General features: G+C 34.5%; 3 protein-coding genes and 3 pseudogenes across 3 annotated transcripts in view; 1 reads left to right on the top strand and 5 right to left on the bottom strand.

The window, feature by feature from the left end:
• LOC120155926 (LRR receptor-like serine/threonine-protein kinase RCH1) overlaps window positions 1–1,416 on the bottom strand; it is a 3,710-nt gene extending 2,294 nt beyond the window's left edge. The window contains exon 1 of the mRNA XM_039167377.1: window positions 1–1,416. This exon is cut by the window's left edge and continues 1,454 nt beyond it. Coding sequence (XP_039023308.1) covers window positions 1–1,343 — 1,343 coding nt within the window. The 5' untranslated portion in view covers window positions 1,344–1,416.
• A 13,746-nt stretch (window positions 1,417–15,162) lies between these two features.
• Window positions 15,163–15,854, bottom strand: LOC120155840 (dof zinc finger protein DOF3.5-like). The gene has a single exon (XM_039167301.1). It carries the CDS (start codon window positions 15,796–15,798, stop codon window positions 15,202–15,204), a length of 597 nt encoding a protein of 198 aa, XP_039023232.1. The 5' UTR covers window positions 15,799–15,854; the 3' UTR covers window positions 15,163–15,201.
• Window positions 15,855–22,766: 6,912 nt separating this feature from the next.
• Window positions 22,767–25,201, top strand: LOC120155907 (annotated as a pseudogene).
• Window positions 25,202–25,292: 91 nt separating this feature from the next.
• Window positions 25,293–27,320, bottom strand: LOC120155862 (L-type lectin-domain containing receptor kinase S.6-like). The gene has a single exon (XM_039167325.1). It carries the CDS (start codon window positions 27,318–27,320, stop codon window positions 25,299–25,301), a length of 2,022 nt encoding a protein of 673 aa, XP_039023256.1. The 3' UTR covers window positions 25,293–25,298.
• Window positions 27,321–44,045: 16,725 nt separating this feature from the next.
• On the bottom strand, window positions 44,046–67,646 carry LOC120155863 (annotated as a pseudogene).
• Window positions 67,647–70,678: 3,032 nt separating this feature from the next.
• Window positions 70,679–72,089, bottom strand: part of LOC120155868 — a 6,533-nt pseudogene continuing 5,122 nt past the window's right edge.

The following is a 72,089-nucleotide window of genomic DNA, read 5'->3' as shown; positions in this document are numbered from 1 at the left end:
GGAATTTCACCAGAAAGTCTGTTTGATAACAACAACAGCTGCGTCAAGTTCTTCAAATTGAACAGAGAACTTGGGACTGGACCAGTAAGTGAATTGTGTGATAAGTCCAAATGTTGAAGTTTCTCACAGTTGGCTAGCTCGATCGGTATGCTTCCGTGAAGCCGATTCTGCCATGCAAAGAACTGAGTAAGCTCCTTTAGTTGTCCAATGGCTGCCGGAATCTCACCGGAGAATTTGTTGTTATCTATCTCCAATTGCTTTAGGCTTGAAAATTTGCCTATGAAGGAAGGTATGTTACCAGAAAGGTTGTTCCCTGACAAAAGAAGCTCCTCCAATGAAGCCAAATTGGAAAGAGATGAAGGAACCTCCCCAGTTAGATAGTTCAATGAGAGATCAATAATAACCAGACCAGAACAGTTCCCTAATGAGTCTGGAATTCTCCCACTCAGCTGGTTCTGCCATAGTAACACTGTTTTGAGATTCTTCAATGAACCAAGTTCTTCAGGAATCTCACCAGAAAGTTGGTTTCCATAAAGAAACAACTCCTCCAAAGCTGAAGAATTACCAAGTTCTGGTGGAATATGACCATTAAGCTTGCTTGTATAGATCAAAAGAGTCTTGAGATTCTTTAACTCCCCCAAACTTCTCGGAATCTGCCCCGAAATACCGGTATCGGCGAGTCCGAGAAAGGCTAGTTGTCTGCAATTCGATATATGCATTGGTATTTCTCCTTCAATACCTTTGTTCCCCCCTGCCCTGAAAATCTCCAGTGAAACTAACTGTCCAAGCTCTGCAGGAAGCTTTCCCGTAAGATGATTATCAAACAGTTCGAGCAACCGAAGATTCGAGCAGTTCGCGATCTCCCTCGGTATTCCACCGTGAAAGATGTTCGTGTTCAACGACAACGACCGTAAACGAGACAACTTCCCGATCTCAGCTGGAATATTTCCCGAGAAAGCATTGAAACTAAGGTTCAAGGTGATCAACGACGACAAGTTCCCTATTGAAGGTGGAATTTCCCCTGTCAAGTTCCCACGTGAAAGAACAAGAGCAGTAAGATGCTGGAAAGAGACAACCTGGGAGGGAAAACTTGTCTGAAGATCGATGTTCGATATACTGATTTCACTAACGAACCCTCCATGATTACATCTGATGAAATCCCATTTGCATGGATTCTGGTGGGATGGATTCCATGAAGAGAAGAAAGCAGAAGCAGCAGAAGAAGAGGAATTGAAGGTTGAAAGCCATGAAAGCAAAGAGAGGCCTTCTTGGTTCAAGCAAGAAATGGGAGGAAGGAAGTTGAGGAACAAGAGAAGAATAATAGCGATTGCATTGCTTGTCATGATGAGGATTGTGTTCCAACACTGTTCTGTCTCTCTTCTAGTTATAGATTATCCAATGTCAAACTTTCAATAATTTTTTTTCTTTTGGAGCCTTTCCTTTTTCTCCCCCTCTTATCAAGAGGATTGGAATCGTGAAGTGAAATGCCCCCCACTATGCATCCATAATTACTGAAAACAATGTTACATCTTTGCTTCAACCTTAAAAATCTTTGTATACATAGAATTAAATTTAAAGATCAAACCTTTATTATTATTACTATTATTTGTTGATGGTAAAATTCGGATTGCGACAACTATTCACTTATTCTGATTTGGGTGAAAGACCGCATCCGATGATTTTCTTTTAAAAAATAGCGAGTCAATAACGATGAATAGTGTGTTGCTGAAGGAGATAATTTAGATATTTTTCAACCACACATGAAGGTTTATATATTGATCCTAAGGGGATGTGTCAGGTTTAGGGTTATAATGGTTATATGTAGGTTAGTAAAGTGAATTGACTTGATCATCATAGAATTCGTTGATGATGAGAGTCCCAACAGTGAGATCAATGGGTTGTACAAGAAACACCCAAATTTGATTGTAATAAAGAGGACATATATACCTGACATTTCTTGTACAAGACACACACATATGTACCGAGTAGAAAAACAGATCAGCAAGATACAAAAACAAAAACAAAATCTCAATGAACTATTTAAATTGACATGGATAGAAGAATTAAATGGACATGCATGCTTTACCGGTATTTTCTGTAATTGTTTCTTTCATTATACAGATATATACACATGTATGCATGTATGTGAAAGATGATGGATGGTTACTTGCAATTTTCCAAACACTTTCAAACAAAGATTGCTTATCTTTTCTTTCATCGATTTAAGTTGCATGACAACTCTTGAAGGTGTCTGAAAATGACAAAACAACACCAAAGAACAAAAGAGAGAAACATGGTGGACACCACATTATTTGTTTATTTATCTATTTTATTTTTTGAGAACTGGTAAGGTTTCAAGATCAGTTTGATATAGGAAAAAAAAGAGGGTTCTTAGCAAGAAAGCAATGGGCAATGATGTTAGTACAAAGGATTAGAATTTGGGGTATATGCTCTACAGTGGCGGATGTACATTGTTTCCGGTGTGGGTACGTGCTCAACTTAAAATCTGAGTTTTCTTTGATTACTTATTAATTATATCCATCTTAAAATTTTATTTGTGTTCACCTGATATAAAAATTTTATAGCATTAATATATATGTACTCACCCTAAAAAATATTTTTAAATAGAACAATGATGCTTAAGTTCCTTTCTCTCATGCATGAACCTCCCATTCCCACCCACATGCAATATTAGCCAATACCCACTACAATATGATGCCAAATTTGTCCATTTTACTCTTTCTTATTGGCTTTTTGCCCTTTTTATATACATATTCATATATATATATAATAAAAGAAGTTAGTAATAATTAGTTAAAATAAATAAATGAAAAAATAAGATTTGTATTATAGTAAATATCACTACTTTAAAAATAATTTTGACTCGAATAATGTAATCTTGAATAGGATAAATTGATATATAATCCATGGATCGATTATATTGAATATTGTTTAAAAAATTAGTGTCTCATTCCAATAGATTAACTAATTGTTAATTATGGACCTTATTTTTAATCACTCAATAAATATAAATTTAGACACATAAAAAATATCAATATTTAACTATGGTGAAATTTACTTCTTTGTATTACATCTCTATATATATTCTTTTAGAGCTTGCATTACCTTTTCATTGATCATGGTAAAGTATTTATTTTATTTTCAAAATTAAATAGTTTGGTTTAATCGGTTAAATGAGATTTTTTTTTTCATTGGATCATATCACAGTCTTCATCTTATTATAATTTTGATCATTTAGTTTTTTATTTATTTATTTTTTTCTAGTTCATCGGTTTCTTTTAAGAACTTCATTTTACCTAAAGGAATGATGGCAAATGGTTGGCAAAAAAGAAGGAAGGTTGATGTTTTGGTTGGGATTGTGTAATAATTATTACAATATTACACTGTACTAATTATTGCTGTGTTATTACTTATTATCATTGAGTAATAATGTGAATGATCGATCTATATAAAGATTTTACTATACAAAATTAATTGCAAGAACTAAATACTTCGACGGTTAAAAGAATCGTTATTATTCTTAGATTTATCAAGTTGGAGTATCAACGTCTGCAAGGATGATTGAGCATTATCAAATGATTAAAAACTCATAACATATATCACTTTCTAATCACCTTAGCTTAATAAAAAAATATACAAAATTAATTGTATCCAGAAATGGATCAAGAAAGAAACGAGCCGGATAGTCATCTCTCAAAATAATTATCTTATATTTTAAATATTTTTTTATATTTTCATTGATAATATATTTTTAATCCCTAAAATTTTATAACTTCTTTTCACCTTACAACTTTAGAAGTTACACCCTTAATATTAAATTTTACATCCACAGTCCAACCCTAATTGTATAAAAAATATAACATATATATGGGTTGGTAAATTATAAAATACTTACATATTTATTAGATAATTTAAATTAAATAAAGATAATTTTATATATATTAAGGCTTAAAATAAAAATAAGTAATTAAACTATGCACCTTTTTTACTTTAAGACTTAAACTACTTTTTGGTCAAACCTGGTGCTTAAACTATTATATTTAATTAAGTCATAATATTTTAGTTAGAAAATTATTTTTCGACCAATAAGATCTTAACATGTCATATAAAATTAGATACTAATTTTAACTAAAAAAATTATTTTAAGGGCTTAAAGCAAAAAGGAAGTAATAAGGATTTAAAAAGTGATTAAGCTACTTAAAATGGATACATATAATAGTTTAAGTACCTAGTTTGAGGGGGAAACAATTTAAGAACTAAAATAAAAATAATATAATAAAGTATTTTTTTAATTTAAGACTTTATTCAATAATAATTCAAGCTAAATAGAATAATTTAATTTCTAAAATACATTATCTCCCCTTATTTTGTCGAATATGCGATTAGCATTGGGGAATAATTTCGTAATGAAAGGGTACAGTTATAATCACTTCTTCGACGAATATAAATATGTAAAATAAATAAAAAATACCATTAGGTTGCAGCAAAGGTGTATGATGCAATTGCTTATCTTTATTCTTTATGCTTAAATTCGGACATTAATTATTCGATGTTCTATAATTATTTCGACTTAAGTAATGTTTAATTTAGGTTATTGATTTCTTTTGCTATTTTTCTTAATTTTTTCTTTTCGATAATAGATTTTCCTTTTCTTACCTAAAATAAGTGCAAGTATTTCGATTTTAATCTTATTAATTTTTATTATCATGAACTGAATATAAGATAGCATATATTAAAACACTTTAAATCATTTTACATTAAATTCGTATACAAATATATATATATATATGTAGTGTTCAAATATAAAGTAATATTTGCTCATAATTTTTCTTAGTCATTGACAACGTATATGCACTTTATAAACGCAACTGCTCGCTCATAAAATGAACTAGGGTCTGTTTATTTCACGGAAAACAGATTCCGGAAAATGAATTCCGTAAAATAAATTACATTTCCAATAAAACATTTTATGGAAATCATTTTATGATATTTGGATGATGTTGTGTAATTCATTTCCCACTTATTGATAAACTTTTTTAAAAATTCTTTATTATAAACGTTAAATACAATAAATAATATTGTTTATTAAAAAATAATAATAATAATTTTTTGAATATTATAATTATTTATTTAATATTATTTTATGTCAATATTATGATTAAAATAATATATTTATAATTTTATAAATAAAGATTTTAAGATTATTATATTTTATTAAAATAAAACTATTATAAATTATATTAATTATTTATTAAAATAAGAATAATATATTATTAATTATAATATTTATAATATTTTTAAAATATTAGAAATTATAATATTCTAATAAGAATATTATATTATATTTTAAGGAGTATATATTAAATATTCAACAATTCAATAATATTATTTTCATGAAATTAATATATAGTACTAATTTTATTAATAATTTATTATATATTATTGAAATAAAATTATAAAAATTATATTTTATGATAATATAATTATAATAATATTATATTATATTATATTATTAAAATTATCAATAAATATATATAATAATTAATATTTTTATTAAAATGACACTAAAATAATATATTAATATTAAATATATAAAATAATAATATTTTGAGTGTTTATGCTTTGAATTGAAAAGTTTGAAAAATGACTTTCGAAAAATCATATTGTAAGTCATTTTCTAGAAAACGCAAAAGAAATTCAGTTAACTAGGAAAATGAATTACATTGACCATCTGTTTCCCACTAACCAGACAGTGAAAAATGAGGAAACATTTTTCGAAAAATCAATTATAGAGAAAATACATACCCTTGTAGTAAATTTTTTTTAAAGCAATTCATACAACATTGACAAATAATACGATTTTTGAACAAATATAGTTGCTTGAAATTAGCAAATAATTGTCTATCGTTTTTTTGGTTGGATTTCTGCATAAGCAACTAAGATGGATGAACGAATTGCTAAAAATCATGATTTTTTTGTTAGATTACTACAAGCGCTATTAAGTTAGATGAAATGATGAGCTAATAGAATTTAAATGTCGGCCAACTTATAAATTATTTGTTTCTTTTCTTATAAAATTGTGTGCATGTTATCTACGGATAAATACAAGATTTTATTTCGGGAGTGAATTTAAAATTTTGTTAAAAGAAATAAATTTATAAAATTTTAGAGGATAAAGATAAATTATCAATAAAAAAATATTTTTTAAAAAACATATAAGAATTTATTTATTTATTTTTTGAGAAATAACTATCCTCTCAACTAGGGATGGGCATGGGACCCGAACTTGACGGGTTCCGACCCGACCCGATAGTGTTAGGTTTTTTTTTAAAAAAAATTCAGATTCGGGTCGGCTCTGGTCGGATTTTTTAAATGTGCTGTTCGGGTCGGGTCAGGTTCGAGTTTAGGGTAAAAAATATCCGACCCGAAAAAATATATAATTTTACCTTATATATTTAGAAACAATTACAATAATATCTCTCTATATATTATTTTTTTCAATTAAGTCACTGTTTTTATTGAATAAAAATAATATTTTTATTATTTCGGGTCGGGTCGGGTTCGAGTCTAGTGAAATATTGTTTTGGTCAGGTCGGGTCATATCTCTGGTGGAGGTTTCCTTGTTCTCGGGTCGGGTCGGGTGGATCAAAAATCCGACCCATGCCCATCCCTACTCTCAACCCTTTATTCCATCCCTGATCATATAAAAAAAACTATTAAAAAGTAATAAATGTGCCAAGTCCCTATCTATGCCCAACAATATTTTCAAATATTTTCAAACATTAAGAAATTGAAAAATGATCTATTGATCCTATAACATTATAATTAAATGGTTATTAGACTTCTCTATAGGTTTGTGGATCATTTCAATTCCAATGACATTTTTATCCATTTTTTAAAGTTAAAACTTTATAATGTTTCTTTGCCTAAGATGGTATAGTTTATTAAAATCCGAACTCGTGAATCGTAAGAGTTAATTGTGTCACGTGTACTCAGAGTTTGACTCTTGTTCTAAATTGATCCCAAACTTTTAAATATTTTAATTTTATCCCTAAAATATGACTATGACTATCATTCTAAATTAGTCCTCGGACATTTTAACATGTAAATTTCATCACCAAACTATTATCTTCATTCTAATTTGGTCCCCAAACATTTTTAACATTCCAATTTCGTCCAAAATATACACTTACTAATCACATCCCTTGTTAATAAAACCGTTAGGCCAAGTTATATTGCTATATATTTGAAAGAAAGAAAGAAAATTAGGTTAAAATATGGTTGAAACTAATTACATATTTGGATGAATTTGGGGATGAAATTGAAATACTCAAAAGTTTGGGGACTAATTTAGAAAGAGGACATAGTTTAAGGATGCAATTAGAATTTTAAAAGTTTAAGGACTAATTTAAAAACTATAGTTTGAGGATAAACTTAAAATATTAAAAAATTTAGAAATTAATTTAAAAAAAGGGCAAAATTTAGAGATATATAATGTAATTAACTCTGAGAAAATGGAAGAATAAAGGTTTAACATTTTCAATAGGTTATAAGTTTAAATAAAATATATCCTTTTAGTCAGGGGTGATTCCGGCAAACACATAAAGTTCAATCTATTTTTTTTACCGAACTAAACTATCTCAATGACTAAAGAGATGATTATTGTCTCTAGAAGTATCGGATTTGAGTACCAACATCTATAGAGGTGTTTAAGCCTTCATTATCGAATAGTTTAGAATCTTTAAATTATATACTACATTGTAATCATCTAAGTTTAATAAAAAAAAGGACATTCAATCTTTTAAAATGGTTGAATAAGGATTTAATATTTTTAAATTATATTTAATTCAATATTTATTTTTTTAACTTAATATAGGCCTAATATTTCTAAATCTACTTAAATAATTTATTACTTAGTTAGACTTAATGATGTAGTATAACAATCATATATGATCCATTGAATGATTGATTTAGATCGGATACTACAAAAATTTATAATAGAACAATTATTCTAAATAAGTTTATCTCATTCATAATATCAAAATTCAAACTTTAAACGTATTTAAGAGGTATAACATCTCTTCTCCATAGACTAATTGATAATTAGTTAAACAAATTTCTTATGACCAGTCATTTTAACGTTTACGAACACTAAACTACTAAAGTAGATTAACACTAAACTACATAAGCACCAAGTTGTTCAGTGGGAAAACAGTCGAGACCGAAATCTTGAGATGGTCCCATGAGGAAGACAAGGGGGGAATATTTTTAGAAAGGCATTAAAAAACAAACAAATGGAGAGAAAAAAATTAAATTGATTTTCAATTAATAAAAATTAATGGAATAAGCCGGAGAAAAGGTGGGGGCAAGTGATGGCCCAGCCTTAACAAGTGGACTGATTTTATTTTTATTTTCTCGACATTTTCACTTGGCTAGTACAAATACTTAGGGCAATCACGGACGCTTCCTCTTCATTCAAATACGTATAAAGAATTCATCAAGTGACGTTAGTAATATACAATTAGTATTTAAATTATCAGTTTTGATCTGTTTTAGTACGTAGTTTTTCAATTTTTCCAAAATCATACTTAAAGTTTAGTTTTTGTGTCATTTTTAATTCTCATCGTTAAAAACTTAACGCATTTAGTACTTAAACTATCAATTTTAGTCCGTTTTAATACCTAAACTTTTATATTTTTTTTCTTCAAAAATTAACGTTAAATTTTGAACAAGGGTCATAGGCAACCCAATATATCTTATGAGTTGCACTATATCAGAAATTGCTTTCACTATGAGCATTTTAAGAATATTTACAAATAATCCAAGGGAAACCACTGGAAGACAATAACAAAGATGTTGAGATATCTTAGATATAGTCAAATTTATGGATTGCATTATTCCAGAAATCATGTTGCCCTAGAAGGATACTCCAATGCCAGTTAAAAATGTGACATTCAAGATACCAAATGTACAAGTGGATATATATTCACTTCAAGAGGATGATTTGTTTCATGGAAATTTTCAAAAGAAATGATTATAACTAGATCCATAATAGACTATGAGTTTGTAGTTCTAGACAAATCTGGAGAAGAAGCAGAGTGGCTTCGATATTTTTCTTGAGGATATACCTGAATGGCTAAAACATATACCCACAATATGCATATTTTTGTGACAACCAAGTAACAATTGCTAGAGCACAAAATTTTATGTATAACAAAATATGCATAGTTGACACAATACCGTTAGACAATTGATCTCAAATTGAGTTCTCTATTGATTTTGTAAGATTAAAGGATAACATCGCAGATCCTCTAGCCAAAAGGTTAAATCGAGATCAAAAATGAGAAAACATCTAAAGGAATGAGAGTTAAACCCATGGAAATCAAATGTGTTTTGTGAAGAAAGCTCTACCTTATTGACATGAGATCCTTAGATCTAGGTTCAAAGGGACAATCTAATTACATAAATTGTGTTGTTACTATGGGTGTTTCTAATCATAAGTTTGTTCCTATTATATAAACAATGATTAAAGTGGTATGGGTTAAACAAGGCTTTTAATTACCATTGTGTTCTTCGATGTGTCGAACAACATAAGTCACATATGTGATAGGTAAATGGAGTTGCTTCAAAGAGACTACAAGCCATAGTTCTTTTTAAACTTGTGTAGAATCATGTAATGTACACGGCTATATGGACGTAGACATGAGAACTAATATACTTGTCAGAAAGACAGATGTGTGAAGTATATCATCATTTACACAAACGATAGAACAATTTAATGACATCGCATCTACTAGTTAGTCAATAAAGTAAATATACTGTCACTGGGGAAGGTTCGAAGGAGGACACCTACCTATCCCATGAAAATATTGTTCGTATGGTCTATCATCACATCGATTCATAATGTTTTGATAAATTGAAAACTTTAAGGTATAATATCTATGGGTAAATGTGGATATTCAAAAAATCAATTTACTAATTCATTTTGTTCTCCGTGAGATCTTTACAACGATATCTCATATACTGAAAATAGTTGAGTGATGAATGAAAAATTGATGTTCAAAGTAGGGTACATGTGAATTGTGTTGTGTAAGGAAAATGGAAAGCACATATCCCACACTGATAGGATAACCAACATGTGGATGGTCGAAAATCTGTCTTAAGGAAACTGTGCAGCTATAGGCCACAACTTATTTCCATTTCGTTATTATGTCGATATTCAAATTTTTTATTCTAAACTATACTCTTTAGTTATTAATAAAATATTTTTTCTTTTTTCTTTTTCCTTTCGAATTGTTATTCTTGTAACAAAATCATGAATAGATTATGTTTACAAACGTGGAAAGGGCAGAAATCTCTTTCTTTTTTTCTTGTTGTCTTGTGATAGCTTACCTTGTTCTCTTCCGAGATTTCATGGATTGGGGATGAGAAATTCACAAAGCAATAAGAATAGAATCGGTCTGATCATTTATACTTCTTTAATTGGTAGAACTTTTAGTTTAATAACAGATAAATAAAAAGTTAATAAAAATTAATCAGAAATATATAAATAAAAGGTTTAATGAAAAAATAATTGTCCACACCATAACATATGTAACTTCATGCATCTAAAGAAAATTTCGTTCAAAGAACATGTTCAACATTTTCAATGTTACTCTTTTAAGTGTATATGTCATAACGGCTATTAAAAATTTGTTATTAGACACATTTTGCATTTAATTGAAAATTTTATTTAGAAAAACATAAATATATTGATTTTTATGAGAAAAAAAAACTTAAATTCTTTGAAAATACACACAAATTTCTATCCATAATTTCATCCAGTCCACTATTGCTTCTTGTCCGTCGTACAAGTGGCAAAAACCTCGAATGAGTTTGGCCTCTTAGAATGAGTCGGGGATGATCTCCATCTGACGCATTAAGGCCATGCCTCGGAAGAATGTGAGGAGTTCACTAGGATTGGTCTAAATGAAGCGTGGGGGGGTTCGTTCTGGTGAGAGGTGAAAGACATTGAGGTCTTAACAGTTATGGGAGTGGTGTCGGTGGAGATGGAGGTTTCAGATTGGTAGAACGAAAAGAAAAAGAAGGAATTCAAGCTTTTGATTGGTTGTTTTTGAGCGAACGGATACAAGCTTTTGACGGAAGTTGAACTGACGATGGCAACTCGCGATGAGAAAGGATGATTGGTAATGAATTCTGCTGACGGTGGGGGGTTCACCGACATGGTGACGATCGATGGCGATAATGAACTTTGAGTTAGGTATTTAGGGTATGATTTTTGGATGTTTTGTGAAAATAGGAAAAGATATGAGTTTTTTTAAAAAAAATGAAAGGAAATTAAAAGTTAGTCTACATGTCAAATATTAATTGGTTGAATGATTTTTAATGAATTTTTTAACGATCGTTATAAGATAATATATGTTTAAACTATAAAATTAGTTAAATTAATTTTTTAATAGTCTGATATAATTATAAGATACTATATATTCGAAATTTTTAACTAATTAAAAACATATTTTATCTTTTTTTTACTCAATTACATCGGAGATTCTTTTGTGGATTTCAAGCAAAAGCTAGGGAGATTAGGAAAAAGGATCTAGGTAACATTAGGTTTATTAAGGACAACAATGGTGTTCTTTTAACGAAAGATCAGGATATTAAGAGGGTTTGGGGTAGTTACTTCTTTGGCTTATTTAATGACGGTGCCACTCCATGTAGAGATAGTATCGTTGATGGGTCAGCCGACCATCATACTACGGCCAATGACTGCCCTACAAGTAGGATTGGGTTTGAGGAAGTCAAAATGGCTCTTAGAAAGATGGGAAGGGAGAAAGCTGTCGGTCCTGATCAAATTCCTATCACTGTGTGGTTAGCCCTAGGAGATGAGGGAGTTAAGTGGTTGACCAACATCTTTAATATTATTTTAGAGACTGCCAAGATGCCAGAGGAGTGGAGAGAGTCTACGGTGATACCAATCTATAAAAATAAAGGAGATCCTCAACGTTGTGGTAACTACAGAGGTATTAAACTACTCAGCCATACCATGAAGCTATGGGAAAGGGTGATAGAGGCTAGGTTGAGACAAGTTACTAGGGTTTCGGAAAACCAATTTGGCTTTATGCCAAACAGGTCTACCACGGAGGCGATTCATCTACTTCGACGGCTTATGGAGAAATATAGGGAAAAGTCTAGAGATCTTCACATGGCATTCATTGACCTTGAGAAGGCTTATGATAGCGTTCCTCGCGATACGATCTGGAAGACTTTGGAAACAAGACGGATACCAACTGCTTATATCCGGGCGATTCGTGATATGTACTGTAGATCTACTACTTACGTCAGGACTACAGTTGGTGACACCGAGGCATTCCCGGTGGAAATCGGACTCCACCAGGGGTCGGCTCTTAGCCCTTACATCTTCGCCTTGATTATGGACGACATCTATTGTGCGACACCAGACGCTGTACCTTGGTGTATGCTTTTCGCTGACGACATTGTCCTAGTTGCTGAAACAAAATCTGAGTTGAATAGTAGACTGGCTACCTGGAAGACTGCTCTGGAAGAAAAAGGTCTAAGGATCAATATTGAAAAGACAGAGTATTTATGTTCAAACTTCAATGGGAACCAAAACGATGAAGATGTAGAAGTATGCATAGAAGGACACGTGCTTCCTTCAAAGGATTGTTTCAAGTACTTAGGGTCTATAATACATAAAGATGGGGGTGTAGATGATGACGTTACACACCGTATAAAGGCGGGATGGCTAAAGTGGAGGGCCGCTAGTGGAGTTTTGTGTGACAAGAAGGTGCCTCTAAAACTTAAAGGAAAATTTTATAGAATGGCAATAAGACCAGCACTGTTGTATGGATCAGAATGTTGGGCACCCAAGAAAGATCACGTAAGGAGGATAGAGGCCGCAGAAATGAGAATGCTTCGATGGACATGTGGTAGGACTCTATGGGATATGACGACAAACTCTGCTATTAGGATGTCCTTAGGGGTGGTGTCTGTTTACGAAAAATTGAGGGAGGGAAGACTACGGTGGTTTGGGCACGTCCTTAGGCGACTACCGGCGGATGCGGTCAGGAGGGTAGAGTCGATTACAGTCGACGGTGCCAGAAGGAAAGGACGACCAAGGCGGAAGTGGGATGACTGCTTGAGATCTGATTTGATGGATTTAGGCCTTACCGAAGACATGACCTATGATAGGAAATTATGGAGGCTTAAGACTAGGGTAGTCGAGTAGTGTGGGTCACATCTATAGGGTGTATCATCTTTGTCTTCTTTTAAAGGCATTTGTAGTAATTTACATGACTTTTACTTTTTATACTTTTCTGTTATTGGTATTTATGAAAGATTAGAACTGGGCTTGATATCGTTGTCTTCTGTGTATCATTCTCGTCATGTTTCCTCTGTATAAATTTAGCCGGGCCTTATGTTTCTGTCTATATGCATAGATTCTTTCGCAGGGGTTATTTTGCAGGGATTGCTCCCCATTACAGAAGCACATATGGTATTAATGACTGCATATGAATACTGTTTAGCTATGTATTTATGTAATTATTTATACATGCATTGCATTTTATCTATATTCTTAATTTTCTGACTGCCGGAGGTCTTTCACGGAAGCTATTCTCAACCTGGCGTTGGGGGCAGCCTACTACCCTACCTCCCCCTTACCCCATACATATGGGAATTGGGTTTTGTTGTTGTTGTTGTTGTTAAATAAATAAATAAATAAAATATGGGATAAAAAATTTGTAATAACCCAAATCGAAAACTTAAAAAATTCATTGAGAATTTCTAACTCATTTATTTTAATAATTTACTTGATATTTTTATTAAATAGATATATTTGATAAAAAGTAATGGTAATATTAATAGAGGAATGAAAAAAGCTAAATAATTTATAAAAGATTTTATAGAAGTGATCAAAGTGGGAAAAAAACCTTTAAGGACCAATTTGTAAAGGATATAGAAGTAAATGAATTGCATTGCTATTAACCCAAATTGGATTTTGGTCACCGCCATTAAATCCAAAACCGGCCAAGAAAAAGAAACAATCCTAGACTAAAATGTAGGTTTGAGATAGTTGAACGAAAAAAAAAATATTATTAAAATAAAAAAAATAAAAAGATATTTATTAATAAAAAAATAAAGAGTTAATTTTAATCATTAATTTTCACTCATTAAATTTTTTAAAATCTGTGTTGAATTAATTTATATATATATATATATATATATATAGATTGTATTACCGTTTTAATTATTTTCAATTTTTTCACTTATGATAATGATTATAAAAGAATAATTAAAATATAAGTAATATAGTTTAAAATAATGTTATTTTAGCATATAGTGGACAACATCATGTGATGGGTCAACATCAGGGAGGTAAATTAATTCAAACTCCAAAGATTTTTAATTGATTGAGATGGACTGACCCCAACCCTATCAATCGATCAACATTAATCCCCCCACGACCTGTCCTTTTCATCCAAAGATCCACATTAATCTCCTCCGCCACTTCCATGTGTTGTTCCTACAACTTCACATGCATGCGAAGTAAATTAAGGGCTACTTTAATATTGTTTCTTAAAAAATGTTCTTAAATATATTAAAAGAAAAAATAAATAATTATTTTAGATATGACGTCATAAGTTAAAAATATATATAAGAAATGTTAAAATTATATCTAAAAATAAATTTAGGCATTTATATTTGGATGGATGAGTATAGTCGAATAGCATTTTTTTTTAGAAATTATTTATTTTATGTTGTTTATGATTTCAATTGAAAAACACTTCACAAAAAATATAATGGTCGGGCTAAGAGATGATAGAATCAAATCATAATCTATATAAAATAAGAATCTAATTACATTAAATTATCGGGAATAAAATATGATATTAAATTTATAAAAGTGTTTCTGAATCCATTAATGAAGATTATTTATCCAATGAGATATATTTGTTCTTGTTTAAAAAATCTATGAAAGAATAAGAGTAATATCAATTAAGTAATTTTTTTTATTAAATTAACTTATTTTTTTTATTAATTTAACCTATTTCTTAAATATTGTTATCTTTTTATACAAATCAAATATTAAATCAATTTACAATTCTACCTCTGATCATTAAATTATAAATACTTTATAACATCATATATACCTGTCCACAGTTATGAATTTTGATTTAACAAAAGATTAAAATGCTGCATTTGCACCATTGGTTGCCACTTAAAGTCCGGCGTCGTTTCAGCAGAATCATGGTCGGTCCACAAATCATCCAACAACTCCATTTGATCATCAGCTGCTAACAAATTTCGTAACTCGAACCCATCGATCTCATCGGTTTCCGGCGTTTCTTGATCGGTAAGAGACTCCGGAATCGAATGAACAACTGGTTTCTGGCACTGCATTGATGAATCGTCAGACTCGGGCTGGTTCAAGAACTTGGCGAAAACAATGGCTAGATCGATATCCCGTTGATCCCCATCAGAAGAAGTACATGAATTCTTACCGTAATTCATCGAAATTCGATTTTTCTTCTCGATCCTTTCCCTGTTAGACTTACCTCGTCGACTCTTCCGACATCCACCTCCGACCGGCACGTTCCGAAGGGAACCGCCTTTGGTCCAATACCTTCTGCAACCTTTGCACAAGTACCTAGGCTGAGACAGACTATAGTTGTTGTAATAACAAAACTTGGTGTTGGGAGAGGCACAGCGAGGACAATTGGGAGCGATTTCAACGTCGGAATTCCACTTTCTCTCCATTGGCAACACTGCAACATCTGCTGCTCACTAACCATGAACATCATTTTGTAAATCTGTATATTGTGAGAGGGAAGTTTGTAAGAACTGTAAGCTGTAAATATGTATAGGGTAAACTACGGCGTGGCTTTTGTTATCGGTCTCACCGACTTTCGTCATCAAAAATAAAAAATTAAGTAGAATTGGTATCTTAAATTATCGGTCAATCTGATTTAAGTCCATATGTTATTAATTTTGTTCAAACCCTTTTATTTTAAGTCTCTTTTGTTGAAATTACTAACATGGACGAGGGATTAAATCGAACGACCAATAATGTTAGGGACTGAAATCGGACGGACCGATAATGTTGGAGACTTAAATCGAACGGACGGATGTCGTTAGTGACTATTCCTCTTTAATATTTTTCAGTGATCAAAATCGTTTAGACCGAAAACATAGGGAGCTATCGACATAGTTTACCCAAATATGTATATATATGTATGTGTGTGTATGGCGTTGATGGTGCAGGAACGCGGCCGGTTGCCTAACCGTCGGGAGATGGAAATGCGCGTAGGTGTGGTTATGTCTAGTTTTTAGTGCTGCGTATGATCGGTTGTGTCGGGTTCGAGCCTGTGTTTTCGTTGGTTGATTTGCTAACGTGGATGGATCGAATTTCAATTGATTATAATTTTGTATATAGGGATGGGCATGGGTTAGGTTTGGTCGGATTTTTGGTCCACCTGACCCAACCCGAAAACAAAGGATCCTCCACCTGAGACCCGATCTGATCCGATCAAAACAAAATTTTACCCAACCCTACATATAACTTAGAAACCTGACCCGATATAATAAAAATATTATTTTATTCAATAAAAACAGTTACTTAATTGAAAAAAAATTATATATAGAGGGGTTTTATTGTAATTATTCCTAAATATATAAGATAAAATTATATTTTTTTCGGGTCGGGTATTTTTTACCCTAAACCCGAACTCGACTCGACCCGACCCGAACATCACACTTAAAAAAACCCAACCCGACCCGAACCCGATTTTAAAAAAAAGCTCGACCCGATCGGGTCAGATTGGAACTCGTCGAGTTCGGGTCCAATGCCCATCCCTATTTGTATCATCTATATTTATTATAAAATTTATTGAGTTTGTGTTTTCTTTGTTATTAAAGAAAATAGGTTTTTATTTTGCTAGCCCTACAACTTTATTCTCGGAGTTTGGAGTTAATCACATTACATGTACTTATAGTATGGCCCTCAATTTAAATTAGTCCTTAAACTTTTAACTGGTTCAATTTCATTCCAAAACTATGATAATAATTCTAAATTAGTCCCCAAACTTTTGAAATTCATCGCCAAACTATGACATTCATTTCTAAATTGGTCCCAAACTTTTTTAACATTCCAATTTCATCCCAAAAATGATACATATATACTAATCACATCCCTTGTTAATAAAATTATTAGGCCAAGTTATATTATTATATGTTTAATAAAACAAAATTTAGGCTAAACTATGGTTGAAATTAATTACATATTTGGATGAATTTGAGGATGAATTAGGAATATTCAAAAGTTTGGGGGACAAATTTAGAAATATGGTCATAGTTTAGGTATGAAATTAGTATGTCCAAAAGTTTAAGGATTAATTTAGAATGAGGGTCATATTTTGGGGATGTAATTAGAATATTCCAAAGTTTAAGGACCAATTTAAAATGAGAGTTATATTTTAGGGACATATGATGCAATTAACTCTATTGTTTGCCATATTTTTTTCTTTGTTTGACTAGTAGGGGCACCAACATAATATTGGTGTTTTTAATTTTTAATAAATTTGTTTTTATGACTATAGACACTCATTTTCGTCCGATATTTTTGTTACACTTTTCTATTATTTTAATTATATAATATATATATATATATATATATATTGTTTTTAGTGGATTAAAGTTATAGAAAGTGTTCTTAACTCAAATCCAAACTTCTAAATAAGTTAGTAATCCACTTTTCTTGCTCTTGGCTAATGAAAGAAGTGGGGGAGAGCTCCAAGGATAGGGGGAAGGAAAAAGTGAACCTTGGTTGATTTGGGAAGGATTTAGAAGCAAAAGAATCAAGGTAACACATTCAAAACTTCTTAATATCACTTGTGAGTCATTAGAGATGCATTTTAGCCTAAAGTTGAGTTATGGAGAATTCATGGTAGATTCCACGTTCTGTGATTTTTAGCATGTTTAAAGCCTTCTTTATGACCATATTACCAAACTAAACACTTAAACAATAGTTGGGGACCTCAATGGGGCCTTTTGGGTAGAATGAATGGATTTTTCGTGCCAAGGCAGGGCACCTAGTATCGATGGTATCGAAACTGTTCATCTTTCAGGAAAAAAACTAGGCAATTTTAAAGAGGTAGTATCGGTACTAATTCATAGAGTATCGATACCAGGGCATAAGTATTGATATTGGGTATTTTTCAAAACATTGAACCTAACTTTGGTATCGATACTCAGGCAAGTATCGATACCCCAGCACCAGAGTATTGATACTCAGTCTAAAGCATCAATGCTCCTTTATCCAAATAGACTAGATCAATCTGAGGGTATCGATACCAGCAGGTGGGTGACAATACCAAGGGTTTAGCATCGATACTAAAGGGTCAGTATCGATACCCACAAACATTTTAGAGATAGCATTGAGTTTCCACATATCATTCAATACATATCCTCTACTTACAAATAGTCAACTTCTAGACAAAATCAGCTTTTGTGATTCAAACATCATTCTAAAGCCGTGAACACTTAGGAGTGTTCCAGAAACAAGATTTTTATGTATGTCAGGTATATACAACACATTCTGCAGTTTGATTTCTTTTTCTGAAGTCATCTTCAAGACTATAATACCCTTCATATTGATTATGAAAGTCGTAGCAATACTCATGTAGAGCTTCTCCCCATAGTTGCAAGGTGTTAATTCAGAAAATGAGTCATTTTCGTAAAAACATGACGCATAACTCTAGAATCAAGCCACTATTCTCTTGGATTGGAGTCAACCAGATTGACTTCAGAGATCACATCACATAGATCTATATTCTCCACTTCCTTAGTTATTATTTCTATAGCATTAGCCTTGTGAGCTTTGGCTTTCTTTGGATGTCTGCATTCAGAGGATTTGTGCCCCGTCTTTCCACACTTAAAGTACTTCCCATGGAATTTCTCCTTCTTGGAAATTCCACCTTTAGGTCTCAGCTTTGACCTATTTTTGGTTGTTTTCCCTTTTTGAAGTCCCTGACTTCCATCACGTTTGCCTTAGCCTCTTGAAGGTTTATTTGTTAAGCTTTTTAGCATTAACTATATTGTCTTCTTCTATTCAAAGTCTGACAACCAGTTCTTCCACGATCATTTCCTTCCTTTTGCACTTTAGATAATTCTTTAAATCACTCCCTCCAGGAGGTAATTTCTCAATAATGGCGGGTATCTGAAAGGATTCATCTATTACCATTCTTTCAGAAAGAATTCCATTGATCAGTAATTGGAGTTCCTCCACTTGTTTTACTACTGGTTTAGAGTCAACCATAGTAAAGTTTAAGAACTGGGTAATTAAAACTTTTTAGCTCCAACATCTTCAGCTTTGAATTTGTGGTTCAATGCCTCCTATAATTTCTTTGTTGATTCATAGCCATATATATCGGATATAGAGAATCTTGTAGATTATTCAGTATTACATTCTGAAATATATAATCAGTCTGCTTCTAAGCATCAACAATATTATAAGTGGTAATATTGTCTACCTCCCCTTCTCATCTCTCTCTTTAAAGATAGGATATCTTCATTTAAGAACTTAGAAAGTTTCATCGTGGTCAGATAGAAAAACATCTTCTGTTTACATTCTTAAAATTCTCTCTTCATAATTTTTTCTATTTCTCATCGTGGTTAACTAACAATGTCGATTGACTCGTATTCAGATTTGAATTATGAACTGAAATCATCATTGTAGTCTTCAAGTTGTGTAAACCGGTAGAGTCTATTGTCTTCATTTTCTGTAAAAAAAAACGAAATTGAAATTACAAATAATTCCAATAAATAGAAAATTAATTCTTGTTCTTTTTAGATTTTGTTATCGGATAGAATCAATATTCTGAAATAAAACCAGTAACCAAATTTACTTCCACGATCTCTGTTATACAGATTTGTCCACTTTGAGATTTTAGACCCCGTTAAGACATTAACATAAATCCTGAAACAAATTTGTTTGCTATCTTGTCTTTCCCACAATTCCAAATCATCTCGGATTAAGAAAGGTACAAGAATGAAGTATTTTACGTCTTAAAATTGTTATCTGGAATAACAATTCGAGACGAAATCGAACTTGAGAAAAATAAAAAGGAGAAATTAAATTTCTTAAAAATCAAAATAAATTGAATGAAATGAAAAATACTATTTGATTTGGATCTTTTGATCGAAAACAATTGAGGTTTGTCGCTACATAATTTCCTTAAAACATATTTTCGGCCACTCCTTTAGTGCTCGAGATCTTTAGTCGTCTGTCTCCCAAGATACAATAACTAAATGATCAACAAACAGTTGCACAAACTTTTGAGATCACAAACTATACATGCCTTCGTTTATCACAGGAAAACTAAGGAGAGAAAAAATTTTCTAAGAATGAGAGAAAATAATTTTTCAAGAAAGTAAAAGTTATTGAATTATGAGATACAAAAAACTTAGCAGGTTTGATCGGTATTTATAGGGGTTTTTCAAGAGAGTTTTACTCCAACCATATATCTTTTAAAATCTAAATGTAAACAAATAATAATATTTTAATTTGAAATATTCAAAATATATAAACTCTTTTACTATTCAAACTTAAATAAATATTAATTTATTTTTGAAATATTCAAAAGTATACAATTATCTCTTAATATTCAAAGTTAAATAAATAATGAATACCTTTTAATTTGACATATTCAAAAGAATAATTGTCTATAACATCCTCCATACCGGGTTAGTGATTAAATTATGAGATTTAAAAATTCAGTGACCAAATTGGATAAATTGAAAAGTTCAAAGAATTTATTGAAATGTTTGGTGTAGGATCAATTAGCAAAGAAAGTGGAATTAAAGGGGCAAATGATTCTTTTGACAAGGAAAACAATTAAATATTAGTTGATGAGATTTTATAACCACGTGGAAGTTAGTAGAGAAGGCAAAAGTTTCTAGATTTCTCTTCTTCTTCTTTCTTCTTCTTCACCGTGAAGACAAAGCTAAAGGTGAGTTTTCTTGTTAATTAAATTCTTGATGAATTTAAGGTTGCTTATTGATCATTAGATGATAACTAAGCTTAAGGAAAGCTTAGGTTATCTTAAAACAATAAGATGATGGGGTTAGGAAGGATTAAAGAAAGGAAGTAGAAAATAAAATATTGGATTAGAATTCATAATAAGAATTAGAAGTGGGATTTGACTTGTCATCAAGCTAATTAAAGGATACGAAGTGTCAGAATTCGATTTAGTGGAATTTGAGAGAAATTCTTAAATTTTATATGGAGAATTGGATTTCTAAGTTTTAAAGGTATCAAATGGATAATAATTAGTTTAAGTAAGTGTATGCAAGTTAGGGATATAAAAGAAGGTGAATTATGAAGTGTTGAGAGGATTATAAAGAGATTTTCGTGCTCAAAATAACATTTCTGGGCTATGTGCATCGATGCACATTCAATATGCACCGATGCATCAAGGATAAATCCCAGAAATTGTTCAAGGTGTATCGATGCACATGAAGTGCATCGATGCACTAATTTAAAATAAAAACATCGAATGCCATCAGTGTATCGATGCACAAGTAGTGTATCGATGCACCCCATTAAATACAAACATCGAATGGGATTTATGCACCGATGCATAGATAGTGCATCGATGCACACGTCAAGGGATACATCGATACATGGTGTAGTGCATCGATACATACCTCTATTAAAAGATGAAAATGGACATTATACAGATAATATGCATATGTTATTGCATTTCATTTCATTTTTGGCATTCTCATGATATTTCCTTATTATTATTATTATTATTATATTGTCTCACTAAGTTGATGACTTAGCGTGTGAGTGTTTCACACATAGGATCCGAGAAAGTAGACGAGACAGGTTAAGCAGCTGGGCAACACTACTCCTGCAACTATCAGATCAGAGGCAACTTAATCAGTAGGTCCTTTTGTTATGTAAATAAATATTGGCATGTAATCAAAGGATCGAGTTGGGTATGCTCTGAGTATTTTGATAAACTTGTATTAACATATGTATATTATTGTATTTTAATAATATAAGTTCAAATGTTTTATTGGTTTTTAAGAGTATTATTTTGTTTAGTCAATGTGACATCCTGGACTCGTATCCGGGTCGGGTATGGGTTGAGGGTATTACATTGTCCTACTATTATTCGAATTAAATAATATCTTTTAATTTAAAATATTTAAAAGGAATATGAATTTAATATAAATATTAAATCCATCAATTAAATTTTTTTTTTTCAAACAGCTCATATTTGAAAACCCATCAAAATCTGTTGAACATTCTTGTGAAAACAAAGAATAAATTACCGCGGCTAATGCAATCCAGTAGTGGCTATCACCATCGTATTTGATATCAGGGGAGCCTGGTAAACTAACAATAAATTTCTCCACCTTTCCCTGTTTGTTTTCCTTGATGTAATATTTTCTACACCTTCTTCTGCAATGTCTACACCATCAGTAAGTTTGAATTTTCGGCCATCAGCCTCATTCGTTAGCAGCTCCACCTCACCATCTCTGCTTATATTCAGCAGTCCCTGGTACATTATCGACTCTACTTATACTGATATTATTTATCCAGGCCATGATTAACCTGTGTAAGAAAGATGAACAAACCTTAAGCATCAGCTACAATGAGTTCATTATTGAGAAGTTGATGATGATGATGATGAAGGGTTAACTGTAGGTAATGTTCGATGTCAGATAAAATTAATGAGAGGTAACATCAAGGATCGTACTAAATACGAATTAAAAATTCGGTGATTATATTGTACATTTTAAAAGTTAGGTGACTAAAATTCATTTATTTATGTTTATTTGTTTACGTACATTTATGTTCATTTATCATTTTAAACGAACGAACATAAACAAATACGAACTAGCTATATTCTTTGAAGAATGAGCACGAATAATTAATTTTTTTCTTTTAATTGTTCATGTTCATTTTCTCGTGTAAAAACGGGACTTGTCTGGTGTAGCGAACTCCTCGTTCTCCTCTCATCTTCCGGTCAAGCCCATCGCCAAAAAACATCATCTTCAACCCATCTTCAGTGTCTCCCTTGTCCACCTTGAACCAGAAAACCCATCAATTCAACATCCCTTAAACCCCATTCAGATTCCTTTAGAATTCGATTTCTTTCCAAAGCTTCTCTTGGGGAAAGCGATTCTTCCTCAGAGGACCCCCTTCCTTTGGTGGGTGAGGACTCTGCAGCCTTCGATTTGGGGACCCAAAGCATCGTTTCTTGGATTTATTTCACTCTTGTTCTGGGAATTGTTATTTTCATCCTCGATGTTGTCTGGATTGATAACTCCACTGGCTACGGAAAAGCTTTTATTGATGCAGTTTCAATCCTCTCTGACAGCCATGAGGTTAGCTTTGGAAAATCTGTAATTTTATCATTGTTTATGCTGATATTTGAGTTCAATTCATACTTATTGCTTGGATTTTTCTCTTATACACCAGGCCTATTAGCAATTTTAGATACCCACAATTGGTGTTGAATTAAATATACGAAAATTAAGATGCATTGCGGGTTTATTTACAAAAATTGTTCTCTTAGACAATTGGTGCTGAAGGGATAGACTTGCAATTTTATCTGCTGCAACTCATTCATAGGAATGTTTATAGGTTTTCTTAATTTATGTACCAAAATTTAACTTTTTTTCTATTGATCAAATGATTTTGACTTGCATTAACTCTTCCCTGTTGGTTTATATGATGCATTCGAGTATTCGACAAACTAATTTCGACTCATGAGTGAACGGCTGCATGTTCTTTCAAAATTATCGAAGCTCTGTTCCATTTTGATAACTGATGCCTTGCACTGGTTTTTTATATTCGCTTTTGTTGTCATGTTTTCCTTATACAACAGATTTACTCATTTTACTGTGGAATTAACATTTTTTACCTCAGTGTGTACTCGGAATGATGAGCTCGATAAGTGACAGATGTTTTATGTTATTAGCTATTACTTTGTCGTTGTTATTTGTGTTATTTTCTGTAATAGGGCTTTGATAATAAGAATTTGATTCTCAAATCCTTCTTGATAGATCGTAATGTTGGCCCTCATTCTCATATTTGCCACTGCCCATAGTGGCTTGGCTAGCTTTCGGGACACGGGTGAGAAGCTCTTGGAAAACGTCCATACCGTGTTCTATTTGCTGGTGTATCCCTTCCGTTGGCTTTTAGCACGGTCGTGAGTTCCAAATTTCTTATGTTGAACAAAGGCGCACTCAGTTGAAGTCAATTTTCATCATCTTGCAGCTTAAGTTTGTAATTCTTGCCCTCTCAAGTGTACTTCATCATACCGTGTTCTATTTGCAGGTGTACTTCATCAACCACAGGTATGATGGGATGCAGTTATGGCAGCTTCAAAATGTTCCTGGAGTCCATCAATTTGTATGGCTCTCGAATTTTATTTCCTTCTTTTTCCTATATCCTTCTACCTTTAATCTATTAGAGGTAGCAGCCGTCAACAAGCCAGATATGCATCTGTGGGAAACTGGCATCATGAGAATCACCCGGCATCCACAGGTTCACCACTATTATCTTGGCATTATATGGTTTGTTTATGCCTTTACGGTTTTCCTTCTTCATGTAGAACACTTTCTGTTCCTTCTCCGATGTTTTCAAATTATCCACTTCGCAATTCCCTCTTATTTTTTCAGATGGTAGGGCAGGTAATCTGGTGATTGGCGCACACACTTTGGATTGGAAACTCTGTAGGCGTTGCAGCCTCCATCGGTTTGATGGGACATCATCTATTTGGTGCTTGGAATGGCGATAGGAGACTAGCTGTGCGACATGGGGAGGCTTTTGAAGTCGTAAAGAAGCGCACAAGCATCATCCCATTTGCGGCAATCCTCGATGGCCGCCAAAAATTGCCGAAAGATTACTACAAAGAATTCATTCGATTGCCCTATTTGTCCATCACGGCATTGACACTAGGTGCATATTTTCTGCATCCAGTAATGCAGGCAGCCAGTTTCCGACTCCATTGGTAGTTCGAACGACACCGTTGGATCATGAAAATTGTATAGAAAGGCGGGCGGAACCCACATCGAGGTCAAGATCATGGTTACACTGGCAAAAGATACATGTATTTACAAATCTATAAATGATTTGCAGCTGTTGTTTCATGAGCAATCCCTAAGTTCTTATATTAGAACATCATCACAATATGTTTCCTCTGTGTACTTTCATATAGTTTCTAATTTTCTTTCCTAAGCTAAACCTTGCTAAAATGGCTCCTGGGAGTCAACCACCCTGCATCGTCGCCGATCGGACTGTTTTCTACACCAAGGTTCAAAATATCTTCACTTTCTTGACACAAATTTGATTTGATCCTCGCTGTTGGTCTCGTCAATGGCAAAACTGGAAGTGACGCTTCGCCTCTGAGAACCATGGCAGCTTCTCTCACTGTGGGTCGTTTTTCGTGGTTGGGATGAACGCAACAAAGTCCTACAATGAGCACCCTCTCCATCTCCGAGACGTTATACCTCCCCAAAAGTCTCCAATCAGCCGCCTCGAGTAGTTTCCTTTGCGCCCATAGGTCCCAAACCCAATCTACAAGCACCGTTTTGTTATCAACCACGGGCCTCTTCCCGGTGGCCACCTCGAGCACCACCACGCCGAAGCTGTAAACATCGGTTTTCACAGTCGGAACACCGCAATAAACATACTCAGGCGCGAGATATCCGATAGTTCCGGCCGGTATCGTAGCTTCTCTCGAACCACAACTGTGTTCGTAGACTTCAGCTAAACCAAAATCCCCGAGCTTGGCATTGAATTCATCATCAAGCATTATGTTGCAGGATTTCACATCTCTATGAATGATCTGTCTCTGACATTCTTCATGTAAAAATGTAAGAGCTGAAGCAACACCAAGAACTACCTTTAATCTTAAGCTCCATGAAAGGAAAGTTGATGAATCTGGGTTTCTATGGAGAAGTCTGTCAAGGCTTCCATTGGCCAAAAACTCGTACACCAGCACCAACTCCTTCCCCTCACAACACCACCCTTGAAGCTGAACCAAATTCTTGTGCTTCAAGCAACCGGCCAAAGCGGCAACCTCGGTCGTAAACGGATTATTAGCGAACGATTTCTTATTGGACTGATCGAACCGCTTCACCGCGACAGCTCCACCGGAAGCGACGGACCCTCTATAAACAACTGCAGAAGCACCTTCACCAACAATTCTGTTCCTATGAAACCCCAGTGTAGCTGACTTGATCTCTGCAAGTGACCATCTTGTTGGAACATTATTAGTCATTTCAACTATAGCTTCTTCTCTTCTTCTTTCAACACTCCTCTCCTTCCTCATCACTACGAAACAAATGACCGGAACCGATATTATAACGACGACCGAAGCCACTAAAGATCCCAATAGAACCCACATGTTCCCAATCTTGAGGCTGGTTTTATGAGGATCATTAAGGGTAGATGAATCCTCTGGAAAACACATGAAACAATAGCCTAATTCAATGGAAGTGGTGAATGTTTCGAACTGCCAATGGTCGACAATGTGCATCGATGAACCGAGTCCATTTGAAGCCGAGAAACCGACGTGCATGTATTCCTTGAACTGGTTCGCGAGGTTAATTTGTGCAACAAGAAGAGGACTTGCAGGCTTAATCGATGAATAACTAAGCCATATCTGAACCAATTTGGTCGAATCACCATACTCGATCCACGCTCTAATCTTTTTCCCACTTTTGAGATCAAACCCTTTGGACAAAACATCAACCGAGGCCAAAGAAACAACCGAGTTAACATCGACACCGACATGATTGCCATTGATGTCACCAATTGACGGATTAAAACTCGTGTCGAACTCAACGGCAAAGAAAGAAGAAGAAGAAGAATCTTGGGAGTTGAAGTCATCGTCGAGCTGTGGGAGTCCCATGTAGCCATTGAAGAAGCTGAAAGAATCGGGCCTGGAGGATATGAAGAAAACGACGCCGTCGCCGAAGGGACAGATGGGGTTAGGGATGATGGAGAAAGAGAAGGCGGAGGTGAAAGAAGCGTTGTCGTCGAGGAAACGGACGGGGTAAACGTAGAGGGCTCTTCCGATGTGGGAAGGTGAAGAAGAAGAGTGGCAGGTGGTTTCTTGAGTGAGGCAAATGCCGTTGGTGCCGAAGAAAGCGTCGTCGTAGAGGGTGATGTTGTTGTTGTTGAGTGGTGATACGGGGAGAGAATTCAAGAGGGGACAGAGATTGAGCCAGAAGATGAACACACATTGAAGCTGCATTGTTTGATCTTTGGTGGTCATTTCTTGAGATAAACAGAGGATTTACTTTGGAATAAAGTAGTGAAGAAAACAGAAAATCTTGATTGTTTCATCTTCCATGTTCTTCTTGGATGAAACGGAGTTAAATGACCCAGATTGAAACGTCGAGCCTTGGGTCCTGTAATTTTATCCTTGTATGTGTAGACCCCATATTTTGTCCTCATCCCCAATAGTCTATATCTCGCCCAACCTGGTTACCACAAGAACACTATCACTTGTTTTCCTACCAATGCCAACGTAAAAAGGATGAGAGTGCATGTGAACTTTTATCCAAAGCATGTTCACAAATTGCATTATTTTAAAGTGTAAAATCATTGTGAAATTGGCTATAAAAGCCGAATGCATGTATGAACAAGCACGGGAAACAGAAAGGAAAGGAAAAAATGCTTTCATTTTAATTTTGGGTTAACCTCACATAGGGCCCTTTAATTTCTTGCCATCTTTTATGTTGGTCCCTTAAACTTTTGGACTATTTATGTTTAAGCCACTCTATTATCACATTTTTTAAAAATCAGCCACCAAATCCTTGAGTCTAATCACATTTAGGTCCCTCTAATATTACCTTGTTTTTACATTCTAGTCACCAAAACTCTATGTTTTTATTTTATTTTATTTTTGACGCTTTATTTTCGTTATTTTCAATTCGATAACCAATATGTTATATTTTGTGATGATTTATGCATGTAACTTTCATTTCCTTTATTTTACTCACTATTAACTTTTAATTTAGTCACTGTTGTTTTAATTTTTTGAATTTAGATCCTTGTTTATTTTTATTTAGTAACTATCTTATGTTTTCTTGCATTTTTAGTTAACATAATTAGGTTTTGGGTCCTTGTATTCATTTTAAATTAATTGTTGAGGCTCTTATTTGTTCATATATATTTATTAGATCATTCTACTTTAATCCTTTAATTTTTCGTTTGTGTTATTTTAGTACTTTTTTTTTGCTATTTAATCCCTTAAGTTTTTGTTTTTCTTGCAGCTCGTTCTTAAGATTAATTCGACCCATAAATTTTAATTGTTTCCAATTTAATTTTTAATTTGATTTTTTTTCATTCCTTTTATTTATTTGTTTTATTTCGATCTTAATACTAACTCTTTGTGTTTGTTTGTTTTATTTTCTTACTTTATTTATGATTTTTTAGGATAATTTTAATCAATCAAAGGTAAGTAATTTGAATCGAATCTCTAAATTTTAATTTAAATTGTAATTTTCGCAATTAAGACAACCCGATAAATTAAATGGTACCGAAAGGGCAGTTCAGGGTGCTAATCATTCCTTGACTGTAACTGACTCCCGAATCCGACATATTTATGGTAAAACGCAGATCAGGTAAGACGGTATCCGATCAACCAAATTTTTTTACGAAAAATAAATGATCGGTGGCGACTCCTAATATTTTATTTAAGTCGAAGCCCAATTCTGGGCCCACCTGAAAGGCGGTTGCGAAAATTTGGCGACTCCGCTGGGGACAGATAAGTGAGTCAGGCCATAATTAATTTTCGGTTGTATTTTTAAGCGAAAATAAAAATTTAAGTTTTAATTTATCTATCCGATTCTAATTATTTATCTTTGATTATTTTTCAAATAAATAGTTGTACTGACGTTTTTCTCAATGATTTTAGATTATCAAAATTTTTATCTCAAGCTCTATACCCGAGCTCTGAACCCTATTTAAGTGGGGTGAAAGCGACGCCTTCGTGAGAATTTATTCTCCGTGCGGGCCTAGCAAGTAACCTTCGGGATTCATATACCTTATGTCTTCGTGTGAATTTATTCACCGTGCGGGCATAAGGGAATGTGTCCTCTCGAGTTTAACTTGGTCCATACAAGCCTGTGATGGGTTTAGGACTAAGGGTCTGGCAAGCCCAAGGGGACACCAGCAAGGAGAACTCGGGTACCATTTTAGAATCTAAACCGAGAAACCATGGAGAATTAGAGCCTACCCCGAAACCACATTCCAAAACCTAGGATATTTTTACCCTAACCATGTTTTTTGTATTTTTTTTTCTTTTGTCATTTTTTTTATTTGTTTATTTTTTTTACTAACTTTTTTTGCCTTTGTGTTTGTTTTCTAGCATTTGCATCATAACAAGAGGCTATTGATCCCTAAAAATAGTTTGTTACACACGAAATAATCTGAATTAATGGACAAAGGTGTTGTAATACAAGAGATTAAAAACGCCGAGGCACGACTATGGTCCGAGAAGACGCATAAAGAGAAGAGAGACAGTCTGCAGAGTAACTATGTGTCAGAGCTGGTTAGCTACGCCTCTGTTAGCCTGAAACAGAATAATGTCCAAGAGCTGCGGAACATTTGGAACAGTTGGAAGAATGACAGAAAGCAGAAGTTCAGCCAACGATATGGTGATATTGCCCTCTTACTCCGTGTCAAGACTGATGAGCCCCTGCTCCGAGCATTGATTCAAGTCTGGAACCCAGGATATAGTTGTTTCACCTTTAACCGGGAGGACATGGTGCCCACCATCGAAGAGTATACTACCCTACTGCACTGTGAAAGTATCAGACTAGAGAGGGTATATATCAAACACATCAAGAGTCAACCTTTCAAGAATGGATTGGCTAAGATTGCAGGGGTTGATGAAAAATAGGTAACTGATCGACTCCGACACAAAGGTAACGGAGAAAGAATCGAGTGGATCCACATAAAGCAACTAATGAAGAACCACCCTGATGAATGGAAGACTATAGACCTTTTTGCACTGGGTCTGTATGGTTTGATTATATTTCCGAAGATCCTTGGGTGCATTGACGAAACCGTTATGGAACTATTTGAACAACTTCCAAGGCCAGTCAACCCAGCACTGACCATTTTGGCCGAGACCTTTTGGTATCTTAATCATTGAAGAAGAATTGGTGGAGGAAGGTTCATTGGGTGTGTTCAGCTCCTTCAAGTTTGGATTCACAGCCACTTCTGGAAGACTAACGGGGTCGCCTACCGCCGATTTAGCACCACCTATTCACCTTTGGGAGAGTTCATCACTATAAAATGGCATGAAGGCGCTACCAAGGAAAAGTGGATGAAGGTATTCACTCATCTTCAGGACCGGGATATTACCTGGAGAGCCCCCTGGTTATTCCTCAGTAACGTTCTTTACCGGTGTGGGGATTCTGATACTATGACCTTACTTGGACTTTGGAGCGCAGTTGGGTATGCTCCGTCGTTAGCACTTAGACAATATGGGGCACGTCAGTTCATCTCGGCCACATACGAATTATCTGTATCAGAGTTTGTGTACCACGGTGATAACTATAAAAAGATGATCAAAGAAGTAGCTGACTCATGGAAGAAAGTGTTCTGAATGGATATTGTAGCTGCAAGAGACATGCTTACTCCGGATTATGTAGAGTGCCGAAGATTGAGAAAAAATGACAACATACTGGTGCCAGACTGTGAAGACACCCGGACCATGGAGGAACATCTCAGGAATGTCCATTCCGAACTGGAGATAGCCAAGACCGAGTTTGAAGCTGTGAATAATGAGCTGAAGCATAAGGTAAGGGAACTTGAAGTTGAACGATACCAATGGAAGTTAGACGCCGATACTCAGAAAGATCGAGCAGACAAACTGGAGAAAGAACAGAAGAAAATCCATTTCGAGCTTGAAGACTTGAGAAATGGGTATCAAAATAAAGTCAAGGATAACTCCAATTTGAAAAGAACTTCTGAATACTGGAAAGATGAAGCTCATAGCCTAAAAAGGAAGTTTGAGGGGTATGATGAGCAGCTGAAGACTACTCAGAGGCGCTTAGCAGGTAGTCAACATCATAACCAATGCTTGAGAATCCAGGTGGCTGATCTGGAGAAACAGCATGAGAAAGATGGCAAAACAATAGCTGAGTTAGAAGCCATTCTTGATGAACTCAAGAAGCAAGCAAGCGAACTTCAGATAGTGCCTTTCGACGGAGGTTTACAGTGGCGTTTCCGTTGGGAGCAAGCTTAGCAAAGGGTGAAGTCTAGAGACGCAGTCATCCGAGATTTCCTGGATCAAGTACAGAAGGCAACCTGTCATCTACATGGCTTGGTAAGGGAAGCCGGAGTGGTTCGACAGAGCATTCAACCAGTAACAGATGAAGGAAGAAGACTTGTCAACCTTTTAGAAGATGTTCGGGGTCTGGAGGCTTTAGTCCGGATATACCTTTGATTGTTTTTATGTCTCTTATAAGATAAAACATTTTTGTTTAAATAAGGATTATTTATAATAACAGACACTTTTCTGGATCAATGCCTCTAAATTGCATACATCATGCATTGCATACTTTGCATTTTATATTTCATGTTTATTTTTTATATTTTCCATGTTTTTACATTCGTATTAACTAACAGAACATGTCTTAGAAAGAGCAAATACCAAGAGCTCAAGACACACATCATCCGCACAATACTCGAACAAAAAAGAGACAGATGGAGGCCAGAATGGAAAAACTCGAGGAGAACATGGCAAGATTGCAAAAAGAACTGGAAGATAAGATGGCCCAGAACAGTCAAAGTACCCTAGAATCCATCAAGAAAAACCAGGAGTCCTTGGTCGATCAAATCGTGGCCAAGTTATCAGGCTTACAGCATGCGAGTGCGCCAAGGGCAGGTTCATTTGAGGGGTTAACTATACCGCCAACCTAACAGGTGGTTATCTCACCCAGAGCATTACCCGGGGACTCATCCGCTACTAAAGGGAAAGTTGCATTACCCGGTGACTCATCTTCTACCAAAGGGAAAGCTGCATCTACTATTAAGATACAAACTTTTACGACCATCCCTGACAATCATCCGGATAATTACCATGTCCCGAATTTTGATGAGGAGGATAAAGCTAAAAAGATGGAAGAGAAAATCAGGATGTTAGAAGACCAGATGAAGATGGTCAAAGGGGACCAGGACTATTATGGGGTAGATGCAATGGAGTTGAACCTAGTTCCAGATTTGGTGCTTCCACCAAAATTCAAGGTCCTTGAGTTTGAGAAGTTTGATGGGAACAACTGCCCCTCAGCACACATCACTATGTTCTGTCGAAAAATGACAGGATATGTGGGAAATGACCAACTCCTGATCCATTGCTTCCAGGAGAGCCTGTCCGGTTCAGCTATCCGGTGGTACAACCAGCTCAGCCGAACTCATATCAAGACATGGAAAGACTTAGCCAAGTCTTTCTTGGAGCAGTGCAAGCATATCAACGATATGAGACCAGACCGGGTTATGCTCCAAAGCTTGGAGAAAAAGCATAACGAGAGTTTCCGACAATACGCACAGCGTTGGAGGGATTTAGCTGTGCAAGTTCATCCATCCTTGGATGAAAAGGAAACTATAAAGCTGTTTGTACAGACCCTGAAGGCACCTTACTTCGGGCACCTAGTGGCAATCACATCAGGAAGTTTCTCAGATCTAGTTATGGCCAGTGAAATGATCGAATTAGCCATAAAACAAGGAAAAATTGAGGGAGGTGACTCCAGTAAGAAGCCTCTCGTGAAGAACAAAGAACGAGAGATCAATAATGTCAACACCTACAACCCAAACAAGGGTGTTACGATCTCAAGTTCAAATACCACTGCAGCTGTACCATATGGTACTTCTAAATAGAACCATAGAGAACCAAGAAAGGAAAGGGAAAGAGAGCAATTCGATCCTATTCCCATGACATACAAAGAGTTATACCAACAGCTCTTTGATACTCACGTTGTGTCACATTATCCTATGGATCCAATAAAGCCCCCTTACCCGAGATGGTTCGACGAGAATGTTAATTGCGAATATCATGGCGGTGTACAGGGGCATTCAATCGAAAATTGTCTCGCATTCAAGAGGCTTGTACAACGAATGCGAAACAAGAATTGTATCACTTTCAACTCCGGAACACCAAACGTCGCCCACAATCCCTTGCCAAATCATCAAGAGACTGGAATTAACGCAGTCACCACCGAGAAGGGCAAGAGAGTCAAATCGAGTGTTTCAGAAGTTAAAGCTCATTTGGCTTGGGTATGGAGCCAAATGGTAAAAGCATGGCTTCTTGCACTATATCCAGATACAGCATGAAATGAATACGGTAACCATTGCTGTTACCACAATGAAGAAGGGCTTAAAGTGCAAGATTGCCCAGAGTTCAAGACATTAGTCCAGCTCATGATGGATAGAAAAGAGCTGGAGTTTTACGAAGAAGTTCAGGATTCCCCGAAAGCAGACATTTGCGCTACCGGAGAATCATCAGAAAGAAGATTTGGTAGGGGTAGTCCATTGGTAATTACCCCTAAAGCAAAGACGACAACAACAACTCAAGCAAAGGTGGTGATCACAGCACCTCGGCCTTTTCAGTACAAGGACAGTCGACAAGTGCCATGGAAATACGAATGCCAGGTGAGTACTTCCAAAGAATGTGATAGCAAAGTGGGGCAGAGACCACTTGAGCCTTTCAAAGAAGATGTATTGGCTATCAATGAACCTATAAAGGAGGAAGAAGCTAAAGAATTCCTCAAATTCTTGAAACATAGCGAGTACAGTGTTGTAGAACAGCTCCACAACTTGCCAACGCGCACTTCAATGTTGGCACTTTTGTTAAACTCAGAGGCACATCGCGAGGCACTGTTGAAAGTCCTAAATCAAACGTTCGTGCCACAAAACATACCAGTCAGCAAGATGGATCGACTGGTGAACAATATTCAAGCTGATAATCTCATCTCATTTTCAGATGATGAGATTTCATCCGGAGGAAGAGGCCGAACAAAGGCATTACACATCACTACGTATTGCAAAGGGCATGCCCTACCAAGTGTGTTGATCGACAACGGATCAGCCCTAAATGTTATGCCTTTGATTACATTGAAGAGGCTGCCAATGGATACCTCTCATATGAGAGTCTGTCAGAACGTGGTCCGAGCATTTGATGGGACCAAAAGAGAGGTAATTGGCAAGATTGAGGTACCGCTAACGATCGGACCGACCACCTACAATGTTGAGTTTCTAGTGATGGATATCATGTCTTCCTATAACTGTCTTTTGGGAAGGCCATGGATTCATCAAGCAGGTGCAGTACCATCCTCTCTGCATCAAAAAGTTAAGTTTGTTATCGACGGGGCCTTAGTAATCATTAATGCTGAGGAAGATATCGTGGCAAGTGTGACCACGGATGCCCCGTACATTGAAGTAAACAATGAAGGTGTAGAATGGTCATTTCGCTCCTTAGAATTCATGAATGACACATTCGTGGCAGAAGGAAAAATGATTCCTAAACCCCGACTATCCAAGTGTACCAAAATAGAGGTCAAGCAAACCTTGGGACGAGGCGCTAAGACCGGAAGAGGGTATGGGAAGCATTTGCAAGGAAAGATTAATCCAGTCATTCCTATTTCAAAATTAGATCAGTTTGGGCTTGGTTTTCAGCCCAATTATCATGAAAAGAGGAAGGAAATCCAGAAGAAATGGGAAAGAAGATTAGCCAGGTTGACTGGAAGCGAGTTTCAACGGGAACCAATGGTATTCCCACCTCTTTATCACACATTCAAGTCAGGTGGTTATGTGTTTAAGACCACCTCATCCGATTTAGAAGTGGCTCTGAAAGATTTGAATATCAATGTCGTGACTACAAAAGATGCGGACAACGCCAATAAATCTGAAATCTACCCTCTGCCACCTGGGTTTGTGCCTAGCAACTGGTCGGTGGAAGAACTACTTGTGGTTTACAAGAGTCTTTCAGAGTAATATTCGAACTATCCCTATTTGCCTATACCCGGGGCAATAGGTTATCTTTTGTAAGGGTGAATAAATATTGTTTTAAATTCAATAAAAGATACGAATTTTCTTCATGTCAAACATTTTTCTTATTTCATTTCTTTTGAATTCATTTTTTTAATACTCCATTCTATTCCTTTTCGAATTTAATTTTTGATTGTTTCGTGTGGGATATTTTCCTCTCTCACACATACACATTTTCTTTTTCTTCAGGTCCCCAGATAACGATAATGTAGGCACTGATGATCCTGATCCGGAGGTGGATTTTGAATCGGCCATTTGTCTTGGGGAATTCGATGAATGCGACAATGAGGAAAAGTGAAACTTACCTACCGAATTATTGAGAATGGTAGAAAGAGAAGAGAATCAAATACTGCCACATGAGTAAAAGATCGAAATCTTCAATCTGGGCACTGACGAGGATAGAAAGGAGGTTAAAATCGGTACAATTCTTTCGGATGAAGCAAGACAAAACTTGATAGTCTTACTTCAAGAGTACAGAGATGTGTTCGCTTGGTCATATCAAGACATGCCGGGACTAGACACAGATATGGTAGTCCACAAACTACCTATCAAACCAGAATGCAAACCCGTGCAGCAAAAGCTGAGGAGAATGCGACCATAAATGCTCCTTAAGATCAAGGAAGAAGTCAAGAAGCAATTTGATGCTGGTTTCCTCCAAGTGGCCAAATATCCGGAATGGGTGGCCAACATCGTGCCTGTGCCAAAGAAAGACGGGAAAGTACGCATGTGTGTCGATTACCGGGACCTTAACAAGGCAAGTCCCAAAGACAACTTCCCTCTGCCACACATTGACACATTGGTGGACAATACAGCAGGGAACGCTTTCTTTTCATTCATGGATGGATTCTCAGGATATAATCAGATCAAGATACATCCTGAAGATATGGAGAAGACCACGTTCGTCACAATGTGGGGAACTTTCTGTTATAAGGTGATGCCCTTTGGATTGAAGAATGCTGGTGCAACATATCAGAGAGCTATGGTGACCCTGTTCCATGACATAATGCACAGAGAAATCGAGGTTTACGTCGATGACATGATTGTCAAGGCACAGACAGAGAATGAACAGATCGAGAATTTGAGAAAACTCTTCCAAAGATTGAGGAAGTTCCAGCTGCGACTGAACCCGAGCAAGTATACCTACGGGGTAACATCTGGGAAGTTGTTAGGATTCGTAGTCAGTAGGAAAGGGATTGAGGTTGATCCTGATAAAGTTAAGGTTATCCAGAATCTACCTCCACCATGAACACAGAAAGAGGTCCGAGGTTTTCTGGGCAGATTGAACTACATAACACGGTTCATATCTCAGTTAACCGAAAAATGTGACCCAATCTTCCGACTTCTCCGAAAAAATAACCCTGGAGCATGGGATGAAAACTGCCAGATTGCATTTGAAAAAGTAAAGGAGTATTTGTCTCACGCTCCAATCCTGATATCCCCTATCCCAGGCAAACACATGTTCTTATATCTATCTGTGTTCGAGAACTCAATGGGGTGTGTCCTGGGTCAACATGATGAGTCTGGAAAGAAGGAAAGAGCCATATATTATTTAAGTAAGAAGCTCACCGATTGTGAGGTCAGATATCCTCCTATCGAGAAGGTTTGATGTGCTCTAGTCTGGGCTACAAAGAGACTCAGACAATACATGTTGTATCACACTACATGGCTGATCTCCAAGTTAGATCCTCTAAAATACATGATGGGTGTACCTGCTCTATCTGGAAGGTTAGCCCGATGGCAGATGCTATTGTCTGAATTTGATATCGAGTACGTAAGCCAAAAAGCAATAAAGGGAAGTGCCATATCAGATTTTTTGGCAAGCAGAACCGATGAGAACTATGAGCCGCTAAGCTTTGACTTCACAGACGAAGACTTGATGGCTATCACCTTAGAAGAGGCAAGTACTTCTACCTACAGTTCCTGGAGAATGCATTTTGATGGTGTATCAAATGCATTAGGACATGGCATCGGGGCAATACTGATCTCCCCAGAAGGGAATCATTACCCATTCACTAGCAGACTGAATTTCGATTGCACCAACAACATGGAAGAATATGAGGCTTGTGTTTTGGGAATTCGAGCTGCAATGGGGCAAAATATCAAGACTTTACGGGTATACAGAGATTCAGCCTTAGTAATCTATCAGCTCCGTGGAGAATGGGAAACCAAGGATGTAAAGCTGGTAGAGTATCAGAAGCTAATACTGGATCTACTCGAGGAGTTCGATGAAGTCACCTTCCACTATGTGCCGAGAGAAGAAAATCAAATGGTTGATGCCTTAGCTACCTTGGCAGCCGTATTCAAGGCTGGCGGGGAGTCTGAAATGATGCAAATTGACATGCAATCGTATGAGTACCCGGCTCATTGTTACCAAATCGAAGAGGTGAAAGACATTAAGCCTTAGTACCATGACATTCTGCAATACATCAAGAATCGGAGTTATCCAGAGGAAGCCACCGAGACTGACAAAAGAACCATTAGAAGGATGGCAGCTGGATATGTCCTTGACGGGGATGTTTTGTACAAGAAAAGCCATGACCAAGTTCTATTAAGGTGTTTAGATGCAGAAGAGGCAAAAATGATAGTGGAAGAAGTACATGATGGAGTTTGTGGAACACATGCAAATGGGCACATGATGTCAAGACAAATAATGAGATGCGGATATTTTTGGTCAACACTGGAAAGTAATTGCATCAACTACGCTAGAAGATGTCATAAGTGTCAGATTTACGGAGATAAAATAAATGTTCCACCTCATCCACTTCACGTGATGACATCACCATGGCCTTTTTCTATGTGGGGCATGGATGTTATCGGGCAAATCTATCCGAAGGCTTCGAATGGCCACCGTTTCATTCTCGTGGCAATTGATTATTTCACCAAGTGGGTAGAGGCTGCTTCCTACGCCAGTGTTACTCAGTCCACTATTTGCAAGTTTTTGAAGAAAGAAATCATATGTCGGTATGGTTTACCTAAAAGAATCATTATCGATAATGCTACAAATTTGAACAACAAAATGATGAAAGTTGTCTGTGAGCAATTCAACATAAAGTATCACAATTCTACTACCTACAGACCAAAGATGAACGGAGCAGTAGAAGCAGCAAACAAAAACATTAAAAAGATAGTGGAGAAAACGACTGAGACCTACAAAGACTGGCACGAGAAATTGCCTTTTTCTTTGTTCGCTTACCGAACCTCGGTACGAACCTCGACTGGGGTAACTCCATTTTCACTAGCTTATGGAATGGAAGCAGTACTACCCATTGAAGTAGAAATTTCGTCAATCCTGATAGATGAAAAGAGACTGAAAGCCATTCATCACGGTCAAATCTATCAGAAACGAATGATTCGGGCACATGACAAGAAGGTGCGCCCGAGAATATTTCGTGAAGGAGACCTGGTGCTAAAGAGAATTTGGCCAATCCATAAAGATTACAGAGGAAAATGGATGCCAAATTGGGAAGGACCTTATGTCGTAAAAAAGGCCTTTTCCGGAGGAGCCCTTGTCCTGGCTGAAATGGAACTGCCACATCCTATCAATTCGGATGCAGTCAAAAAATACTTTGCCTAGGATGAAAACTCGAGATGGCATCCTAATTCGAAAAAGAAAAAGAAAAAGAAAAAGAAAAAGAAAAGAACAAAAAAGAGAAAAACGTTTAGGGTGAAAACCCGAAAGGGCGCACTAGATAGAAAAAAGAGAAAAAGAAAAAAATAAGGTGGGTTCAAGATGAAAACCTGTAAAGGGCGTCTTGCAACCAAGGATGGGTCCAAATTGAAAACCCGAAAGGGCGATTTGGATATTAATTCAAGAAATCCAGACATCCCGGCAGGATTAACGAGTCGGAGAAAGGTTGCACTTTCCTGAACATTGTCGCATCTTCAAAGATCCCTCGGCAAAAGTTGCGTTCAAGGTCACTTAACGGCTTATCAGTTCAACAGTGCCCACATTATCAAGATCTAAGACATTCATTCACACTTCATCATATATTCATTTTCCAAAATGTTTCTCATTTGTTCTTTTTCCCTTATGAATAAAGACAATCTTTTCTCTAAAATCAATTCCTTTTGAGCATCTTGGGTTGAATTTAAACCTAATGATTTATTTACTTTTGTAAAAGATAATTGCATATTATTGTACAAAGACTCTTTGAAAAGTACAGGTACTTAGAAAGTCGATCAAGGATCATGCACATAATTGAGATGGTCGAGAAGCATTTTCCAAATCAAGGATAAAAAATATCAGATTTAAATATTTGAAGAATTCAAGATTAGGAATTAGAACTTCAAGATTCCAGAATCAAGAGTCAACAAGACAGGCAATCGGAGATCGAGATTTCTCTCTAGAACCCAAAATAACATATGTTGCATATACATTTTAGGCATACCTAAGAGCATTGCATCCATAGCATCGCATCCATAGCATCGCATATATGCATAACTTTGCAGGTTCTAGCTAGAGTCAATTTCAACTTCACAACGAAGGATATTGGACTCGAAGCAACACCATATACTGAAGATTGGATTTCAACTTTATAACGAATGATATCCAATTCAAAGCTCAACTCCACAGCGAAGGGGCTTCCCAGTTTCATTCAAAGCCAATTTCAACTTCACGACGAAGGATATTGGACTCGAAACATCCATGATTTCAACTTCACGATGAAGGATATCGTGCCCACAAACAACATTGGATTTCAACTTCACAGCGAAGGATATCCAATTCAAAGCTCAACTTCACAGTGAAGGGGCTTCCCAGATTCATTCAGAGTCAATTTCAACTTCACGACGAAGGATATTTGACTCGAAACATCCATGATTTTAACTTCACGACGAAGGATATCGTGTCCACCAGCAACATTCATCTTTTGATTGGATTTCAACGTCACGACGAAGGATATCTAATTAGATGCTCAACTTCACAACGAATGGGTCATCCACGATTTCAACTTCACGACGAAGAATATCGTGTCCACCAGCAACAATGCAACCCACGATTTCAACTTCACGACAAATGATATCGTGCTCAACTGATTGACTTGATTTCACAACAAATGAGTCATCGACAACAAAAGGGATTCATTCCCCAGCCCAGTTACAGCATAACTCAAGGCGATATGTCAACCAAGACCTTCGAGTTCGATTACATTCAGCTCAAAGGCACATCATTTGTAGCATAACTCAAGGCGAGAAGGGTTATCTGTCAACAAACCCTCGAGTTCGATTACATTCAGCTCAATGGAATATCAAATTTACAGCATAACTCAAGGCGATAAGGGCTATCTGTCATCAAAGACCTTCGATTTCGATTTCATTCAGCTCATAGGCATATCAACCGCATGGTAGCAACAAGGAACTACCTTCTGGAAGAATTTTCAAAGCCGAAATCTTCAAACCAAGAAGAAGACCAAGGCCCAATTCTAGGCTCAGGCTAAAGCCCAATTACAGTTACTCCCCAACAAATGTATCAAGTCTCAAAACAAAAAAAGGATCGGACAAAAACTAGTTGTCTTTTTCGTCTTTGCCATATTCTTGTTAACACAAGAATGTGCAAAGAGGGGCAATTGTAGACCCCAGATTTTTTCCTCATCCCCAACAGCCCATACCTCTCCCAGCCTGGCTACCACAAGAACACTATCACTTGTTTTCCTGCCAATGCCAACGCAAAAAGGATGGGGGTGCATGTGAACTTTTATCCAAAGCATCATCACAAATTGCATTATTTTAAAGTGTAAAATCATTGTGAAATTGGCTATAAAAGCCGAATGCATGTATGAACAATCAGGGGGAAACAGAAAGGAAAGGAAAAAATGCTTTCATTTTAATTTTGGGTTAACCTCACATAGGGCCCTTTAATTTCTTGCCATCTTTTATGTTGGTCCCTTAAACTTTTGGACTATTTATGTTTAAGCCACTCTATTATCACATTTTTTAAAAATCAGCCACCAAATCCTTGAGTCTAATCACATTTAGGTCCCTCTAATATTACCTTGTTTTTACATTCTAGTCACCAAAACTCTATGTTTTTATTTTATTTTATTTTTGGCGCTTTATTTTCGTTATTTTCAATTCGATAACCAATATGTTATATTTTGTGATGATTTATGCATGTAACTTTCATTTCCTTTATTTTACTCACTATTAACTTTTAATTTAGTCACTGTTGTTTTAATTTTTTGAATTTAGATCCTTGTTTATTTTTATTTAGTAACTATCTTATGTTTTCTTGCATTTTTAGTTAACATAATTAGGTTTTGGGTCCTTGTATTCATTTTAAATTAATTGTTGAGGCTCTTATTTGTTCATATATATTTATTAGATACTTCTACTTTAATCCTTTAATTTTTCGTTTGTGTTATTTTAGTACTTTATTTTTTTTTATATTTTTGCTATTTAATCCCTTAAGTTTTTGTTTTTCTTGCAGCTCATTCTTAAGATTAATTCGACCCATAAATTTTAATTGTTTCCAATTTAATTTTTTAATTTGATTTTTTTTCATTCCTTTTATTTATTTATTTTATTTCGATCTTAATACTAACTCTTTGTGTTTGTTTGTTTTATTCTTACTTTATTTATGATTTTTTAGGATAATTTAATCAATCAAAGGTAAGTAATTTGAATCGAATCTCTAAATTTTAATTTAAATTGTAATTTTCGCAATTATGACAACCGATAAATTAAATGGTACCGAAAGGGCAGTTCAAGGGTGCTAATCCTTCCTTGACTGTAACCGACTCCCGAATCCGACATATTTCTGGTAAAACGCAGATCAGGTAAGATGGTATCCGATCAACCAAATTTTTTACGAAAAATAAATGATCGGTGGTGACTCCTAATATTTTATTTAAGTCGAAGCCCAATTCCGGGCCCACCCGAAAGGCGGTTGCGACAATATTATTATTATTGAGGTTAACGGTTTAGAATGGTAGTGAAAAAAATAAAGTGTTGGGTGCCGAAATAGGATTTCTAGAATAGTTGAGTGATTAGAAATATAATTTATCTTTGTATTTTAATGGTTAACGGTTTAAAATAAATAAAATAACGATTTAAGCTTAAAGAGATAATTCGTCCTAAAAAATACTTCAGGATTTAACTCAATACAAATGTAAAGTTTAGGAGGCAACTGTGTATTGCCTTAAGAAATGAAGGTTAAAAGAGGCATAATCACCAAATTAGTCCATAATGTTTACTCAAATAGTTATTTTAACTCTTGTTAATTTTTAGAATATTTTAGTCCTGATATTTCAATTTTTAGTCAAGATAGCTCCTGTTAAATGAAAATTTAATTATCATATGTAATTGATGTGTTATTTCCGCATATACTTAATTGATGGTATGATACAAATTACGTCATTAATTTAGATGATATGATATATATTGTCATAAATTTGAGTAACAGAATACATGTTATATCATTAATTTAAGAGGTATAATGTATCATGTCATCAATTTTGAATGATATGTTATATGGTACGATGTTATATTGAGTGACATGACATGTATTATATTATTATTTTAAGTGATATGATATGTTCACATCATTATTTTAAAGGGTAAACTACATTAAATACTATTGAACTTTAAGCGTTGATTCATTTATACTACTGATATTTTAATTTTGTCAATTTTAACACTGACGTTTATATTTAATTACAGTTATGTCACCTGCTGTTAATCGTTAACGAGATAATGACATGACATATCTGTACAGTGATGGTGATGAGATGGCTTTCTCACTAAAATGTCATTGTTTTGGTACAATTACTTTTATGCCCAAAACCCCAAAATAAAATCGTTTTATTGGAATTATTTGATAAAAAAATAATTTTCCATGGGATTTAAACCAAAATAATGAACCAATGCTACACATCCGACCATCAAACTAACTTAAACTTATTATATTATTAACAAAACTAAAATATATGTGAAATAATAGTTCTATACTTTCATCTTAGTCGTCAATCCAAATCTATTTTCATCTCCACTCATTGTCCAACTTTTATTCAAAACTTCTTTCTTTGTCTTCTTCATCCTCCACAGGCCTTATTGTCTCCATCTATGACCCTATTACATATCTCATACTAGATCATAAACTCTGTGCTTTCTGACGCATCAACGATGTCAACCAACTGCTCGACGAAATGTCAAGCTCAAAGTTGTTGATTTGGCTTCCAAGTTCAACACCCAACCTTTCTTGAAGATTTTCAATTTGATACTCGACGTTTTTGTTAAGGAATATATTGATCTGACTAGGAAGTTTTATAGGAAGAAGATGATGTCGACTAGTGTTCAAGGAAGGGAAGAAGCAGAGAGGGAGCATAGAAAGATGCAATTGAAGGCTATTCCCAAAAGAAAATGTTTGATGATAAAGGAAGATTTTGAGTTTGTGTATGGGATTTATCTAACTATAAACTCAAAATTTTTAAGGTTTTATTGAGGAATAAAGAAATAAGATGAAGACTATTAGTTGTGTTTATAAAAATTAAAAATTCAAGCTGTTATTTAACATTTATAATAGTTTTTGTTGAGGTTACAAGTTTTCAAATTAACTTGGTGGTCTGCTTCGGTTTTGATGAGGAAGTCACGTTATCACTGTCAATGCACATAGATAACATGTCATCGTCTCATTAATAGATTAACTGTAAGGTAACAAAATTACAGCTAAATATAAACGTAAGTGTTAAATTAACAAAATTAAAACGTCAGTAATATAAACGAGTCAACACTTAAAATTTAATAGTATATCATATAATTTACTCTATTTTAAATAATACTACACATATTACATCAATATTTTACTGCTCAAGTCGAGGATCAAAGGATTTTCCGATGAATTTCTCATGGTACTTCCAACAAAATTGCAATAATCGTATTTCCTAAAACAAAAAACAAAACCCAGAATTCTTTGAATCTTGTTTCACTAACAGAGCCTAATATGAGTAGTTTTGGTTTCATAACAGCCCAAGCTCCAATCTTTACACACACCTCTTACACTTTTAACCAAATCCCTGCACATCATTTTCACTCTTCCTTCCCCTTCTCTTTGCATTATCACCACAATCTTCGTCACTCCATTCCCTTTCACCACCGCTTCCTTCACCCTCTCCTCTTTCTGCAAGCAACACCCGCTCCACAGCACCACCACTGCGTCCTCCGTCGCCGTTCTCGACACCTTCAACAGCTTCTCCACCACCGCCGCCGCACATTTCGTGTTCGAGCTGATCGCCGACCTGCCTTCGCTGCTACTGCTTGCTAACAGCTTCAACGACTTTTCGGTAATCGACGAGTTCGATAGGATCTCGACGATGCCGTTCTCGATGAGGCGGGACTTGATGGAACGAGTTACTGAAACGGTGGTTAGAATGGAGGTGACGACGTCGTTTAGAAACTGGTCGTTGTTGTTTGGAGGAGGTGGAGGAGGACGGGTATAAGATCTGTGAGTCGAAGATTCTGCGTTTGAATTCTGAGTCGAGTGCTAGTGAGTCCAGGACTCGGACTGATTTGACCTTCGAGCCGGGGCTTCCATTTCAGAGAATGAAAACGATCGCCGATTAGAAATCACTTTCCTGATTGCTTTTCAAAATTAATTTGTTTAATCGTTCTTTAACTCCATTTTCGCCCAAAATCAAATTCAAAATCCCAACCGCCATTTCCAAAGCTTTGATTTCCACACATTTCCTTCTCAAAACTATGGCGACCGCCTCAACAAAACCGTCGAATCTAACAACAGATATCTGGTTCTCTTCACAATAGCTCACGAATTCGGCAACTTCAGACAATGATTCCACACAGCTCTGGCTCTCAATCTTCTCCTTCAATAGCTTAGCTCGAACCTCGGAGATCGCCGGAGAAGTCGCCGAAAGAAGCCGTGGAGAGTTAGCACCTGGCCGGAGAGTAGAAGATTGGATCCAGAGATTGATTAGACGATGGAGAGTGAGGTTAGGGATGAAATCCTTGGATGGAAGAACCTGCATGGTGGCGGGACATGTGTCGTGACCGGATTCGAGCCATTGCTGGATGCTGGAACGGTCGTAGGTAACCCCAGTACAGAGGCTAACCGGAGATTTCATCACGTCCAGTGAAATTGGACACCGGAAAACACTCGGTACGGTTATGTACACATCCTCTTTCACCATCTTTTTGCGCAGAGAGAGAGAGAGAGAAGTTTTGCTTGGCTCTGAATACAAGGAAGGTATTTTTATATAGAGGGATTAGAGTCAAAGTGTATGTGAAGTGGTGTGGTTTGTGTTGTGCTGTGAAATTTTGGATTGTTTCAGGAAAGGCGGGTTAATATACGGTTAATATACGATAGTATCGGATACATTAAAATGTATTTAATAAATTCGGTTTAGCGGTATCTATTATGTTGACCACTAATAATGTTTTAGGTAGAAAATATAAAAAACTATTAAAAAATTTGGTAACCGGTAAACTTTGGTTATCGGTAAGTATCTATCCTTTTTATAAAAGTGTCCATACTTTTAACATATCAAGTAAATTTTACCGGTTTTGTCATAATGAATCTGGTTTTGTCATATTTTTACCTGTTATATTGTAAAGTATCTATCCTTTTTATAAAAGTGTACATACTTATTTCACTGTGAAAATATATTTATTATTATCTTTGGTTAATATTGTTAAATTTAAATTCTAAATAATATTTATAAATATCAAAACAATCAAATAATTTTGTGTGTAAATGAAATTATTAAATTAATATTGTAGGTGGAAAACATGAAACACTATTAAAAAAAATTGAAACATAAATTACATAACTTTAAAAGAAGTATATATCATTTTTATAAAAGTGTCAATACTTATTTCACTGTAGAAAACATATTTATTATTATATTTGGTTAATATTGTTAAATTTAAATTCTAAATAATATTTTATAAAATATTAAATAATCAAATAATTTTTGTGTAAATGAAATTATTAAATTAATATTGTAGGTGGAAACATGAAACACTATTAAAAAAAATTGAAACATAAATTACATAACTTTAAAAAAAGTATATATCATTTTTATAAAAGTGTACATACGTATAAAAGTAGGTCTAAGTCATGAAGAAATATTAAAAAATTGTGCTACCGGTTCGTGTCGATCCAAATAAAAAATGTGTCGATCCAAAATGATATAACAGGTAAAACTATGACAAAACCGGTATAGAAATGATAAAACCGGTAAAGCGCTACCGGATACATTTAAAGTGTCGGTACTTTAATATAAGGATCGACACTTCGTGAATTTAAAAGAGAAGCAGTTTTAAATACTATAAAGTGTCGATACTTTTAAAAAATGTATCGATCCAAAACGATATACCTGGTAAAAATATGATAAAACCAGTTACAAAATGATAAAACCGGTAAAACGTTACCGGATATATTGAAAGTGTCGATACTTTATATAAGGATCGACACTTTGTGAAGTTAAAAGAGAAGCAGTTTTAGCGCCTATAATGTGTCGATACTTTAAAAAAATATATCGATCCACAACGATATAACAGGTAAAAATATGATAAAACCGGTATCAAAATGATAAAACCGGTAAAATGATACCGGATATATTGAAAGTGTCGATACTTTCGTAAGTACGTGTAATAGATTATCGACACTTTCAAAGAAATAGGTAATTATCCTTTCGAAAGTATCGACACCTGACATAAAAGTATCGACACTTTTGTATTTGTATCGATTAAATATAAATAACATATCCGATCAAAATATAAGCTAAATCTCCTATGAAAATAGATAGAACGGACGAGTTTTTGAAATCGAAGCGTAATTGTTGCTGCATTTCAGAAGGCGTTTCTAAAGCGAAGTTTGTTTGTTTGTTGCTGCAGTCGAATCGAAAAGTATGTTATCGAAACCCTAATTTTTTATTATTACAGTAATCGCGATAGGGTTTTTATGTGTTGTTTGGGGTTTTGGAGTAAAGAAGCATTTGGGAACGATTGCAGGTAGAAAGTGATATTCAAGGAAAAATATAAATGTCGATACTTTTATTAAAAATTATAGGTAGAAAATGATATTATAGGTTGTATAAATGTGCCGACACATTTTGGTGTGGCCATTCAAATTCTTTTGAAGAAAACCGTTTTACCACAAGAGTAGTTATCTATATTTGTATATTGAATAAAGTGTATGTAACAAAATAATTTGATTTGCGTAAACTGATATATGAAGGAAAAATGGAGTCAATGGGTTGGAAAATTGTTGGTGGAGCAGATGACTTTGAAATTAAGGCCGAGACTCGAAAGCAACCCAAGGGTAGATATATGTACTTCTAGTAAGTATCAATGTCTTTTTGTTATTATTGTTGAAATGGTAATTGGATTAAGTATCGATAAACTTTAAATTGATTACAAATTTTAAATGTTGACAGTATGGCCGAATGCAAAAGGATGAAGGAAGATGGCACACAGAGCGTTCGGTATGTAAAATGAAATTGACATTGAGTAGTATTTAATGTTAATGTATTGATTAAGAACGTTTATGTTTTATATTAGGTGACAAAAGATGTGAGGTCCAAATGGAATTCAATGAGTGATGCTGAAAAGGACCTTACATCACACAGTCAAGGAATGATAGTAAAGAATACAAGAACGGAGGAAAGCACATGAAAATAAGGTATTCATTAAACTTGTAAATACGTTGATACAAATATATAAGAACTATAACATTATATATTGTTAAAAAATGTAGGAAGTGTCGACAAGATGCAGCATTAAAAGGGTGAATTTATTAATTAAACACCTTAAGGAGAAGGGTCAGTTGAATGTGCTGGGAGAAATAGGTTTTGGATCGTTGGTAGGAGTAAGGGATCAACCTATTCGGAGGGAATTATGTCGATCCTTGATGGCGCAATTTGATGTCAGGCAATGTATTGCTAAATATGGTGATTTTTCATTTCCTCTCGGGATCCCATGTGCTGCAGCCGTATTGGGGGTAGAAAATGAAGGCAAAAGTGTTGTAGAAGTCTGTAAGAGTAAGGACTGGAAAGCACTTGCCTCCAAATATGGTTTGAAGCATAATGTGACATATGCTGAAATTGAAGAGGAAATAAAAAGTGGATCTTACGTTGGGGATGAACTGAAGGCCAGAGTTCTATTATACCTTGTCGGTATCTTTCTTTGTCCAACGGGTAATACGTCAACGAACAAAGAACATATGAAGCTCATTTGTGATGAAGGCTTGAAGGGTGAATTCAATTGGGCTGAATATATCCATTCGAGATTGATTGAATCAATAATCACCTTTAAAAAGGGCAGCCAGAGATACCTCAAAGGGTGCATAGCAATCTTAGAGGTAAATGAGTTGAAGAACTTTTTTGTGTTTTTATATAAAAATATAAATTTTATTATAAATGCAGGTTGCACTGTTCAATTTTTGGTCGGGCTGTGAGGCAGTGCCGGCTTATGAAAAAACCGGAGTGGCACGCATCCGTGAATGGGGGAAGGAAGAGGTGGTTAGAGTGATGGTGAAGTTGAAGTTGGATAGAGCGAAGAAGCAAGAAAGGGTAATAAATGTAATTAAATAATATTAAGAATATAATCAATGTCTTAATATTGTAATTTAATTTTGAAGGTTATTGGAAAGGATGTAGAGGAGGCAGTGGAGGCAGAGGAGAAGAAAGGAGGGATGGTTGTATTGGGGGATGACGGTGAGTGGGACGATGGTGAGGGAAAACGTAGTAACTTCGACATTTTGATGTCTGAATTGGCTGATATCAAAAAAATCCAATTTGAAATCATGCAAAGACAATCAAGAGTCGAAGAGAAACTTGAGAGAGTCGAAGATACACTTGAGAGGCATAAGGGGGTAGTGGAAGGAAAAATAGATGGAGTGGTGAAAGAAGTAGAGGTGTTGAGGGGTGAAGTGGTGAAGTGGTGAAAGAAGTTGGGGTGTTAAGGGGTGATATTAAGATGGTGACGGGTGAAAAATTTGAGGGAGTGGTGAAGGAGGTTGTGGAATTGAGGAGTGAACTTACGGGGGTGAAGGGGGTGGTTGATAAATACTTGGATGAAGGAGATCAATTGAAGGGTGAAATAAAAGAGATGAAGAGCTATGTAGAAAAAAATACGATGAACTGAAAAAATGAAGAAGAAAAGAGGGAGGAGGAAGAAGAAGAGATGGAAGAAATGAGGAGGAAGGAAGTCAATGTCATTTATACACCGGAGAGTGTTATAGCAGCAGATTTGGATTCGGAATGTCCTGCACCCCATAAGAAGAAGCAGAAGGTAAGTTGAATAAAAGAAAACTTTATTTGATTTTTATTATGTTGTTGTGACAAAAATTTGTATGCAAAATTGTAGGTTGAAAAAGCGGATATTCCAAGCGGAATTGATGACATCGAAGCTGCAATTTGTGATTATTTATGGAATAGCGAGTTAGAATCGGAGTAAGTGAAATATATTGTTTTGTGAGTGATATTTAAATATTTCATGACAACATATTAATCCTAATGATTCATACAGATATTCTGTAATCTCAATGGGAAATCAATTCGCTACTGTATACGACGTTGCACCGTTGAAGCCTACGGAATGGGTTGGCGGTGTGGTAAGTAGAAAGTAGAAAATGTTAAAACTTATTGAATATGTTCTGATTGTGTAATTAATTTTGTTAGGTTATCGATTTGCTCGCCTGGACAATATGCTACGATTCTCAAAAGTCACTCCGGAGGATTGGCTACCTTCCATACCTCTTAGCGGTGAGTTAAATTAATAAATGTTGAAAAGTAGTGTTATAGACGGTAAATTAATAATGTTTGTTGCGTAATTACAACAACAGGCATTGGATGCCAACAACAAAGAAAGTGTTGAGAGTATTTCTACCTTCTGGGGTCTCATATTGGATAACTATGTGAAATTCACCGACTGTGAGAAGGTAAGACACCATACCAATTGCAAATGATGTTTTTGGATATAGAATGTTGAATTTTGTCAAATTGGGTGTGAAATTTGTTGCAGATCATGATCACAATAAACTACCATAATTCACATTGGTATCTGTTGGTGTTGGATATGGTAGATCGTGTTGCAACAATATATGATAGTATGTTTACAACTGAAGTAGCTAAACAGAGAGTGAAGGATGCTAAGAGATTGGTATGTATGTATGTATGTATGAAAGGACATTATGTAAATTATAATGCATAATTTTTTTGGTGCATAACTTCTTCTATTTTAATGCAGATTAAAATATTAGATTCTTATAATAAGAAACGCATTTGGGTTGAATCCTGTGGATCTCTAGGAAAGTATCCCTTGAAAAATTTCAAATTTGTGGAGTATAAGAAGAATAAGCAATTGAATGGGTATGAGATCTTATCACAAATAGAAAGCTTAATTTATGCAGTATTCATCATAATTGACATGTGTGGTTTTCAAATTTTGTAACAGACATGATTACGGCATGTATGTGATGATGTGGATGGAATCGATCGGTTCTACAGGGGCAACTGGTGATTTTGTAAGTGGATAGAAAAATTCGTTTGTGGTAAAATTGTTAAAAGTCGTAGATTGAATGTTGTAGTTGACAATACTTAACGTTCTGACAATATGAATATAGGTTGTTGGAGACTGGGATCGATCATGAATATTAAACGATCTCGTAAGCCACAATCAAAATGAACGAAGACATGAGATAACAAAAGCTGCCATATTACATAAGAATAACAAAAGGATGCAATGATGTAAATGTAGGGTTAATTTTGTATAAGATTTATAATTTGTATACGATTTATATTTTTGTATGTGAATATAATTATGAATGAGATGAGAAAAGTTAGCAGTATGTTGTTGTACATGTTTCTTATACACATTAAGGGTCATATTGATACTTTGAAGTAAAAGGCAAATTTACAATATGGCCAACAGGGTGCAACCATAAAGTGTCGATCCATATATAAAAAGTGTCGATCCCAAAAACATCGAAAACCAAAAGTATAATGTAATATGTAATTTTTCAATCTAACCAGTACAAGTATACCGATTTTATGAGAGAATATGTCTAAATAATGTGTCGACACTATTTTAGTTTGTGTCGATATTTTTGTTCCAGAATGAATGGAAAACAGGGTGCAACCATAAAGTGTCGATCCATATATAAAAAGTGTCGATCCCAAAAACATCGAACCCAAAAGTATAATGTAATATGTAATTTTTCAATTTAACCGGTACAAGTATACCGGTTTTATGAGAGAATATGTCTAAATAATGTGTCGACACTATTTTAGTTTGTGTCGATATTTTTGGTCCAGAATGAATGGAAAACAGGGTGCAACCATAAAGTGTCGATCCATATATAAAAAGTGTCGATCCCAAAAACATCGAACCCAAAAGTATAATGTAAATGTAATTTTTCAATCTAACCGGTACAAGTATACCGGTTTTATGAGAGAATATGTCTAAATAATGTGTCGACACTTTTTAGTTGGTGTCGATATTTTTGGTCCAGAATGAATGGAAAACAGGGTGCAACATAAAGTGTCGATCCATATAAAAAGTGTCGATCCCAAAAATATCGAACCCAAAAGTATAATGTAATATGTAATTTTTCAATCTAACCGGTACAAATATACCGGTTTTATGAGAGAATATGTCTAAATAATGTGTCGACACGTTTTAGTTGGTGTCGATATTTTTGGTCCAGAATGAATGGAAAACAGGGTGCACCCATAAAGTGTCGATCCATATATAAAAAGTGTCGATCCCAAAAACATCGAACCCAAAAGTATAATGTAATATATAATTTTTCAATCTAACCGGTACAAGCATACCGGTTTTATGAGAGAATATGTCTAAATAATGTGTCGACACTTTTTAGTTTGTGTCGATACTAATTTAAATATCAAGTGTTTTTCCACCGTTCACTATATATAGTACTCTTAATCGAGAAACCCTAAACATAAAGGCAAGCAGGCAGAAGATAACTCTTCCTCTTTCTTCTACCGTTATCAAGTGACGATCAGATATTCAGGTAAATTTATCGATATTTTATGGGTTTGATTGATTTCTATATTGGAGTTTTTTTCCTGAATGTGTTTGTGTTCCATTGTAATAGCATCCAACCAAAATGGCTCCAAAACGTCAGCGTCAGAAGCGAGGTCTTTCTCAAAGCTCTTTTCAACCCAGTTCTTCTCAACCACAACCTCCTTCTGTAATAAACGATTCTTCTGAGGAAATCAGGTCCTTCGAAACTCTGAACTTTAGATCCGATATGGAGAAAGAAAGATGGCAGACGAGTTTTAAAGTAAGGAAGATTCGTCCCGAACGTGTCATTGACCTGGGTTTCTTGTTTGATGATAAATATGCATTTAGTTTTAAATCCACATTTACATATTGGGGTTGGCTTGAATTCCTTGGTGTAGAACCAAGATATTATCCCAACCTAGTTAGAGTCTTCTACAACAATGCTTCCTTACAGCATGAGCCTAATAAGACTAATATAATAGGAATTAATACACATGTCATGGGGAAGGATATATATATATATATCTCCAGAAACTATTGCGGAGGGTTTAGGTGTAGCGAATACAGGGGATTCAGATGAAAATGGTGTAGATTGGTCTACAATTAAACGGGTTGCTAGAAATAGCCCAATTCACCTCGATGTAGAGTCGAGAGTGTTTCACAAAATGCTCACATGGTATATCCGGCCTAGTGGGGAAAAACATTCAACGCTTCAAGACAGCGATTATTGGTGGATAGCAAAGTATAAATCCAAAACGGCTCCAAACATTACAAAACTCATATTTAATACAATTGTATATATGGTCACAAAGGGAGCAACAATTTCAACTACACTACCATATGGATGTGTCATCACCCATCTGTTGAAGAAGAAGGAAGTTGATTTTTCGCATGACGCCCCTGTTCGATTAACCCACAAGATTGACATGGTATTTATTAAAAAAGCGGGATATGATTTTGTTGAAAAACTCGGTTGGAAGCGTGTCAAAGAGGTCGGATTAGATCAAGAGAGGGAGGAAATAGACCCCGTTGGCTATGAAGAAGAGCAACCAAGTGGAGACGCAATGATGGAAGAAGCTCCAGTTGCAGAGGATGTCACAATTAAGACCGTGATGGAATACATGGTCAATTTTCGGGAGCATATTGATTCCCTTGTGAGTGGAATGCGATCCGATATTTCATCATTGCAACGTGAAGTCTCCATGTTGCGTAACGAATTACGTCACGACATCAACGAGTTAGGTAATTCATTATCTATGTTTCTTAACATTTACACGTTCTGAACTTTATTTTATTTTCTTTTAACAGATGTGGACAACTAAGCGGTCGCAGAAGATGAAGCTGACGATGAAGATGACGATGATGACGATGAAGCTGACGATGAAGATGATGACGATGATGATGATGATGATGAAGATGATGATCCAAACAAGTATATCGTGTCTGCACGCCGCCTTCAAGAAAACTTTTAATTTTTGATCTCAATTGTGTCCTTGCCTACATCCCAAGACTGCCTGCAGGTTTTAATTCTATTCTTTTGTATCCATTATTTTAACATATAAGCGTAGAACTTTAATCTCATTTTCTTCATGTTGTAGATGTTGTCCTCAGAAGAGGATTATTTGAATTTATGCAATTTTGTGTCGACAATTTTGTTGTTGCCTTTGGTCTTCAAAGATGAGGTTAGAACATGTTTGAAGCAATTGAATTGCTGTAGTCAAAATCGTTAATATATTTGAATGTTAACATTCAAACTTGATTACAATCTCAGGCATAACGTCGACCGTGTACTTGAGAAACTACCTGTATTTTCCGAGCATTTTCTATTCGTGTGGGTAAGATAATGTCATTACAGTTTGCTGACTTTTCGTTGTCTATGATTCCTACATATTTATGTTCGACTGTTTGTGAACAAGATCAAAAAAATGCAAACATACGATTCTGTTACCTACTGTAAAGATCTCAATGATGTTTGGAACGCGTGTCCAGATTTTAACGAGCTAAATACACTTTTGGTCGATGATTCAGCGGAAAAAAGATTTATAATCCGGTAAGTTGCATTTATGCAATATGTTTTTCCAGTTGAACAGGTGTTCAGACATTGATTATTTTAACAACTTATGTGTTATATAGAAATACAATTACATATGTCCACATACCTTTGACGCTGCTTCCCATTCGAACGACAATGCTCTAGGTATGACACAAATTTATTCATGCTTATGCGAATTTAGTTTATTGTTAGTAAAATTGCACCTCATTAGTTGATAATTGAAATTATTTATGTATGTCCTCAGAAAAAGGCGGAAACATACGAGAGTATTTGGAAAATTTGTTGAAGGCCTCTAATGTTACGGACTTCGTTAGAAATAACCCTTTTTCATCGGATTAATTTTGTTTGTCGGTACATTATTTGAACATTCTTGTGTATTTATATTTTGGTGTGATTATATGTGTGTATATTTTCATTAATTATTCCATATTGCTTCTATGTGTACATATACATTTGAGGATTGTTGAAATATCAATACTAATGTATTTTACATCTGCTTGCAAATGTATCGAAACACATGACTATAGCATTGTTTTCGATGATATCCACAACAAAGTGTTGATTTAAAAAAGTGTCGACTGAAAAATGTAATAGACAATTTTGTAATATAACCGGTATAAATATACCGGTTTACTTATAAAATAGGTAAATATAAGCGCTACCTATTACATAACTTACATATTATTAAATTAAAAACAATAAACATATATATTACATATTTATTATTATATTTGGTTAATGTTGTTAAATTTAAATTCTAAATATTATTTTATAAAATATCAAAACAATCAAATAATTTTTTGTGCAAATGAAATTATTAAATTAATATTATAGGTGGAAAACATGAAACATACTTAAAAAAATTGAAACATAAATTACATATCTTTAAAAAAAGTATCGATCCTTTTTATAAAAAGTATGGACACTTTCAATATAATAGGTAAAAATATGATGTAATAGGTAGCGCTTATATAATGTAATAGGTATCGTTTATATAATGTAATAGGTAGTGGTTATATTGTAAAGTATCTATCTTTTTTATAAAAGTGTCTATAGTTTTTTCACTGTGGAAAACATTAATTTAAGGTTATCTTTTGAGTGAGTTTTAAGATATTAATTTAGTAATTATAGGCGTCTAATGATTTATTTTTAACGTTACGATATATATTATTATTAAATTAAAAATTCTTAATATTATTTTATAAAATATCAAAACAATCAAATAATTTTTTGTGCAAATGAAATTATTAAATTAATATTGTAGGTGGAAAACATGAAACATACTTAAAAAAAATTGAAACATAAATTACATATCTTTAAAAAAAGTATCGATCTTTTTTATAAAAAGTATGGACACTTTCAACATATTATAATAAAATAGGTAAATTTGCAATGCTATCGGTATAAATATACCGGTTTTATGCGCGAATAGGTCTACAACCTATATCGACACTTTTTAATATTGTGTCGGTACTTTATGTCCAGATTGGAAGAAAAATGTGTCGATACATTGTCAAAAAGTGTCGAAATTTACACATCGGAACCCATAATTATAATGTAATAGATAATTTTGTAATATAACCGGTATAAATATACCGGTTTTATGCGCGAATAGGTCTACAACCTATATCGACACTTTTTAATATTGTGTCGGTACTTTATGTCTAGATTGGAAGAAAAATGTGTCGATACATTGTCAAAAAGTGTCGACATTTACACATCGGAACCCATAATTATAATGTAATAGATAATTTTGTAATATAAACGGTATAAATATACCAGTTTTATGCGCGAATAGGTCTACAACCTATATCGACACTTTTTAATATTCTGTCGGTACTTTATGTCCAGATTGGAAGAAAAATGTGTCGATACGATTTAAAAAAATGTCGACATTTACACATCGGAACCCAGATTTATAATGTAATAGATAATTTTGTAATATAACCGGTATAAATATACCGGTTTTATGAGCGAATAGGTCTACAACCTATATCGACACTTTCTAATATTGTGTCGATACCATTTAAAAAAGTGTCGGTAATTTTAAGTAACGCGGTTTTTCTTCCTTCATTCAAAATATTTATATGTACATACAATAAGAGTCATGTTGATACTTACGATATATTATATGGAGATCGTTGTCATTCCATTCCGTCTTCGAAAAAATCAGTTGATGTAGGCTGTGTGCTTGTACTCAAACTGAGCTTGACTTGAGGACATGTTAGTTTGTTATGTCCCTCACCGTTGCAGTACCCACATCGCCTAATTTTCTTCTCGACCTTGTTCTTCGGCACTTCTTTTCGCTTGCGTTGTTTTCGTTAAGGGTCACGAACATTGTTTACTACAATGCTATGGTTGACTGAATGATTCAAACCAAACGAGTTTTCTAATTCTTCTATTAGTTTTTTCATCTCATCTCTTGCGGTTTTGAAAGACTCTGTCTTTGATGCAATGTAGCATAACCTACTTGACGTTGAACGTAGAGCAGCGAACCTTGCCATTTGCATCACTTCTGGAGACACATTTAAATCAACATAGCTGGGTGCAGAAGCCTTCGCATCATTAGTCCACCTACTTTGAATCAAAGTCCCGGGCAAATATGTGTAGTCCAATTGCTTCAAAATATGAAGTTGATGGCGACACGGAAGTCCAACGGTCTCGAATTTTTTGCATGAGCAAATTAGAGTTTTCGTACGAGAATCAAAACTAATTTCAAATTTCCTATTTTTTTCTGCGTACTTTGACAAAATATAATGTTGACATTCATCTGATAAGGACTTAATCTATGCCTCAATCCGGTACAATGTCTCCCGTATAAGTTCATCTTGGAACACATGAAAAGATTCGCGGGTAAAAATCGCAGCGGCATGGCTTTCAAGGTCGACCAGTTTTGTGATCTGGAAGGGCTTCGTATGGGAACTTAAGTAATCCGTTTTCAACTCGTTCATACGCATTCTACTAATTCCATCTTCAATTGCACAAACAACATCTAAATATGTCTTCTTGTGTTTCAGTGCAATAGCTAGTGAAGCATTCATAGACTCACACCTTTGTGTTGAGCGAATATTGGAAAAGAAATGACCGGTTAGATATGCTTGTGCCCATAAGTGTCGTGTATTTCCCTTCTCAATCACCCATGGATGCTTTTGGACGTTGAATTCTGAAACAACCGAATGCCATTGAATATCAAATTCCTTGGTTGTCCACCAGGAAGCCATGCATTTTGAGAATGATGCTGTAAACTTTGGGTCACCAATATTAGCTTGTGCATTACGAGAAAGATGCCAAGAACATAATCTGTGCTTAGCATAAGGGATAACAGATTTGATAGCCCTTTGCATTGCCCTATCCCCATCGGTTATAACGGAAATAGGTGATTTATTCATCATGGCTTCTAAAAAATTCTGTAGCACCCACTCAAAAGATTGAGACGTCTCGTCAGCGATTATGGCAGTGGCAAACACAATTGTGTTATGGTGATGATTGACACCAACAATAGGCATAATTGGTCGACCATACAAATTATCTTTGTACGTTGTGTCGAACGCAATTACATCACCGAAGCATGTGTAATCTGATCTCGATGTAGAATCCGACCAAATAAGATTATACAATGCCCCCGATTCGTCTACCGAGTATGTCATAAAAAACCCGGGATCATCATGTTTCTATAATCAAAGTAGGCAATAAGCGCATTCACATCCCCATCGACGATTTCCTTTGCTTTACCTCTTTGAAGTGCATTGTAGAGGTCTTTATGTGTAAATCCAACATTATGATAGCCCCCTGCCTGCTGCGTTAAATAGTTCATTACTTGTGACGTGCCAACACCGACCTCTTTCAATGTTGTTGCCTCATCGATATCAGCCTTACTTACAGCTCTATAGAACGCATAAATGGTGTCATAGCAGGTGTGCACAATGCATGATTATGTTTCTGATCAGATTACTTATAACCCACTGATCGTTTGTATTTGTTGCTGTAACTACGACTCTAGCCTTACATCCTGTTCTGTGACTGGCGTATGAGCACGTTGACGATCAACAGTTGACTTTTGATACTCGAAACCCTTCTTTGGAACAACAAAATTCTTGTGTCTTCACATTCCCTTCCACGTCAAGCCGTGTTGTTCCCTTACGTGCACTAAACCCATGTTCCCGTGCGAATCCCTTGTAAAAGTGTCAAGCTTGATCACGTGAACAGAAGAGCTGACCAACCAATCTGTCAGATTCATCAACATTATGTACTTCATGGCATTCCTCGGTTGGCTTAACATTGTCTACATCAGTATTATCCATGGCAAAAATTTTGTTGTGCAAGTTCAGTGCTCCAGGAGTTGATGGAGAGTAAGCAAAGGTTCATTTTGAACATGTTTCAGTCGTGCTGCTTTCAATAGGATGTGGCATTGGTAGTGGTAGTTAAAGGGTGGGTACAACATTAAATTCGCAGTACATATTTAGGTATGTACAATAACTACAAGTATATATTATCATTAAATTTAGGTATGTACAATAACTACAAATTTAGGTATGTTTGTTAACTACATATTTAAGTATATACATCTTTGAGTGAGTTTTAAGATATTAATTTAGTAATTATAGGCGTCTAATGATTTTTTTTTACGTTACGGTATATATTATTATTAATTAAAACAATAAACATATATTACATATTTATTATTATCTTTGGTTAATGTTGTTAAATTTAAATTCTAAATATTATTTTATAAAATATCAAAACAATCAAATAATTTTTTGTGTAAATGAAATTATTAAATTAATATTGTAGGTGGAAAACATGAAACACTGTTAAAAAATTGAAACATAAATTACATAACTTTTAAAAAAAGTATCGATCCTTTTATAAAAAGTATGGACACTTTCAAATAATAGGTAAAAATATGATGTAATAGGTAGCGCTTATATAATGTAATAGGTACGTTTATATAATGTAATAGGTAGTGGTTATATTGTAAAGTATCTATCCTTTTTATAAAAGTGTCCATACTTTTTTCACTGTGGAAAACATTAATTTAATGTTATCTTTTGAGTGAGTTTTAAGATATTAATTTAGTAATTATAGGCGTCTAATGATTTATTTTTTACGTTACGATATATATTATTATTAAATTAAAAATTCTAAATATTATTTTATAAAATATCAAAACAATCAAATAATTTTTTGTGCAAATGAAATTATTAAATCAAATAATTCAAATTTAAAATTAATCAACAAATCAATTAATCATTGTTGTGGGTACATTATTTGAACATTGTTATGGGTACATTATTTGGAAAAATAATGTTCCGGACTTTGTTAGAAATAACTCTTTTTCATTGGATTAATTTCATTTTTGTGGGTACATTATTTGAACATTGTTATATATAAATTTGTTGTGTATGTATGTTTTGGTTTGATTATATTGTATGTATTTTCATTCAGTTGAGATGGGTTATGTATAACAAAACAATCTATCTCTTCCATGTGAGTACTTTATTCCAACCATGTGACAAGTGTGACAACTCCATCAACTCACAACTCAGCTTTGAACTCAATCAATATTGTCTTTTAGCTTGATGGTTCATAAAGCATGTTACTTGAACAGTATGAATCAATTATGCAATTTTCATGTTCAATTTAATACTGCATTTCAAATTCATTTCATATGTAATTGGAGTTTGAATTTCAATTTCAATTTGAGTTTGAATTTCAATATATATTTCGGCTCCACTATAAATATTAGCCCAAGCCAATATGCATGTTATCATTGATTATTCCTAATTTTCATTGTTTTTTTTTCCAACGTTTAAACGCGAGGGAAAATCCCGACCATTGTATTTTTGGTCAACTTTAAAGCGTCAGAAACGTTTCGGGCGTATGATCTGGGTGGTATACAAGAAATGTAACAAATAGCAACTAAAATCATAAGTCCGAAATGCTTCTGAGTACCACCCAAATCATAAGTCCGAAATACTTCCGATGCTCATCAAAATCCAAAGCTCATATGGTGCCAAGCAAAAGGAAATCAAAATCCAAATCTCATATGATGCCAAGCAAAAGGAAATCAAAATCTACAACTTGAGTTTGAACATTGATATGATATGTTCAGTTTATCATGTTGGGATTTTCTCGTTTTTGATTGCTTGGATAGTTGTTCTCTTGCTTTTTCAAGTGTCCTTAGCTTGTAATTTATAGCTTGGAATGTGTTTGATGTTGTATATATTATTATTAAATTAAAAATAAAAAACATATATATTACATATTTATTATTATCTTTGGTTAATGTTTTTAATTTAAATTCTAATATTATTTTATAAATATCAAACAATCAAATAATTTTTTGTGCAAATGAAATTATTAAATTAATATTGTAGGTGGAAAACATGAAACACTATTAAAAAAATTGAAACATAATTACATAACTTTAAAAGAAGTATCGATCATTTTTATAAAAAGTATGGACACTTTCAATAATAGGTAAAAATATGATGTAATAGGTAGCGCTTATATAATGTAATAGGTATCGTTTATATAATGTAATAGGTAGTGATTATATTGTAAAGTATCTATCCTTTTTATAAAAGTGTCCATACTTTTTTCACTGTGGAAAACATTAATTTAAGGTTATCCTTTGAGTGAGTTTTAAGATATTAATTTAGTAATTATAGGCGTCTAATGATTTATTTTTTTACGTCACGATATATATTATTATTAAATTAAAAATTCTAAATATATTTTATAAATATCAAAATAATCAAATAATTTTTTGTGCAAATGAAATTATTAAATTAATATTGTAGGTGGAAACATGAAACACTATTAAAAAAATTGAAACATAAATTACATAACTTTAAAAGAAGTATCGATCCTTTTTATAAAAAGTATGGACACTTTCAATATAATAGGTAAAAATATGATGTAATAGGTAGCGCTTATATAATGTAATAGGTATCGTTTATATAATGTAATAGGTAGTGGTTATATTGTAAAGTATCTATCCTTTTTATAAAAGTGTCCATACTTTTTCACTGTGGAAAACATTAATTTAAGGTTATCTTTTGAGTGAGTTTTAAGATATTAATTTAGTAATTATAGGCGTCTAATGATTTTTTTTTTACGTTACGATATATTATTATTAAATTAAAAATTCTAAATAATATTTTATAAAATATCAAAACAATCAAATAATTTTTGTGCAAATGAAATTATTAAATTAATATTGTAGGTGGAAAATATGAAACATACTTAAAAAAATTGAAACATAAATTACATATATTTAAAAAAAGTATCGATCTTTTTTATAAAAAGTATGGACACTTTCAATATAATAGGTAAAAATATGATGTAATAGGTAGCGCTTATATATGTAATAGGTATCGTTTATATAATGTAATAGGTAGTGGTTATATTGTAAGTATCTATCTTTTTTAAAAGTGTCTATACTTTTTTCACTGTGGAAAACATTAATTTAAGGTTATCTTTTGAGTGAGTTTTAAGATATTAATTTAGTAATTATAGGCGACTAATGATTTATTTTTTACGTTACGATATATTATTATTAAATTAAAATTCTTAATATTATTTTATAAAATATCAAAACAATCAAATAATTTTTTGTGCAAATGAAATTATTAAATTAATATTGTAGGTGGAAAACATGAAACATACTTAAAAAAAATTGAAACATAAATTACATAACTTTAAAAGAAGTATCGATCCTTTTTATAAAAAGTATGGACACTTTCAATATAATATAATGTAATAGGTAAATTTGCAATGCTATCGGTATAAATATACCGGTTTACTTATAAAATAGGTAAATATAAGCGCTACCTATTACATTATATAAGCGCTACCTAGTATTTTATTGTACTTTATAATATTTCCGGTTAAATAATATAACATAACCGGTATAAATTTTAACCGGTCACTTGTTTAACCGGTCACGCTGTATATTAGCCGTTTTTTAGGCGCCACACCGCATAACTACCCGTGAAATTCGGGTTAATTTTTATCAATAATAACAAATTTACCTTGAAAATTATTATATAGGTAATTAGTGTGAAAATGATTGTACTAAAAATCACCCCAAAATATATTCCCAGAAAAGAGTAGAGGGGTCACAATGGTCCCTCTTAAAACCCAATCTCCTTAGACAGAACTACCAAGATAAATAATTTTAATAGGACAATAATTAACAACAACTATACCCGACAATAGATATTAAATAGATATAAAAGGGAACACCAAAATTTAACGAGGTTAGGCCAAAATTATGCCTACATCCTCGAACACTACTAAAATAATATTCACTAATAGAGGAAATATTACAAAGAGAGAGAAATGGTACAAATAGCCTTTAATATAGAAAAAGGCTTATATTTGTTGGATATTAAACTAAGGAGGAGGAGGGTTCTATTTATAACAAAAGAATTTCCCATCCTCCTTATACAAAACTAATGTGAGATTCAAAATTTGCCAAAAAACCAACAAATCTCCACCTTGGCAAATTCCACACACATCTCTCAAAAATCAAATCTTCAATAGTGTCTGCAAATTTATCTTTCAATTTGTAACAATATTGACCAAGTCTAAACAAGGTTTAAACTTGACCGTAGTTACCACTTTTGTCAACATATCAAAAGGATTCTCAGTGATCCGAATCTTCTGGATTATGACTCCACCTTCTTCTAGAATCTCTCGTACAAAGTGATATCGAACATCGATGTGCTTCGTCCTTGCATGGTAAACCTGGTTCTTTGTTAAATGAATAGCACTCTGACTGTCATAGTGCACTTTGATGTGCTTCTGTTCCATTCCCAATTCACCAAGCAACCCTTGAAGCCAAATTGCCTCCTTCACAGCCTCTGTAACTGCCATATACTCTGCTTCTGTAGTAGACAAAGCCACTGTTGACTGTAAGGTGGACTTCCAACTGACTGGTGCTTTTGCAAATGTAAACATATAACCAGTAGTTGATTGACGCTTGTCTAAATCACCTGCATAGTCTGAATCACAATAGCCAACTGCACACTGACCATCTTGTTTGTCCTGCTAAAAGACAAAACCAACATCTACGGTGTTCATAATATACCGCATAATCCATTTCACAGCTTGACAATGCTCCTTTCCAGGATCATACATATACCTGCTCACAACCCCAACTGCCTGTGAAATATCGGGTCTCGTACACACCATTGCATACATCAAGCTACCAACAGTACTTGCATAAGGAACCTTTGACATGCATTCCCGTTCTGCATCATCCTTAGGTGACATGGATGCACCGAGCTTGAAATGAGGAGCAAGAGGTGTACTAACTGGTTTTGACTTCTCATTCATGCCAAAACGTTTTAGTACCTTCCTCATATATTCTTTTTGAGACAAACAAAGCCTCCCCAATTTTTTATCCCTTGATATCTCCATGCCTAGAATCTTCTTCGCTTCACCAAGATCCTTCATCTCAAACTCCCTGTTCAATTGAGTCTTTAGTTTCGTAATTTCTGTCTGACTCTTGGAAGCTATCAGCATATCATCAACATAAAGAAGAAGATATATATATTATTCGTCTTGTAGTTTGCGTAAATACACAAAATGATCATATTTTCTTCTTGTGTACTTCTGCCCTATCATAAACTTGTCAAATCGCTTGTACTACTGCCTTGGAGACTGCTTCAATCCGTACAACGATTTTTCTAATTTTCACACCATCTTTTTTTTTCAGCAACTTTGAATCCATCTGGCTGAGTCATGTAGATTTCCTCATCCAAGTCTCCATATAAAAATGCAGTTTTTACATCCATCTGAACTAGTTCCAAATCCAACTACGCTACCAAAGCCAACAAAATTCTGATGGAGGAATGTTTTACAACTAGAGAAAATACTTCATTATAATCAACTCATTCCGTTTGAGCGTAGCCTTTAGCCACCAATCTTGCTTTGTAGCGGATGTTATTATTGTCAGGAAATCCATCTTTCTTTGCATATACCCACTTGCACCTAATTGCATTATTTCCCTTCGGAAGACTAATTAGTTTCCACATCTGATTCTTTTGAAGGGATTGCATTTCTTCATTCATGGCGATCCTCCACTTTTTATGTTCTGAAATTTGGACTGCTTCATTAAAAGTGGCAGGAACGTCATCAATTGCAATTGGTGATGCAAAAGAAACCATATCATCATAAGGAGCAGGTTGTATAATGGTCCTCTTTCCCTTTCTGAGTGCAATTGATTCATGTTGCTGTGGAGGTTCTTGGGTCTGAACCTCTTCTTCATCTGACTCTTCTTCTACCAAAGGAGAGTCAACATCAGTTTCTTTACTGGTTGGGACAATTCTACTTCCTTCAAACTCCACCTGTTTGGGAGTTCCATATGTCTGCTCCAATTTTTCTGAAGTCACCTTTCTCAACATGATAGATTCATCAAAGGTAATATCCCTGCTGAAGATTATTTTCTTTGTTTCTGGACACCAAAGACGATAGCCTTTCACACCAAAGGTGATCCCCATAAAGATCACCTTCTTTGTTCTTGGATCCAGCTTTGACTCCTAAACATGGTAGTATGCAGTGGAACCAAACACATGTAAGGAATCATAATCTGTAGTAGGTTCTCCAAACCATTTCTCTAATGGTGTTTTACCACCAATAGCAGTCGATGGTAAGCAGTTGACAAGGTGACAAGCATAGACCAAAGCCTCAGCCCAAAATTCTTTGCCTAACCCAATATTAGACAACATACACCGAACCTTCTCCACTAATGTCCGGTTCATACGCTTTGCCACTCTATTCTGTTGTGGTGTATATCTAACAGTGAAGTGCCTGACAATACCTTCTTCTTCACAGACTTTCAGAAATGGATCATTTTTGTACTCTCAACCATTGTCTGTACGGAGACGTTTGATTTTTCTGCATGTTTGAGTCTCCACCATCTTTTTCCATTTAAGGAAAAATCCTAGCACCTCATCCTTTATCTTCATTGTATACACCCAAACTCTCTGGGAAAAATCATCAACAAAGGTGACATAATAGTGTGTTCCTCCCAATGAAGTTGTCTTGGAAGGCCCCCATACATCTGAATGAATATAATCCAAAATACATTTAGTATCATGGATTGTTGTTCCAAATTTCACCCTCGTCTTCTTCCCTTTGATGCAATGCTCACAAAAAGCTAATTTGAAAGCCCGAGCACCCTTCAATAATCCTTGATCTATCAGCAATTTCAAGGATTTTTCACCAACATGCCCCAAATGCATATGCCATAACCTGGTTGCTATTGATTCTTGTTCATCAGTAGAAGTTGTCGTTGCTGCTGTCCCAACAATTGTACTACCCAGAAAGTAATACACATTGTTTCTTTTTTGGATTCCCTTCATTATCACCAGTGCACCAGAGATAATCCTCATAATCTTATCTTTTGCCCTCATTTCTAAACCTTTTGACTCTAAGGTTCCCACAGAGATGAGATTTCTCATTAAATCTGGTACATAATGGACACCTGTTAAGGTTCTGATTGATCTATCCTGATTCCTCAAGCGAATTGAACCAATCCTAACTATGTCAAGAGGGGAATTATTTACTGTATAGACAATTCCACATTTTAGTTCTTTAAAATCAAAGAACCATTCTCTATTGGGTGTCATATGGTGGCTACAAGCTGAATCTAACAGCCATGTGCTGGAACAGCTGGTTGATGGCGTAGCAGCGAATGCAAAATCTGAATCTGCATCATCATACTCGACCATATTTGACTCTGAGACAGCCTTTCCCATTTTAAGTTTGCCTTTATTCTTTAGCCTGGGACATTCTTTCTTCCAGTTCCCTTTTTCTCGACAAAAAGCACATTCATCTTTGCTCAATCTGGACTTTGACTTCGATCTCCCTCTCATTCCTTTATTCTGACTCTTCGAACGACCTCTAACAAAAAGAGCTTCTGCTTCGACACTTGTATTTTCTTGTTTGTATTTCTTTCTCAATTCATAACTATACAAGGCAGTAGTTACTTCACTGAGAGACACATCAACCTTCCCATGAAGTAGAGTAGTTTCAAGATACTCAAACTCATCAGGAAGTGATCACATCAACATCAGAGCCAGATCTTCGTCTTCAAAAGTCACATCCATATTCATCAGATCTGTCACCAGCTGATTAAAGCTAGTAATGTGATCATTCATAGTGATACTTGGTACATAGTTAAAGCAAAACAATCTCTTTTTCATGTAGAGCTTGTTATGTCCGCTTTTCTTCAAAAATTTCTTCTTCATTGCCTTCCACAATTTACTTGCAGAAGTTTTCTTAGAAAATGCATACTTCTGCTCTCTAGAAAGACACGATCGAATAGTACCACATGCCAATCTATTGATCATCTTCCATTCTTTCTCCTCAACATCATCTGGTTTCTCTCCTTCAATAGCAATGTCTAGACCCTGCTGAAATAGAGCATCTAAAACCTCACTTTACCACATGCCGAAATGACCAGTGCCATAAAAAATCTCTACTGCAAATCTAACATTTGTCACAACATTTCTTGCCAAAATTGAAGATGAAGAAGCTGTTGACGATGATGTGGATGTTTTTGTGTCATCTGTCATTTCTACTACAAATTCTATTTAATAGTTGTCAATGCATAATGTCAATTAGCCCAAGGAAAATTTTTCTAATGTGGAAGATCAGTCTAAGGCGCAACCACAGAGCATACTAAAATAAACCAAGAGCTCTGATACCAATTGTTGTGGAATTCGGGTTAATTTCCACCAATAATAACAAATTCACCTTGAAAACTATTATCTAGGTGACTAGTATGAAAACGATTATACTAAAAATCACCTCAATGTAGATTTCCAGGAAAGAGTGGAGGGCTCACAATGGTCCTCTTAAAACTCATTCTCCTTAGACAGAACTACCAAGACAAGTAATTTTAATAGGACAATAATTAACAACAACTATACCCGACAATAGATATTAAATAGATATAAAAGGGAACACCAAAATTTAACGAGGTTAGGCTAAAATTATACCTACGTCCTCGAACACTACTAAAATAATATTTCACTAATAGAGGAAATATTACAAAGAGAGAGAAATAGCACAAATAGCCTTTAATATAGAAGAAGACTTATATTTGTGGGATACTAAACTAAGGATGAGGAGGGTTCTATTTATAACAAAAGAATTTCTCTTCCTCCTTATACAAAACCAATGTGGGATTCAAAATTTACCAAAAAACCAACAGTTTGAACGTCTTATTTTAATGAGGGTAGTTGGTCAAATAATCAAATGTGTGGGCCTTTTTTAAATTTTATTTAATTTACTCAAAATATTAAACTATAATTATTTTAATTTGTAGAACAATAAATTTAAAGTTTAATATAAAATAAGTGTTCAGATTATACTAATTTTTTAAATGGGTTTCTAAATTTTTTCGGTCAATTCATATGTCTAATGTTAAAACTTTATTACTTTAAGTGTCTCGACCGTAACTGTCATTAAAAAATCTCGTTTAATGACACTTGTTACGCTTATATAATTTGAAAATTTTTATTTTTTGAAAAAAAAAGTTAAAAATTATAGAAAAGTAAAATCCTTAACTTCAAAACCTATTTCACCGGCATCATCAGCTATTTTTTACCATATTCGACGACTGTCTCTATCGCCACCCACCTACTAACCGAACATCACATTTGTTTTCACCCCCAAACCCCTAATAATGTACGAGGATTTAGATTTATTCCTGCGACGGGAGGAAATGAGAGTGAATTTTCTTTCACTGCATCAGGAGGGGATTGAATTTTTATTCATGCAACACGTTTGGGTGGTGAAATTAGAGCAACATGCCTGTTTAATCAATAAAAACTACTCACTATCAAAATGAAAGATGATCGATTATCTACCCAAGAAGATAGAGAGTACCACATACAAGAAAAAGTCACAAATAGAGTTGAACCAAGTAACATTGCAAAGGCATAATGATAGTAGGGTCGGGATATCCCCACCCTCCGAATCAGACGTGAAGGTTTCCCCTCATCCGACTCTCTGCAGGGGAATCCCCACTCATTGTTTCCCCTAATATCCTCCCTTTACCACATCACGGGGGTTTACAAGATATCCCAGAGGCTAGCTCGAAAAGGTTGTTATACCATACCTTTAGACTCAACTCTACTTTAGTAGTCACTAGACTTACTATAGTAGTTCGTCCGGCTGCTCTTGCTGAAATCATTACTCTTCATTCTCTTGTGCTCTAGCAATTGCGCTCCCTAGACCACTACTATGTAGTTAGGTAGGGACAATCAATTTGTAGTGACGAGAATTTGATATGGACTCAAGCAATAACGGATCTAGAAATGTTTTTAGGGATGAGTACATATGGACTAGTAACACAATTTTTGAACGGGTGAGTACAATTAAATTTCAGAACATACATAAATAAAATTTTAGGTTTTAGGTAGACATCATCAATAAAAAAAAAGATTTTAGATTTTAGAATAAACAAATATTACGTGAAGTATATTACGAACTACGTTTTGAAAGTCTTAGACGAAAATAAATCTATTTTTAAAATTTTAAAAGTTAGACTTTTATACACGAGAGAGGAGGATAAAAGGGGAAGCTGGGAGAGAGAAAGGAGACAATGTTTTTTTTTAATAATATTTTTATTTTTAAAAAAATAAATTTTAAAATTGGATCTATGTACTGAAAAAGAAATTATATAATATATAATTCCGTTTCTGAAATTCAAAAAACCTGAACATCCTAATATGAATAATAAATACTCCCCAAGTAGGGCAACTAATACTCCATAAATGGATGCACGTGGTTGACTTGGATACAAATAAGGAATTCCAGTGGACTTCTGGAAAACTAGTGTCCATTATTTACATTTGTTCGCACGAATAAAACGATTTTAATAGTAAAAAGATAATTATTACTTTTTAAAGTTTCAATTTCGAGTGTTATAAATGTAAGAAGTTTAAACGCTTAATACTTTATATTTACCTAAGATTAATTAAAAAAATCTTAAATTTAACAAAAAAAATCCAAAAATCATCGATTTGAATTTGGGAGCTTTGAATATTAGGCATCAAATAAAATGCACATTCCATTGTTTATGTATATCCAGATAGGGGTGAGCAAAATTCGACTCGACTCGAAAAATCGATTTTTCGATTCAAATCGATTTTTCGATTCGACTCGATTGACTTCGAGTCGTAATTTCATAAAGTCAACTTGGTTGACTTCGAGTCGTAATTTCATAAATTCTACTTGACTTGAAAAAATTTCAAGCTCAAATCGAGTTGTAAAATACAACTCAAATAACTCAAAATTTTAGTAATTAGTATATTGATTTTCAAGTTGGAGTTTAAGTGAAATCCCTCGACTTTGTATGATATACGTAAATCACATATTAAAAAAATATGAAAAGTATGTATCTTATATCAGTGGTGGACCCAGAAATTTAAGAATGTGGTCCAAAATTTTAATTTTCTTTTCTTAAAAATAATGGGTATACAAAAATTATAATTTTTTTCTTTTTTTTTCTTAATACATTAAGCTAAATTTAACCACTTTTCTAAAATAATGGGATGCACTTTATGAGGGCTTAGTGCATCCGCCACTCGTATATGGTTATAAAATACAATTTAAATTAGAATCATATAATGTTGTAATATTATAAATATTTACAATTAATTTTATATATAAACTCAAAAATTCGACTCGAATTTAATTTTATAAACTCGACTCGACTAAAAAACTTTCAAATTAACTCCAAATTATAAAATAAAACTCGTCAGCTCGAATAGCTTAAAATTTTTTAACTTAAACTCCATCGAATGCTGACCCCTTATATCCAACCAACCCTATCAACTACAATAATTAAGTGAAGCTAATCAAATATGATACTTAAACTCGTCCTATTTAGTTAAAAAAGTTACGGTTTTTTAAGTTGAACGATAACTAGGATATGATAGTCGTTTGAAATTATGAGATCGAATTTTATCATATAACAGTCTACATATTAACATTCAGCCTAGAGAATCATCCATTTTTTAGGGAAAAAATACGAGTTTAGAACATAATGAATAGACAAATGACCATTTTGTAACTTTTAATAGTCGATAGACTCAACAAAACAACAATATATAATTAGAGAATCATTTTATAATTTTTAATAGTCGAAAGATTTGATAAAACAATATCTTATAGTTGGGAGACTGTGTACTTTGCCCTAACAAAATTTATCTGAATAAACTTAACCTTTATTATTTGAGCCAAGACCATAATCAAATTAATATGCATAAACTAGATTCATAATTTACGTACAATACAAGGACTAATAAATGAATTTAACCAAAGATTAGTAGAGTCTACTTTCAACGGGTTGATTGTCCAAATTACTTCTCAAAAGATGGAAAGAACTTTAAGTGTAACCCTGCCAGAGTCAAATTCAAAAGAGAAGTGGGGCAGGAAATGTTGAAATTAGAATTCAAAGGGATGGAGAAGTGGGACAGGGGGGTCTTATATATACTGCAATACACCATATCTGTGGAGGAGAAAACTAAGTGCAACAAAATAAATTATAGATGGGGCAGTCAAAATATGTAAAAAAAAAAAAAAAGAGGGGGAGGGGGTTTCCATGCTCCTTATAGCCTAATCAGTGGCACAAAATGAGAGCAGAAACTATTCATTACACTTGAGCCGTGGGTGAGAAAGCTCCTTGCGATCTGGGGGCAGTTTGCCCAGAAATCGATGCTTTGTCTGATACATGAACGTTGTATCGCTCGTATACCTTCTCCCGGTTTTCCAACCACCAAGTTTCTGCTTGGTGCTCTCCAAATCTTCTCCGGCTGCATATATGAACATTTCTCAACATCCCACATCCATAAAATGATTTAAGATGACTGAGGTAAAACCTAATGTTAAATCAACAAATCACTAGTTTTCACTTCATCTCTTCTTTTTGATTTCTTTAATTTTTCTGTTGTTAATGTTGTATTTAGACAAAACAAGTGTTGATAAAAGAAAAACCTAGAAAATGTACCTGAAGCGCACTCGTTTGAGATCCCTAGTTCCATCCCGCAGCGCTATAATAGTTATGTAGACTCCAGGCTCATACTGTTCAATCCACTCAGCCTCCACTTGATTGCCATTAGTAACCAATGCAGAAGTTCTAGATTTCATTCCATTTTCGCCATCTCCAAAAGAACCAGATTCCCTTTCATCGACAGCTGCTGCCACACTACCATTACCTCCCAGTAAACCCCCGCTACCATTGAGCAGTCTTGCCACAGAATGTTCATCTCCACCATTGACTCCAGTTGGTTCCCTATGTAATTGGCCAGGGATCTTGGTGCCACCGATTGCGCTAGAATCAAGTGCAGTAGGGGAAGGAAGGAAAGAGCCACCAATTGAATCAGATCTTAAAAGTCCTTCTCCATTTGCATCTGGATAGTGAACACTATTGGCCTCCAAGCCATTTGGCAAGTATACTGCTTTGATGTTCTCTGTGTCATAAACTCCGGGTGGCAACCTTTCAGCCGTATCCTTAAGCTGAGAAGCAGTATAGAAACAAATTGCAATAAGAATTACGATAGGCAAATTGGCAAGGCAAGAAATAGGCTAGGATCGCAAAGTGACACCAAGTCTCATAATGAGGATGCAAAGAATTTTATAATCACTAAAATAAAAAGTTCAACACGTAAGAAAACAAAAAGAGTCAATAAATTGTTTTGAGAAGCTAAACTTGTTGGAAAACCATTATGCTTATCAAGATGATGTTAGCATTGCTTTGTAAGTTAATAAGAACAGATTTCCTTAAAAGAGAGTTCAAGTAAACAATAGCGAGAACAATAACGCCGAAGATAACCTGAGCTGTTGGTGACTTTATAACTTCTTTCGCAGCTCTAGATTTTGCCGACTCCTCTGCAGCCAGTGGCATAG

The sequence above is a fragment of the Hibiscus syriacus genome, unplaced genomic scaffold (assembly GCF_006381635.1).
Source record: "Hibiscus syriacus cultivar Baekdansim isolate YM2019G1 unplaced genomic scaffold, ASM638163v2 tig00111208_pilon, whole genome shotgun sequence".
In the NCBI taxonomy this organism is placed as follows: Eukaryota; Viridiplantae; Streptophyta; class Magnoliopsida; order Malvales; family Malvaceae; genus Hibiscus; species Hibiscus syriacus.
Note: the sequence above shows the minus strand (reverse complement) of the source record. Positions and strands in the feature narration are given on the sequence as shown.

Excerpts from the sequence above, each read along its gene's own strand:
- LOC120155840 (XM_039167301.1), bottom strand. The coding sequence starts at position 15,798 with ATGGAGAGAAAGTGGAATTCCGACGTTGAAATCGCTCCCAATTGTCCT.
- LOC120155862 (XM_039167325.1), bottom strand. The coding sequence starts at position 27,320 with ATGCAGCTTCAATGTGTGTTCATCTTCTGGCTCAATCTCTGTCCCCTC.